At 46.8% G+C, this 72,089-nt stretch overlaps 1 pseudogene; it reads right to left on the reverse strand.

The window, feature by feature from the left end:
- Window positions 1-1,518: 1,518 nt before the first annotated feature.
- LOC119377854 (probable transaldolase) lies at window positions 1,519-34,682 on the reverse strand (annotated as a pseudogene).
- Between the last annotated feature and the right edge of the window lie 37,407 nt (window positions 34,683-72,089).

The raw sequence follows: 72,089 nt of genomic DNA on the forward strand, positions 1-72,089 counted from the left end.
TGATGAAGGCCAGACTCTGGCTGGAAACGTCGAAATAAACAACGTTGGGACTTCTCACGGAGGATCTACTTGACTATTATTATATATATATATATATTATATATATATATATTATATATATATTATAATATATAATATATATATATATATCTATTATATATATCTACACATGAAAAGCAAAATTGAAATATTCCAGGGGGGGGTTTGAACCCCACCCCCCCTTGGCTATGCCCCTGATGCACTGTTAATTGGTACGCACGAGTAGCGAATTCGAGATGAAGTAGGCTGGAAGTCTCGGTACAATTCGATTTTCTTTTTTCTGGTCTCTTAACGGAGAGCAGGTTTACCTTTCCTCTTCCTTCTCTGCTTCTTTTTTTGCGAGGCAGAGGGAGGAAAGGAATGTTCGTTTTGCCGTTTAAGGTTGTCGTGCTTGCAGCGCGGTGGCTGGACAGCGGCACCTTCAGAGTCGCAACACACTCCCCCTCCCTCCCTCCCTTCCTTCCCCACACACACAAAAAGAAAAGAAAAAGATTATGTCCCCTAAAATTTCCGCCCCCCCCCCTTGCTGCCCCAAGAGAAAAAAATATTCAAAGCACAGCACAAAGTTCCCAGCCTCCCTGCCCCCCCTAGAGGAACTTGCCTGTCGCGAGTGCTTGAAGACAGATGATGAAAGCTGCCAAAGTTCCAACTTGCTCTTTGTGCAATGAATCTAGACTGCTTTTGCAGTGCAATGAGAGGGTGGATATACAGTACGTGCCAGCTGTATCTGGTACTAAAAGCCCACCACATTGGATATCTACACGAATAGTCTTCTCGTTAACTTTAGAAGCTGCACTGGACTTGTCCATGTTTTCAACTGGTTGCATTAAGAAGTAACCTTTGTTGATGAACTGCACCTCTCTAACGACTTTGCAATGCCTTTGGCCAGATGATACGTTAAATTACGGAGTCCAATTTCTCAATAAATAATTACTCGACAAATGTAGGGGTTTTATGTCCCAACACCACAATACGTCTACGAGGGATGTGTACAGCATGGCTCCCGAAATTTCGACCACCTGGGGTTCTTTATTGTGCACCTAAATCTAAGTATACAGGCCTCTAGCATTTCACCTCCATTGAAATAAATACTCGAACAAATAAAAGTGGTACGAGAATTTTACACGGGTCCTTCCTAAAACAAACAGTACTGAACTTAACGATACTACAGTACAGGATAATCATCTGTTCAAGAAACAAGAGTGGAAGCAACATTCAGTACTCAATCAAATGGCTGATGAAAATGCTTTTAAAACAGTCAGACAAGCACATTTTAAAAGTCCAACAAAAAAATAATTTTATTCTACAAACAAAACATGTCTCATGTATATTGCGAAACGTGGCTTTAATGTATCATAGCAAAACTTTCTGTTGTTAAAATGTCACATTAAAATATCAATGCTTGTTGGAATTTGCTCCCAGCTATCACCACAAGGGCACACCGCGTGACAAAAATCTTGGGTGGGAGGGGGGCCCATGAAAGGCGACTCGATCCAATCGCCAATGGCCGTTCCGAGGTGTCGTTCAACTTGCCAAGGCTTTAACAGATGCGCAGTCATCACTTGAGCTTCTCACGGATAATGTTCTCCAGCTTGACAGCGTCGGCAGCAAATTTCCGGATGCCGTCCGACAGCTTGTCCGTTGCCATTTGGTCTTCTTTCAGCTCCCAGCGGAAGCTGGCTCGTCCACTTCAACCTTTTTCAAGTCCAACTTCTTGGCTGCAAGAGGTAAGAAAGCAGGTGTGCTTGAGCAAATGATGTAGCTGAATCTCATTAATTTACTCCTTCCTTGTGGGATTCTGCAGAATTGATCTGCATATCCCATGAAGAGGAAGGATTATGAAGAAAAAAATAGTTATCCATCCTAGTTTAGCACAAACATACAAGGAAGTCCATGGTGGTTTTCTCAGAAAGAAAGAAAAGGGGAAAAAAACACTTAGTTGCAAAAGACTCGTCCTGTTCGAACCCAAGACGAAGCCTTTCCGGGGATTGGCAAATTGCCATCCCTTTCTTGGATGGCAATCTTTCCCTTTCATAACTCCAGGGGGGGCGAAAATTATTTGTATAAACAGAGCTTCAACAAAACGGTACATCTTTACAGTACCACACTTGGTAATGCGCATCGGTATAAATGCAATACATTGCCAGCAGATGATGCATATTAAAACGAACTGTCTAATCAAGTTGCTTGATAGTGAATGTGCTTCGGTCTGCAGCAGTTGTGGCAAAACGGTAAGGTCATTTTGAACCTCGTGTGAGCTGGCCGTGTGCATACATCTGGAGCCTGCATCTGTTGCCAGTCACGAATTGTGGCAACCAGTCTGTAGACCCTTTGCTGCTGCAGTTACGGTGTCGCAAAGAGTGGACTTTTACACTCTGTGCACATTGGACTGTGTGCACATACTTTCATAGTCAACCCATGATTGCGTCAGCACGACCGCAATTGCGTTCACAGCGAGTGTGGCAGAATGTAGTTTCGCTCAGACTAGGTGCGTTCTAGCCGTGCGTGTGGCATCAGAACAATGTGGTTGTCATTCACAATCACAGGACTAGTGACAATGAGCAGTACGTTCGTTTGAGTGCAATGTCAGAAACATGGCGACAGATTTTGAAGAACAATTCTACTGCGACCCGCACATGCATCAAACCCGCAGGCAGCATCATGGTTGAACATCTCAATCAATCTCAATATGGACAATTTGTCGCCAGACATCTCAATGGCAAAGATCTATCTGGATGTGCGAGTGGTAGTGGAAAGAGTGTTTCCGATGAAACTACAGGTATTGCAAAGTGGTCGTACAGCTCTGGTTGTCGCGAGCCAACCAAAAACTGTCGAACTACTAGCAGATTTTGCGGCCATCCTATTCCTTAGGAGATGAAAAATTGGAGCCTGAAGAAGACAAGTCCACTTGTCGAAACTTTGGCTCCAGCAACACCCTGTGTAAACAAATTTTTCGTAGCTTCCATCTTCCGCTGAACTTCTGCCTTATTTTTTAGATTTCCTGATGAGGTAGCACTGTGAAAACTTGTTGAAGCTAGAAGTGCACCGGAAAAGCATGTGTTGTGGCCGGACATTTTTTGCCTTGTTTTCTATAGAAAGCCGACGGGGAATTAAAAATATTTTGTTGTGGTAATGTACTAGTAATTATTGAGGATTAAAGTCCCAAAATCAGGATATGATTATCAGGGCACACCATAGTGGAGGGCTTCCGTAAATTTCGACCACCTGGGGTTCTTTAACGCGAGCGTAAATCTAAGTATGTATACGGTCCTGGAGCATTTTCTCCTTCATTGAAAATGCGGCTGCCGCAACAGCGATTCAATCCCACAACCACTGGGTCAGCATTCGAGCCCTGCGTCACTAGACCAGTCGTGGTAGGATTTTTTTTTCCGTTGTGATAGAAATTTCACTGTAGCGGTGTTTGTTATAATGGCAGTCTACTATAAAACATTTGAGCAATCGTAGTAAGTCCACATTCATAAACGATACGACAAAGTTGGAAGTTGGCAAGTCTAAATTCACTCACCCTTTGCTTCGGACAGGTGGTGGACAATGGGCTCAGTTGAGTTAGCCAGCTCTGACAGCAGGGCAGGGCTGAAAGGGACACTTTTGGTCAGGACCAAAACTTTGATTCCAGCTTGGTGGAAACTGTTCAGCTACAATACAATAACAGCTTATAACAGTTTCAAAAGGTTTATGTCCATTTGCATAACTATGCAATAATTACAAGAAAACCACATAAATTCGTGTTGTACAAAAACATGATGGTGCTGCTGAGCTGCACAGAAGAAAGAAAAGACTGTATGCATGCTCATTGATAGGCATCACAAGCAGCTGCAAAAGAATCGTGTTGCAGGAACACACTTCAGAAGCTATGAATACAAGGGGGTACCCAAAAGACACCAGTATAGCACTGTGCTGAGTGGAGCTACCATAGTACGCAATTTCTCCCACTAGGTAAGTGTTGCGCAACTCCTTTCAAGTTCATTGCATCACGTGACTTCTCTCAGAGTGCTTTTCACCAGGTACAGTGATTAGTTATTACACTTCTCGTTTTCCTTAATGGTCAATGTAAGTGGACAGCATGTGCTTGCGAAGTTTTGTCTTGGGGTCGTAAGAATAGCACTGTCTTGTCACTGGAAAGAAGGCCTGGGTTGATTTGGAGCTCTTTTAATGCGATAGCGTTAAAGAGCCCGTGTCACAGAAATTCCAGCATCGGTGTCTGTGGAAACCTTTACCTTTACTATAGGTATGTCGTGTGTGTGTGCGTGTGTGTGTGTGTGTGGCTGGCTAGGCAACTGAACATAATGACAAGCGAAACCGAGTGTGATGAGGATGGGGCCGGATATCGCTATTGCGTTCAACTCTTAAGCCGAAGCTTAAGCCTCCCCCCATTTTTTGCTCATTTGTAAAAATTCAGGGCATGAATTTCTCAGTGACCCTTCCCATCCCCTAGTCTTAAAATTCACTGAACCGAGCTCAAAGATATGATAGATAGCTTCTCCAACCTTCTAATGGTTTGTCATGGGCCTTTACGCAAGTGCACAAAATTTTGTGATATTTCAGTCCATTTGTGAAGCTGAGTGATGTTCAGAATGAGGTTTGTCATGAATCGACATCTGCTCCTGTTTTTTTTTTTCCCATAGCAGTGCCCTCATAAGCACTGTTCAACATCTAAACAGTTTATTAGGAATTTTTCCAGAGCAAGGAACAGAATTTCACAAATGCACACATTTCACTTAAATCAGCCATCACAAAAAAAATGAGCAGTGCGCAAAACTGATTTCATGACAAAATATGCTGAGAATATGTTCCTGGAAAGCCATTGGATGCTACGAACTCTAAAGTTGTTGCACAACACTTGTCTAGCGGCAGTAACAAGTGTTTCATACAGCAATATTCTGATTACTTTTGGGTACACTCTCATACTATACTATTGTAAAGTCACTTGATCACAGGTACCTTAAGTACTAAGCTCCTTTCTGACACTACAGTTGCTCACTGGCTATGCAAGCACACTGCTGGCAGAGCAGTGTGTACATAAAGTGCTGAATTGAGTACTGAACTGCAACAGCACCCACACAGCCAGCAAAAGAATGTTTGCACATGCACTAGTCAACCACCTGCATCCTGCCCTTGCGCACTACACCTGATGGTGAGCAGGTCGCAGCCGGCGAGGGCTCGCACCTGTCCCACGTTGCGGAACGAGGCACCCATAACAACCGGTTGCATAGCCGTACCGCTGTAATACTCGTAGATGCGCGTCACGCTCTTCACACCGGGGTCCTCCAGGGGCTCGAAGGTCTTCTGGTTGGTGTTCGCCACGTGCCAGTCCAGGATACGTCAACGAATGGAGAGATCAGTGTCACACCTGCCTCCGCACATGCCACTGCCTGCGACATTCGTCAATGAGATGGGTATCTCAGAGAGATTGATCCGCAATCCATACCACTCATTCCTTTGCTTGCATAACGCAGAACTGATGGGGCATACATGTATGACCATCAGGTTCTGCCGAATCCTGCAAAGGTGGCCAAAGGGTCGGAGAAAGGAATACGGGACAATCAAACGGTGTCGATTCCCTTTCCATAGCACTAGGCTTGTGCAAATATTAGAGTACTTCGACATATTCGAAATGACTATTACCGTATTCGATTTGCTTCGTTTCGAATTTAAAATTATTGGAAATTTCGAAGTGTTCAAAATGAAACGGAATGGGTGTATATTAGTCCACATGGTAACCACCCCTGTAAAAGTGGTTTCACAGCAGTAGAAGTGATGCTATGCCATGAATACACCTTTCCAGAGAAATTCCGCACTGTCGCGAAGCCCCACTTCAAGGTTAAATGAACGGCATTGCCTCACATAGATTCATAATTTTTTAAGTTAAAGGGAAGCTGAGCACTTAAAAGAATTACTTTGGAGTATTTAATCATATGTCTGCATCCCCGCTGAATTCGAAAACCAATGTAAGAGTTCACAGAAGTGAACCACAAATAGCATTCTTGGCAAAAAGCAGCGGCTGCAGCCGCAGGGCTTTTTGAGATGCTGAGCAAACGCGTGGGACGTCATCTTCGATGTACCGCGTCACTCGGCAACATCAGCACTGTTCAAGCATGGCCTGTTGCGTCAGTTCACCAATGCACGGCAGCCGGAACTAGTCACGGAGGCCAAAGTTCAAGATACGACAGTGCTGCGTGGCTCCGCGAAAAGCTTGCGGACGCGATGACGTAGTTCCGGTTTAGTTAGTTTCCATGCTCCCCACTTTCTTCTGGCGCGTTTCGCGTGGGCGGAGCAAGGTCGAAACTGTATTCTTCCGTGTTATTTTAATAGTTCCTGCTGCCACAATGCGGACAAAAATTACGCCCATCGCCGAAATAATGTTGGTCCTTGTCAACAACAAAGTTTTACCGAATTCTAAAACCACTTCAGCTTTCCTTTAAAAGCTTGTCATACTGGCTTATATGCTCCAAGTAAGTAAATTTTAAAATGTAACATTTTACAGATTATCACTTGCATGCTACTGAAAGTCAAATCCTGCTACTATTCAAAGTTGCTTCCACTTCCCTTTGAACAAAAAGAATGAAATTTGCACATGCCTTGTTTTAATAAAAAAAAGATATTGTGCAGGTTAGTTGGGTCATGACAAATATGCTTATTTTTCTTTTATAATATGCAATATATATACTACTCTAATTCGGTTGGAAATTATTCGACCAAATCACTATTCGCTTCGAACCTAAAATTTACTATTCACACAAACCTACTTAACACCATACATGTGTTAAGCAAAGGAACTTCTTGTTTACTGAAATTGCAAATTCAGAAAAAAGTACTGAACCCATGACACAGAGGACCAAACTGCATTTTGTGCAATTCACTACATGACACACTAAACGGCACATTACCTTTAGTAAAAACAACCTTTTTCTAACTCTGCTAAACATATTTCTGGTGCAATACTTGAAACATGAAGACAGGACAGAAGAGTTAGAGCACTGCACGGGCCGGATTTTACGGCCCGGGCCCGGCCCGGGCCCGCTTTATGAAGCCCGAGCCCGGCCCGGGCCCGTGGTTCCAAGCCCGGGCCCGGCCCTGGCCCGGGCGTGCTTGACCGTACCCAGCCCGAGCCCGGCCCGGGCCCGTCGTTCCACGCCCGGGCCCGGCCTGGGCCCGGGCGTTCATTACTAAACTAATCCAGGGCGCGCTTGTTTATGACCAGGTCCGACCCGGGCCCGCTAGAGCATATTAGTTGTTGATGATGATTATTAATGATGCCGTGCTCTTTGTAGCGGGCGATCGGACGGAAAATTCGGTGTGTGCATGCATCGAAATGTTGCTTAGCCCGCGGTGGTAGCTCAGCGGTTAAGCTGTTTGATTCCCGCGGCGACAGCGGCCGCAATTTGATGGGGGCGAAATGCAAGAACACCCATGTATATACTTACCTTTAGGTGCACGTTAGAGAACTCGAGGTGGTCGAAATTGATCCGGTGCCACTACGGCGTGCCTCGTAATCATATCGTGGTTTTGGCACGTAATACAAGGAATATAAATGAAATGTACCGTATGTGTCCACCTCGAATAACAAGACCGAAATCTTTATTCCTCCCGTGGGAACAACCGTGATCTGGCCCATTGTTAGTGCTGTTAATATATAATATACTAATGTATATATATACGTGATCTGGCGTGTCTTATAAGGAAACCCAACGATGTACTTGTTACTTTTTGACAAAGCCCTGGTCCCGCAGACAAAACGTTAGTGTAAATATACAGTGCCAATCTGTATCTCTAATGGTGAAAAAATAGCACTTCAACTGCTTTTCTATTTTATTGCTAAGCTTTACTAAGAGCCAACTCTTTGCACGTGTCCTTCAGCTGGCACAGTATCCTTAGACCCTCGCAATGCCACTAACGTTTGCGTGTGCTCGAAGGCCCGACTTACGCCTTTTAATGAGCGGGTCCGAGTCGGCCTGGCCCCGAAGCCTCAAGCCCGGGCCCGGCCCGGCCCGCAGCCTCAAGCCCGGGCCCGGCCGGCCCGCAGCCTCAAGCCCGGGCCCGGCCCAGGCCCGAGATTCAAAGCCAGGGCCCGGCCCGGGCCAGCACTTCCAAGCCCGAGCCAGCCCGGGCCCGCCGAAAAACGCTTCGGACGGCCCGGCCCGCGGGCCGGGCCGGGCCCGGGCTTTCGGGCCGGCCCGGGCCCCATGCAGTGCTCTAAGAAGAGTGCCAACTGTTTATTGATCGGCACAAGAGTGACGCAAACATGTCATCACATGAGCTGCGATGACTTGTGGAAAGGGGACAGCGAGATTGAAAAGGAGAGGTGGAGAAACGGAAGACGAGGACAGGAACGCATGCAACCTGCATGCGCCGCGGGAATGTGGACGTACTGGTTTGCACTGGCATGCGCACTGCATGCTGGACAATCCTCCAAGAATACGTAGAAAAATTTTATTGGAACAGTTGTGTCTTCCGAATAGAATTTCAATGTTTTTGTCAGTTTCTGCAATTTTGTTCAGTATCCCTTTAAAAGCTGCTGCCATTAACGAGCAAGCACAGTAAGCAAGCAGAATCAAACGAAGCAGAGACGACAGCATAACCTTCTTCCCTAATGATCCATATTCACTCCATGAGCTCGCATATCTAAAGCCCTCTGGATTTCTGTACTTTTGACTAGTCACCTGGCAAGATAGACTAGTCACCTGGCAAGACAGGTAAATCGTTTAAGTGTGGTGATGCTATATGTTTTCAGATTGAAGAACACTGATCTCACTTAAACAAGGAGAGCATTGGATTTGCCTACTTAAAAGAAGTTTTCGGTTTCAATAAGGCAGGTGTAGATATCAATAGCGATATCATGACGGCAGACGTACACTGCATGAAGTGCATTTTGCAACAAACTGTCAAAAACATGTCTTGTGACATGTTTGATGACTTAATGCCATAGGTACTACACTTTATTGGAGAAGTAGATCAGGGTTTGCCTTTTGGAGCTTTTCAAATTGCTCACCATTACATTGTTAGTTCATTACACATGCTGAAGAAAATATTTTTGTTATGGTGCCCTAGGGTAATGGGTAGCTTCGCACCATAAAGCATTAGTCGATAACGTTTGACCTCTTATTGAGCATAGATGGAGAGCCCCTTCATTACAAATATCATGCTTTTAGTGAATGCTGGATGCAGTTTACAGAACTGTGTGCTTGGCACACTTCGGCAAAATAATCTCTGTGCCCACCTGAGTGAAGTTGAACAGCAAGGTCATGTTGCAGTGAACGCCATGTTGAGACTCCAAAACTCTGCATGCGGAAGAAGAAACACAGATGCAGATAAACATGACTAAAGCAAACGAATTAAGCAATTGCACAGTTTGACTCCACACCTATGCTAAAACCAAAAATATCTTTGCAAATAATAAACATAACTTTTAAGCAAAGCTTCTATGAGTTACAGATTTTTGTGGTCACGTATGGGCCGTTTTCCCATAATTGATGCTCTCTCGATTGTGGACTTGTTGGCGGTCAGCCGTTTCTGATATGCACTCTAAGCCAAAATCGAGTATTTGGGGAGTATTTCTGCCACACAACAATAATCGTCATCTGGCTTGCTCGCGTTTCCTTTCTTGAAAACCCAGCTCTCGTCATTTTCCTGTCAAGAATGCTATGTCACGCTGATAACGCGCGCGCAGTTCGTGACCGGGAAGTGCCGCGACCGCGGTGATAATGCGAGGAAAGCACGCGAGGTGGATGACGATTGTTGTTGTGTGGCAGAAACACTCCCAAAATACTCGATTTTGGCTTAGAGTGTGGCAATCTGATCTCTTATCGAGGTCACTTGTCACTTCACACTGCCACATTACATTGTGGCCTTTCATTATTGCACGCATGACCGTCATTGTTGCCTGTAGCAACAGAAGTGTTGCGTTTGCTAAGCATGTGGGTAAAGGTCCGATTCCCGGCTTGGAGGAAGAAAAAAAAACCAAAGAGGGAGCATTGCACAATGTGACAGAAAGAAGGAAAAATTACAGTTTCCCCGCAAGGGTGAAGCAAGGAATGCGATAGCAACAAATTTTAGTGTTATACGAAGTGAGGCTGGCAGCTAACTCTTATCTGATCTCGCTGAACTACAAAATGCTGGTGTAAGAGAATACGGCCGCTCCAGGGAGATATGTTCTTTCCGCATAGTCACTTCGCGATGAGAGTGCAGCACGTAGAAGGAATATACAGCCGCCAGCTGATGGCTCCTGAGATAGCGTGCGCGTGCCAGCGACTGCGCCCTTAGAATCAAAGTTCAAAGTTGCTGCTCGAGCGACACCCCCTCCACCTCGCGTCTTTTCATGCTCATTCAAAACGGGTACGGCAGGCCTCTCGAGCGGGGTGACGTTATCGCATGCACCCTCCGAGCAACGGAAATGGGCCGGCTCGTTTGATCCCTGCTTCAGCCGCGTTCATCGCCCCCGCTCGCGCGCTCTTACCCGCGGTAGAACATACGATGTGCGGGCGCATCTTATCAATTTCGATTTTATACGGGACATGACGGCGACGGCAAAAACCCGTCGAGACTGTCGATATAATTGCTATCGCAATAGAAGTAGTAGGTCAGGCACAAGCTTCGCTTGCCCCCATTTTCCTTGATAGGAGAAGGGCTCCACACTTATTTGAAATAATTCTTTGGTCTCAGAATGACGTGGTTGTATGGGCCATGCACAAACTATCCACCATAATTATTTCCTTGCTTTGGTCACCGATTTGCTATCTTGAACCTGCAGTATTTTTTTCTTAATCTGGAAACTTGTCACTGTGCTTTCTTTTCTCCATTTCAAAACGCTGTGCCAGTTGTGTAACAAAAAGCTGCTCACTTGGCGGCCTGAATGCCTTCCCAGGTAGAGGCCAGCTTGATGAGGATGCGCTTCTTGTCGATGCCATGCTCTTTGTACAGGGCGATGAGCTGCAAAGCCTTGGCGATGGAAGCCTCCGTGTTGAACGACAGCCTGCACACCAGGAGGAGAGATGGCAAGGATGGGGCAGTTGCCAAGCGAGCGGAACAAGAACTATTTATTAAGCATGTGCGAATATTCTAGCACTCCGAATATTCGAACGAATATTACAGTATTCGAATTCGCTTTGACACAAATTTAAATTACTCGAAATTTTAAAGTATGCGAAATGAACAAATAGATGTACATAAACCACATGTAAGCCCCTGTAACGATGGTTTCACTGCAGTGGAGGGGTGCTATACCGTGAATACACTGATGCAGGAAAAATCCGCACTGCCGCGAAGCCCCACTTCAAGGTTAAATAGAACATATTACCCTCACATTGATTCATCATTTTTTTTTAATTTAAGAGCTTGTTATACCAGCTTATATGCTCTAAGTATAGTAAATTTTAAAACAACACGTTGTTGTGACTTCCTTTTCTTCGTCATTCGTCTACAGATGACCAACATCATCATTATGGATGCTCCTCACGAGCTGACCCGTGCTCACGTAGCAGCGCTGGCTCGCCCTCTTCTTTTTTTTTTGTTTCTAGTTCCATTAAAGCGGTTCATCTTGCAAGACGTGTTTTTGGCTCGATGTTAACCGCGCCGCAGTTGGAAGGCTTAGAGGTCCAACACATGGTGCCGAAACCCGGGACCTTTAGATATCGCTGACATCATTGACGCACGGAGCCGCGACAGCTAAGAAGACGCGGCGCCTGCGACCTCGGCGAGATTCCCCGACTGCGTGCGACAGAATGGAACGACAGCTTAGACGACGCAAGAGCCTGCGGTCTCAACTCGATGTCCTGTTGGCCGAGGCGGAAGGCAACTTGCGAGAGAATCGAGAGGTCACGAAAGCTACTGTAAGTGTACTCCTCGATCGAATCAGCTCCTTTTACGGACAGATAGAAAAAGTTGATGAGGCGATTTTTGAAGAGACGCCAGACGACCTGTTAGACAGCGAGACGTTAGACGCCGGAAAATACCGTGACAAGGTTGTTACCCTGACAGCGAACCTACGCGTCAAACTGAATGAATGTCTGTCGCCTCCAACCCCACGCCCTACTAACGTTCACCCGTTACCTTCCGGCAAGAGCAAGCTTCCGCAGCTAGAACTCCTGAAATTTGACGGGAACCGCAGACAGTGGCCGCGATTTTGGACCCAGTTTACATCAGCAGTTCACGACAACAGCGAGCTGAGCACAGCTGACAAGTTCAACTACTTGAGCAGTCTGGTGACCGGAGCAGCCGCCTCAGCTATATCGGGATTGCAAGCTACGGAAGAGTGCTATGCAGACGCCATTGAAATTTTAAAGAAGCGGTTTGGAGATGAACAGATCATCGTTCAAGATCATCTACAAGGTTTGCTGGACCTCAAACCGGTGTCATCATCAGCAGACGTCCATCAGCTGAGGAAACTGTACGACAAAGTACAGGTTCATATTCGAAGCCTCAAGGCACTTGGCACGAACTCGACAACTTATTGCACCATGCTGCGAGAAATCCTGTTAAGAGTTCTCCCGACTGACATGGTACTTCGGTTTCACGAGGCGCGCAAGAAATCATCATCAGCTGCAGCTTCTTCGAATACAGAAGATAACGAGCTTCAAATGCTTTTGGAATTCTTCGACCTTCAACTGACTTGTCAGGAAGCTGTGGCCGAACAAGAGATACACAGAAGTCGTCGCACACCAGAGAAAGGAGGATTAAAGCCCAGCCATCCACGAGACGTTTCCACGACAGCTGCTCTACAAAGCTCAGCTAGTAGTCCGCAGAAGTGCCTGTTTTGCCGTTCCGAAAAGCATTCTGCTGAAGTTTGTGATAAAAAGGAGATCAGCCTCTCGCTCAAAAAGGAGATGCTTACCAAAGCCGGAAGATGCTTCCGTTGACTAAAGCAGGGCCATTTGGCGAAAGATTGCAGAAGCCGGCTGAAATGTGGAAAGTGTGCGAGAAGGCACGCAACATCCGTTTGCGCATCGGAAGAGATCAGAGGCGACATGGAGAAGGTGCTATCTGCATCGGTCAATCTAATCTCCAAGCAGCCAAGCTCAGTCGTAATGCTGCAGTCTCTGACGGCCACCATATCAGGAACCAAAACCTCTGGTCGCTACCGAGTCCTTTTCGATGGCGGAAGTCAGCGGAGCTTCATTACGGCGAAAGCTTCCCAAAGACTTGGCTGCGAAGTAATAGAAGAGGAGACGTTGACCGTAGGCGTGTTCGGTGGGGAAAACGCGCGGAAAACCATGCAGAGGGTGCGAGTATCGATTCTCCCTGCCAAAGAGGAAATTCCGATTTCAATCGATGCGCTGGTGGTGGACACAATATGCAGTGAATGCATTCCAGTACCAGAAGAAAACGTTTTGAGAGAAATGAACAAGATGCGCTTGGATACGCAAGCTCTCTCTCTGCAAGGAGTTGAAGACAAACAGATTGCGGTCCTCATTGGTTCAGACTATTATTGGGATCTAGTAACTGGTACCGTGAAGCCTGTGCACGAAAAGCTGAAAGGTGTCGAGACAAGACTGGGATGGACTGTTCAAGGGCCGCTGTCTGCTACAACCAACGTAATACAGAGTGCCAGTGTCGTAGTCCTTCGAGCCACGGTGACAGAGCAAGACATCTCGAAACTTCTGACTCGGTTTTGGGATCTTGAAAGTATCGGGATCAAGGCCGAACACGAAGGAACGAAGGTCGCCGATTCAGTGCTGGAAAACTTCGGGAACAACATCAAGAAGAAAGACAATCGGTACGAAGTCGCGCTACCGTGGAAGGAAAGGGTTTACCTGGCAGATAACTATGCAGTTGCAACCAAACGTCTGCATAGTTTGATGAAGAAACTTGACAAGGACAGCGAGCTCTTGAAAAGATACGATGAGACTATTAGACTGTACCTCGATGAAGGATCTGCTGAAAGAGTACCGGAAACAGAAGAGCATCCACTTGGACCCCTGTATTATATGCCACATCCGAGCTGTAATACGAGAGGACCGATCTACTACGAAGGTACGCATCGTATTCGACGCATCCTCTCACGAATCTGGTTCAAAGTCCTTGAATGATAACCTGGAAGCTGGCCCAAATCTAAATCCTGACGTAGTGACCCTACTGCTTCGTTTCCGACGCTACAAGGTAGCGATGAATGCCGATGTCGAGAAGGCGTTCCTACAGATTGGCCTGAGAGAACCAGACAGAGATGCGCTCCGCTTTTTGTGGTTCAAAACTTTCCCACAAGTGAACAGCCCAGTGCCGGAAATAGAAGTTTGGAGAATGACTAGAGTGCCCTTCGGAGCTACTTCAAGTCCTTTCTTACTGACTGCTACTTTGAAACACCACTTCAGGTCCGTAGAAACCCTCTATCCTGTGACAGCTCGACGATTGCAAAACTCCATATATATGGACGATCTTCTGATTGGAGCCGACAGCTGAAGAAGCTATCCAGATGCACAAAGAAATAATTGAGATCTTCAGGCAAGCTTCCATGAACATTCGCAAGTGGGCCAGCAACGATCCTCTAGTATCTACCGCCTTCGAACAAGGAATCACTTCACAGGAAAAATCTCTTTGCTCACCTTCTGGACCTCTGAAAGTACTGGGACTTCATTGGAACAAGAAGACGGATACGTTTTCGTTCAAGCCCCAGGATATCCTCCAGTTCATACAGGAGCATCGGATTACAAAACGCTTTGTGCTTCAGGCAGTTTCAAGGATCTACGACCCTTTGGGGTTTCTTTCACCTTTCTTAGTACGGGCGAAAATCTTCTTACAAGATCTATGGAAGGAAAACCTCGACTGGGATGAGACATTGCCACCCAAGTTGTCTGCTGTCAGGCTGAAATGGAGCAAGGAGGTAACCATGCTTAGTGACCTCAGTATTCCAAGGTTCCTAGCAGCCGGCGGAGAAGGCCCGTACCAAAAGGCAGCACTCCACATCTTTTCTGATGCAAGCGAGTCGGCATACGGGGCAGCAGCCTACCTTCGTACGGCCGACTACAGTGGCACCGTCCGGACTATGCTACTGATGGCAAAGACCAGAGTTGCGCCGTTAAAGACGGTCACTCTAGCGAGGCTGGAATTGATGGCAGCATTGCTTGCAGCCCGAATGTACGCCTACATCGTGAAGAATTGAGACCTTGGAATTGGTGAAGCAACATTTTGGTCCGATTCCCTGATTACACTTTGCTGGATTAACAAGGATCCCGTTACCTGGAAGGAGTTTGTGCGGAACCGGACGCAAGAAATCAGAACTTTGAGTACACCAGATGGCGATATTGTCCTGGAAAAGAAAACCCCGCCGATTTGCTCACTCGAGGCTTGTCTGCACTCAAACTGAATCAGTCGCAGTTGTGGTGGTTTGGACCTAGATGGCTTGCAATGTCTGATACGTGCTGGCCCGTGTACGGGGGAAGGATTGACATCGAAAACGGAAAGCTCGAGGCAGCTGAGACAGAACTAAAGGTCAGTACCCATGCTGTTAATACGAGGCCATTGCTGCCATCGCTGATTGAAATTGAACGATTCAGCAGCCTCACCAAACTTTTAAGAGTAACGGCATGGGTCTTCCGTTATGCCAAAAGGTTGAAGAAGGAAAATGATAGGTCTGGGGAGCTGTCTGCTGAGGAAATTCAGCAAGCGGAGTGCTATTTGCTTCGAGAGGAACAGAGATCCCACTTTGGTAAAGAAGCAGACTGTGTCGCGAGCAAGAAACCGCTCCCTTTACAAAGTCCACTTGGGCATTTTAGACTGTTCATAGACGAAAACGGGCTGCTTCGGATACAAGGAAAAGCTCCCAGGGCTGACGACTCGTACAGTTCTCGCCATCCCATCCTCCTACCAAAAGACTCACACCTCAGTATGCTGATAATCAATCATGCTCACGCAAAGGTCTTCCACGAGGGGGTTCGAGACACTCTGACTCAAGTTCGAGAACGATTTTGGATTCTTCAAGCACGACAGTCTGTGAAGAAAACAATAAGACGGTGTGTCATCTGCCAACGCCTACAGAGTAAACCTGTTGAGCAATCTTCACCTTGTATGCCTCAGGATCGTGCTACTCAAGCCCCTCCGTTCGTCGTGAGTGGAGTTGACTTTGCGGGGCCACTATACATCAAAGGGCATCCCCACGAGCGCTCCTACATCGCTCTTTTTACGTGCGCGGTGACAAGAGCTGTTCACTTGGAACTGGTTGAAGACTTGACCACAGTGAATTTCCTTTGCGGCCTGCGGAGATTCGTATCACGGCGAGGCCTCTGTCACACTATCTACAGCGACAACGCACGAACATTCGTCAAAGCGTCCAAGGACCTACAGAAGCTTTGGCGAACAATAAGACACCCCGACGTACTCGCCTTCTTTTCCTCCTCGAAGATCCAATGGAAATTCATTTGCCCGAGCGCTCCTTGGTGGGGCGGGTTCTACGAGAGACTCGTTCGTTCTGTAAAAACCTGCTTAAAGAAGATGCTTGGGCGACGGCTTGTCAGTCGGACAGAGTTAGTTACTCTACTAACAGAAGTGGAGGCCGTGGTGAATTCTCGACCTTTGACTTACGTGTTCAACGACGTGGATGAACCGTACCCCCTATCGGCAGCAGATTTTCTCGTTGGAAGGAGACTGACAACGCTACCACCTTACGAACTGAAAATCAACACCGAGTCTACCAACGATGCACTGAAGAAACTTTGGAGCAAGCGAGAAGATGATATGCAAGCATTTTGGTCTCGTTGGTATAAAGAGTACCTTAATGAACTCAGGAACTTTACATCTAACCAAGCCAAAAGAAATGACTCTTTGAAGAAAGGCAACGTAGTTCTACTCGGGGATAAACAGCTTCCAAGGCAACTGTGGAGTTTGGCCCGCATAGAGGAACTGATCAGCGGACGCGACAGCATTGTCAGGACCTGCTCTTTATGCTTGCCCGACAGCTCTGTTGTGAAGCGGCCCGTACAGCTACTTTACCCGTTGGAAGCCAACTAACGTCATCTGTCGGCGCGGGAGACTGTTGTGACTTCCTTTTCTTCGTCATTCGTCTACAGATGACCAAACATCATCATTATGGATGCTCCTCACGAGCTGACGCGTGCTCACATAGCAGCGCTGGCTCGCCCTCTTCTTTTCTTTTTTTTTGTTTCTAGTTCCATTAAAGCGGTTCATCTTGCAAGACGTGTTTTTGGCTCAATGTTAACCGCGCCGCAGTTGGAAGGCTTAGAGGTCCAACACAGGTTGTCACTTGCATTCTAGTGAAAGTCAAATCCTGCTACTATATTCAAAGTTGCTTCCACTCCCTTTGAAGCAAAAAGAACGACATTTGCACATGACTTGTTTCCATTTAAAAAAATACTGTGCAGGTTAGTTGGGTCATGACAAATATGCTCATTTTTCTTTATAATATGAGATATATACTATTCAAATTTAATTCGAAATTATTCGCTTTGAACCTAAAATTTACTATCTGCGCATGCCTACTCTTTATCAATTCAAAAGGGTTGCTAAACAATAAAGCTTGCTAGGGTTGAAGCTTGGGTTAGTTTGTTCATGGTTGCAACAGGAAAACACACACAGACTTCTGACAGAACACAAGACAACGAAGGGACAGGAACAGTGGTGTCCTCCCTTCTTTTTCTGGTGTTCTGTCAGAATGTTGCGCTGTTTTTCCTTAGTGTCACTAAACAGGCTTGTATGTTCCGAGTAAACAGGTGCACTGTGAAGTGCATGAATCCACTGCATCAGGAAATTGTGTGAAACCAAGTTTCACACAAATTCAGCTCGTATGAACAAAATGAATTGAACAATGGCATTCTTTCTTTTTTCCCCAAGAAGTACCTAGGGTACAAGGTCATACAAAATGACAGACAGAAAGTGCTGATTGTGGCTAGGATTGGCAATGCTGTGAACTCAGTATAGGCTAGGTGAAAGTGTCAGAAGGACCCATGTTTCGTAACCTTTCTGAAACTTTAACCTGCTTTTCAAAAATTTCGAACTGCCTCCCTGACCTTCCCATACACGACCTCTTACTGTTGTGGCTCATATTGCTACAAATGAACACGGAATGACAACAGCCTGCAAAATGCTCCACAGAATTCTTATTATGCGTAGGATTTGCGCAACTTTCTTGCTGGAAACTATGGGGGCCACTTGGTAGGACTTCATGGCTTATTTGCGCTGCCAGGGGCTGGACGAAGGACAAAAGAAATACACACACACAAACGGTGACATGCATTACCCTGTGCATTTCTTTTGTCCTCTCGTCCAGTTTCTTGCTGGGCCTTTCTTTGACAAGCTGGACTGGAAGCTCAGCACGCAGTTTAACACTAACAGCCTAATGGCAAGAAAAAAAGTGCTCTTCCTTCCTCCTTGCAACGCCTGGAGCAGATATCTTTAGCCGATATTTAAGTAGTTCATGTGCTTCGAGACAGTGATAAGGTACAGTAGACTCATTAAACAGAACCTGAAAGGACTAGGAAAACATTCTGCTTAACAAGAGTTCTACAAACAAATACCTTTCCGAACCACTATCACCTCAAACGAATATTTCTCGAAGTACACAAAAAAGACACACGCAAGATATGCAAACAGGAAATAGTTACAATCAAACACATGCTATGGGAATGTAATGCGCAACGCAATAACGAGTTAAGCTCCGAGACCCTATCGCTGAGGTGGGCCACCGCTCTGCGCAGCCACAACCTCGGCAACCAACTCTGGACTGTACAGCAGGGCCGCGAGACGGCGCTGAGACAAGATCTTGACGTCCCATCGTGGGAGACCCGAGCCTGAGTCGCCAAAAATCTTGCAGAAGAGTGCAATAAATACCACCCAACAGGGGTTCCGTTTAATAAGAGATGAACAGGGGTGCAGAATTCAGGTACAAAACCAATCGTATTAAAGGCAGCTGTTTCATTTATGCAGAAATTTTATTTAAGAGATTTCCATTTACTGAGAGTCTGCTGTAATCAGTTTCAAAAGATACTGCACATCCGGCTGTACGGCAGGGCGAATGCAGTTTCAAAAGCTAACCGGGAAACGCATTATGCATACTTTGTAGAACAATTCTTTCCATTGGGTTCCTGGTGACTCAAGTAATATTATGCAAGTGTGACACGACACACTTTTGGACTGTCCATCATCATAACTCATGGCTAAGCTGGGTAGTCTGTTTATTAAATTAGTATGCTACATATGTTCGAAGTTATGGGTCCCGTCTTTCTTGCAACGTCCTAGCCCTTTGGTGGGTTAAAGCGGCTTTCTTACCTGGCGTCAACCTCCGTGGACACTCTGCCGGGGATGATCTTGAGAATCTCTGTGCCGAAGAGGACGACAAGCTTGTCCATGGCATTGGTCACCTGCTCGTCCAGGGTCCTGTGACACAAACACGCAGAGATCACTCAATGAACATTCATCTTCTGATAACTGGAAAGTCCCTGCACAAATCTTCAAAACCAAAACGGTATGGAAGCACTAGAAAACAAGGTTAATAGATGTACACAATCATTTACTTCATTTGTGAATAATGACAGAGGGAAGTGGGCAGCAGTAAAAAGACAAACAGTAGCAAACACCTCTTTCTGAACAAAAAGTAAAATTAGAAATGTGGAGTCATAAGCGAACACCAATGACTATGGTGTTTGAACTGTTTTTTGTTTAGAACACCTCAACAGAAAGAATTTTAAACAAACGTGTGAAGTTAGCAGTTCACTAAAAAAATTTTTAACATAAGCTGAATGACAACTGATGCAGGTGGAAACCTTCCAGTTTTCTTGCCATTAGTAAGAAATGATTGCATTGATTTGTTGAACCTGTTACTTCAGCTAGAAAGATGAAGGCTCATTGATTGCATGAGATGTGCATGCGAGTAGAATTACTGTTGAGCCATACAATTGAAAAACATGGCATAATAATGCACAAATACATCAGCAACTGTACTACATAGATTTAGCTGAAATCAGTTTTCCCTATACCGGGGTGAAAAACTGGGGTGTCCTAAGGATCATAGGCTCAATAAATACAAGCATTTTGCTAGAAAATTGCAAACACTGGCAGGTATGACCACATGGCATTAGGTAACCATCCCACATTAATTTCCACATAAGTTTACAAAGTTTCTTCTATCGCTTCAAGATATGGCTGGTCAACAAATGCACTTATGACACAATATGCTTAGTCCTAAAGTTTGCAGTATTTTAGAGCCGTGGAATATTCATTCATGCTGTGCCAAACATAAAATGCCTGTTTGCTGTGTCGATATGAAGGATCACGTCTTGTTTCAACTAGCCAAGTTGTCACAGAGATAACCGTAGCAAGCGTGCTTCATATAAAATCTTTCATTTTATTACAGTGTTGCAGTGGCACACCGGCCGGGAGGGAAGGAGGGAGTGGTCTCCGAGGTTGTAACCCCCTTTCACCTGCATTGCTCTGTTTACTGGGAGTACAAGTCAAGTTTTCTTGATGTCATTGCAATTAAGGAAGTGGCCTTAAGTCTAATTTTTCTGATCGACTCTAGAAATTTATTGCATCCACTCATTCACCCCTAAACTGAAGAAGTGCAAACCGCACAATATTTTTATTGCACATTTTATTTGCTGCTAGATTCCTCCTGCTGGAGCAAAGAAATGGCATATTATGCAAGGTGCCTGCTTCCACCACCTCAAGTCAACAAATAAAAAGTTACTTAATCAGTTTTTGTTAATTAGTCATGTCAATGTCATTTTAGTAGCAGCAAAGTCTTCCTGCCTCAACATAGAGTTTGTGTGCGAAAATGATAGGAGCCCAACTGTCATAAGATTTTAATAAAAAATCTGCATTGCCTAAAAAAAGACACCCTGTAGAAAAGCATAACCAATGATTACGTGATCATCTCATTCGAAGTAAAGATACATCCACAGGGAAATCAATTATCATTAGCATACATCATGCAGTTCAACCACATCACAGCTTTCAACGCGATGAATTTCATGTGAGCAATCACTAAGTGTTTTCCTTGGTCTCAACACAACTGCTCTCAACCTCTGGAAAAATTTTTTTCTTCTACAGCAAGACTAGTGGCTTTTTCGCATAGCAATGCAATGGAATTCGGCGGACCATTGCGCAACTAGGCCGGAGGCGCATGGGAACATTCAATACCAAATGTCGCTAACCAAGGACATAGCCAGAAATGTCTTTTTTGGGGGAAAGAGAAGTTAAACCACCGTTTCTGTATGCACATGCTTGCGCACGCGCGCATGTGTATGCAAAATTTTAAGATTTGGCATAGCTGGACGGAGGGGGCGGGGGTGGTATCAACCACCACCCCCCGGCTACGCCATGCAATGTCGCTAACATTCCTCTTTTGTCTCCGGTTCAACAGCGCGCGCGAAAGAGACGGCTAGGGACGACCTCACGGGCCCGTTTGATTAGTGCCCGGCGGCACTTCAGGAGGCCCGTCGCAGAGGGCATCCCTCCCGCAGTCGGAGGGGGTGCAGCATCATTGGCAGCGTCCACAGAGAGCGCGCTCCGCCAATGTCTGCCATTTTGTGTCCCCGCGTGCAAAGCTATCACGAGTCACGACAACGTGCACTCAAGTCGCGTTGTTTGCAACGAAGCTGCCGTGTGCAAAAAGCAATACGTTTGCTTGGGCTCCCCGAGATGGCGGTAGTCGTCCACGCTGAAGTACGTACAATGATGAAATGAAATCAGCAGCTGCCGCGTCCTCGCTTTGCCAGCACACGCGCGTGCCTCGGGAAAGAGCAAGCAATTAATAAAATAATTTAAAAGATCCCAGGGCTTTCATATTTTGATGTAAGACTGCTTATACTGCCCTTGGAAAAATGCATTTGCAGCAGTGCAATCGTGTTTAGAAGTGAAGCCGACTTCAGAGGATCGAACCACAAACTTAGTCTCTGTAAGCTGGCTTTCCCACATTGTTTGCCGCAATGAAGCCTACTCATAATAGAGAGTCGTCCGCATTAATTGGAGTACAAGGGGAAAAAAAAAGAAACCAGCAGCTGCCGGGTAGCACATTCTATTTGTGTTCTGCAGTAGCTACGGTACGGCCACGTACAGATAGGAATGGGAAGGCACAGCGCAACTGGGACAATGGACAAGAACACGCAACACACACGAGCGCTTGTCCATTGTCTCAGTTGCGGTGTGCCTTCCCACTGCTGTGAACCAACTTGCCCAGATCAAAGTCTTACTGCAGTATAGTTAGGTGCCTACGAGGCAAGACGAACGGAACCGCAACGGGCATGTGTGTGAGCGCGCGCGCTTGTCACGATGACCGCCGCCGCCGCTTGCTCAAGACAATGTCCTTCACCTTTATCAAAATTCTGTCCCACCTTAGTAGGGTGGCGGCTTGGGCTAGTTGGTAGCTCACGGACGAGGACAAAAGGTACACGAAGACGAGCGCTAACTTCCAACAAGGTTAATTGTGCAGAACACGAAAAGAACAGTACATAGTTTGAAAACTTTCAGGAAGGTCAGTGGCACCACGCCGAAAGCGAAAACAAGCAGTCTCAAGCGTTGAGACTCCACGCTAGACGAATAAAAAAGCACGAAAAAAAAAAAAACGTGGTCAAAGTCTTCCGCTCCCCGAATCCAAGGCCACGACTGCCCCCGGAGAGACGGAAGCTGCCAAGCGCAGAAAACAAAACTAAGGAAAACGCGGCCTAGCAGGAAGCAAAGGAGGGCAGCTGGCAATCGAGACAAAGGCATAAAAATGCATAAAATCGCGAGCGCGCTTAACCGCCCGGAACTGTTGCCGGACTGGAACTGGGCGCTGCGGGCCCACGAGGGAGACAAAATAAAAACGTTCAGAAGCTGATGACTAACGATTGAGAACGCACGAAAAGCTCTAGGTGAAGACATGCGCGGGCAGGCAAGGGCAGCGCCAGCCTGTGTGTACCGTATTTTCACGCGCATAACCCACGCACCAGGAAATGAGCCGCTGTCGTGCCAAACAAATACCGACGGCAATGCATTTCGATTTTTTTTTGCCGCGACTTGGACAGCTTTTTCAATCGAAGTTCATAACAATCGCCACGTACTCTACAGCGTAAATGCCTATCATTGGCGAATATGCACAACACCAAGAAATTAAAAGGAGCGCACGATGCCTGGCACATTGACTGCACCGCTTCCGTAGATGGTGCTTTAACTCGCAGACGCTCGCACAAATACCGCGCTTGCTTTTATAAAAACGTAATGATTTTGCCTGCCCCATATATCGGAAATGAGATCGACGCGTGGCGACCCTGTCTTAGTGACGTTTGGAGCCCGATGAAAGCGATCAGATTATTTTACATAAGCATTATTTCGTGAACACTGTGGACGCACGTAAAACTAAACAGAGCTCAAACCACGCAGCTGCATGTTAGCAAAGCGTTGTCCCGGCCGCAAAGCATTTAAAGAGCGTGTGGGGAGGAAGAAGGGCGTGACGGTGAATGTTGGCTAGTATCCGGGTAAACACGGCACCTGTCCGTCAAGGTCTGCACAGGCTGGTGCGCCGACTCACGAAAAGCGCCTGCGGTTTCGTCAAACGGTGCGTGGCGCAGAAAGCGGAACCGCGGCCGTTCCGCCTTCCTCGTTCTTTCGTAATAACGAACCACGAAATAAGCGATCGTGCAACAAACGGCAAGGTCTCCGAGTCCAAGAAGAAAAAGCGCAAAGTATTTCGTCCGAGATGTGCCAATCGAGTACAGGGCGTGAGACAGCGTACAGTCTGGCCCTGTTGGCAGGAGACGTCCTTCTATAATCGGGGGTTTATCCGGGATTTACCAGACAAGCAGGGGAGGGGGGGGGGGGTACTTTTCTTTTTTTCGTGAGAGATACAGCGAGAGCTCTTTACCTCTACCTGTGGGATGTAAACTCCTGCTGCCGATGGATGTTAATACGACACTAAGGCAAACAAATAAATCAGTTGAATAAAAGGTAATTCTCCAAGGAGAACTGTGGTCGTGAATTCCGGCGCGCGATCGTAGGTTCATTAGTAGAACACGCAGAACACACACTAAAGGGTCAGCGTTCCACTTTTCGAAACTCGCGCCGAAATCTAACGTCGGCGTTACGTCAGTGTGACGTCACGGTTCTCAAAGCCACGGTCGCTCAAGAAAACATCGCCGAAGCTCAAAATTGTTATTTATCTGGCTATTCAGCACCATAATTTAATCAGTTTTCTTGCCGATATACAACTGTACATGCTCTTGAGGACGCCATCAAAATCTATGACGTCGCAGCAAAGTGACGCGCGAACTTCAAGGCGGCGTGACTGGCATGGCGACGCAGCTCAACACATTGCCACACTGTCACTGAGAATGTCACTCCATGGGTCGCATTTTGCTTTTAATTAATAATAGTTAACAAGGCGTACCACTATACATTCCTCAAATAACACTGCAGGTCTAGGAAAGACTGATCTGCTCAATTGAAAATACCTAAACAGCAGGTGTAAACCAAAAGTATCCATGTACATGATCAGTTTTTATTATGAAAAGTTTACCTTTGTAACACACCTATGGAAATCTAATAAGCTAATAATCTTAGCATCAGCCCTATCCCACGCCGCTCACTGGATATGAACTCTCATCGCACCAATCCTTTCCACTTTTTCTCTCGAGTAAATTTCTGCCATGGTTTGGCTAGCCAGAATATCTGTCGTTCCACCAACCCCAATTACGAGGCCCTGCAATCTCGTTCACAAAGAATCTGATATGCTCAAGAGTTGAAATTTTAGCTTGTTGATACATGTTACTTTACCAGGGTATCGTTAAAACAGTGAGACAAGAATGGTAACACATGGTAGATTCCATGAAAGATAAAAATGGTGCATACTTGATGTTTCCGATTTTCCTGATAATGTTGTATGTTGTGCACATATGACTGCACAGCACGAAATCACAGTTCGTTTTCAAATAAAAAATTTTTTCAACACAGGAAAATTCTGCAAGCGTCGCCGGTTGACGAAGACCATTTCACGAAGAGTGCATTTTCGTAAATTCGCAACCATGCTGGAAGCTACTGAAGCTATATATTACAAATATATTTCTTTTTAGCGGAAGTAGAAGTAAAGAGGAAATAGCTCTTATCATTTCATGGAATTCTGAGCAAATTATGTATTTTTAAAAATTCCCGAAAAAGGCTGCGTTTGGTGGATAACAATGCATGCATAAACATGCATAAACAAGAAGAAGGCCATGAAGCGACTCACTTTCCGTGGCTCTTGCCGTACTTGACCGCATCGTCAACCAGGTGTGCGTATTGGGGAAGCTTGGAGGCAGCCAGGATGAGAGAGGGATTAGTTGTGGCATCCGTTGGCTTGTACTACTTCATCACTGCAGGCGGCCAGAGTAAGGTAGGCGAACAAGTTCATATTTGACAAGTTGTGCACGTATTATGCGCCTCCAGCTACAGGCTCCTTGAAATTATTAACGAACGCAAATGAAATTTAATGCCATTGTTATCAAAATTCTGACTTTTTGTTGGCAAACAAGTTTAGTGAGAATCCAAAAAGGTGAAGAGAGAAACTTGTCAGGAGACAAAAAAACAATCATTCACAGGGTGTTGGAACGATATATTTTTCGTTTCAGTTTTAGTTTTGTTCCGCCGCAAAAAGTTGCGATTTTTGATGTATAGTTACTTGCCCTCCTTTTAAGAAAGTGGGACAGGGGTAAAACGCGTTCCTCCCACGTTCTTCAGAGGTGCGGAAGTAACTGTACCACGAATTCCTACCAACTAGCACAAACCAGTTTACCCTTCAAAGTCATAGTATTCATTTTCTCAAAAGTCAATTACAATTTTTTTTAGAGGGCTCAATGCTTTGTGTTAAGGGAGTGAGCACGATCTCGGAAGCAGCACGTCACTGAGTGTGCTCTCTGATGTATGAGACCGCTGTTCTGATAAAAAAATCGCCAGGCCTGCATGGAACACTCAGCAGAGTCACAGCGAAAAGCTGGAAGAGCGGCCTTTCTAGAGCCCGGTGTAGACTCTCTTGGGGCAACTAATACCATGTAACTAATACACATGCAAGGTACCCACAATGCCACAAATCATCGTAATTTTTCTCAAGTAGCGAAGCATCCATTATGCCGTTTTCGTCATTCCTCGGAGAATCGTGGTACCCGCTACACATCTGCAAGGCATTATGTGCACTTTGTGCTGTGGCTTATTACGATGAATTATGGCTGAGCCTTTTGTAACAGGTTGGAAGCATTTAACGACTGACTCGTTGCGCAATTCGCATTGTGTGATGAAAGGTTATTTTACTCAGGGCTTAAGGTTTCCCTTCATTGGAGGGGGGGGCCCTCAGAGGGCGGTGATCTATATACATACATACATACACAAATACATACAGCCCCTCCTTAAGAAATGTAAGGGGGGCCGGGCTTCCCCGGGCCCCCCCTGACTTTACTCTTCTGCCACGCTATATTACATATGTTAACACGATTCCTTGCCTGACATGACGCCTGTATAGAGTATTTTTGCGAAGGAGTTACAAGCACCAGCATGACACTGTGTTGGAAATTGGAATACTCTACTGATAATAGAATAGATAGTTTTGGTTACGTTTTTGTTCCGTTCTGACACACTGGTCATTCACATGGAATGCATGACATCAAAGTAGCCCAGGTGGGTTTCATAGAAAAAAAGCATTTCAGTTTATGAATATTTTGTCTTTGTATGGTGAATGAACTCAAGACCGATTCCTTGTTCCAAATAGCACAGGTTCTAAGCTATGCACTGAGCTTGTTTGTCTTGCCTCAAAATATGCCTTGCCACAAAAATTTAATCAACATATCCGAATGTGTACATTTAATACTGAGTCTTGCACCCTTAATACTATGAACAGATGCGTGCACTGTTAGTGTTTGCATCTGACAAACATTCCGTCCCTTTCTCAGCATCAGGTTATGCCCTGGTTGATATTTTTTCAGTTAACTGCAGCCAATTTAAAATACTGCACACATATTGATAACCAATTAATTATAAATGATAGAGAGTCGCAAGACCAATAACAGATAATAATTGTTGGGGTTTAACGTTCCAAAGCCAAGATATGATTATGAAAGACATACACCTCAGTGGAGGGCTCCGGAAATTTGGACCACCTGGGGTTTTTTAACGTGCACCTAAATCTAAGCACACGGGCCTCAAGCATTTTCTGCTCCGTCAAAAATGCGGCCGGCACGGCCGGGATAAACCAATAACATATGTATTCACATTTACTTTTCACATTCCATTTTCCACTGAAAGTGTGTTATACAGTAAAAGCTCGTTAATTCGACTCTCGTTAATTCGGAAAATCGGTTAATTCGGACACGTCATCTGGTCCCTGTAAATATACCCATCACTCTATGAGACTGGGCGCTCGTTATTTCGGACAGATTTGACCGCAAATCGGATAATTCGGCGACTTTCGGGCCGCTGGCGAGGCTCGAAAACGAAAAAAGAACAATTCGGAACAGAAGTGAAGCTCAAACGCAGCATCGCCATGGACATCAATTGTCGACTTGGCTTGACTTGAGACTGCCAGACTGGTTGAACGCCTTTTCTTCGCGTGTGCTTTCTTTGTTCCCGTTCGTGTGCTGCATCGTTGAACGTCGTTTTATCGAGGAACGATTCAGTACGGCTCCTTTAGCTTGATTGTTGCTGGTGCTTTTGTGCTGACTTTTCGTGTGAACGCACTCTCCGCCGATGGCAACGCCGGCGAAGCGGCCTAAGTACGAGGCGAAGGACTTCACCACCAAAGTAGAAATCTTGCGTGCGCTGAAAAATGGGCTCTGCCGACAAGAAGTTGCTCCTGTGCCACGACGTCGGCGAACAATACGACGTGAGTCTCCTGAGCGCAGTTAGCATTCTTGCGTATGTGTGGCAGAACACGCCTGCGCACGCCATTGCCAACTGTTTCAGGCACAGTGGCTTTGTTGTACCCGACTCCAGCGATGCCGAAGTGTCGCCGGACTACGGTGCCGACGTTGGGCAGGATTTCGGAAGTGTTATGCCTGATGCAGTGACACTAGAGGATTATATCGGCATTGATGATGGCGTTGCCACTGCCGGCTGTCTGACTGATGAGCAAATCGTCAAGGAAGTGATGCATGGCAACGAATCCGAGAACGAAGAGCCTGAAGGAGCAGCCACACGGGCCCCCTCGCACTGTGAAGGAAGTCGCGGAGGCCCGCGTCGTCCTTGAAGAATTTTTTGGCACTGCAGACAGCATGCGAGCTGCTGAGCACCTTAAAGGGCTCAGAAAAATTGTGTCCGCGCGAATTTCTGCTCGAAAACAGACACACATCCGCGATTACTTTGTAAAGTAAAGGTATGTTGAAAAAACTTGCATTTATTGTGTTTATTTTGGACCATTCGATAATTCGGACATTCGGTTAATTCGGACATTTTTTCCGGTCCCTAGAAATCCGAATTAACGAGCTTTTACTGTACTACTGAGGCAGTTGACTGTGCTAACGGATTCATTATCATTTCCATCCTTTGAGTTCATTCAGTTGGACAATTTTGCAGGGTGGCTAGCTTCACTTTAATATCCCATATTTTCCTGTAAATTAGATGCTGTACAAAACATTACACATTATGTCATCATAGTTATGATAATGTTTTTTTACAAGTATTTACTGTAAGTGACCAAGCTAACTGTATTGTTCACGAGTTGCAATCAACACCTTTCCTCAATCAAGGTAACATCTCGCATGTGATTTCTGTCAAACACTTTTAGTGGCCATAGTTTCAAGCCCCATAAGAGCTGCTAACATGCACTCCAGTAATGAATAGGTTGCATTAATAATAGAAAAATTTCCACACATATCTGATCGTGTATGCATGACCACAACTGAATACTTTCTTTTGTTAGCATAGCCATGTTCAATGGTCAGTGACTGGTTCTGTGAACTGGCATCCATCATAGGCGCCACACAGCACTATGTTTAGCTATTACAATTGCTGATCCAATGAAATATGCATGTTCAGGCGTAAAGATTCTTAATCAGCATAAAGATCTTTGCAGCATATAACAGCCATTTATTAAGTTGTCTGCACAGCATTCACCTTACCATTTTACTGTTCTTGTGCTATGCACTTTTTGGATAGGGATAAGATGGACACCAGCAACGCACAGGAATACACAAGTCTACAGTCGAGCGCAACTGGTTCATAATGAGATCAATGAACAGTCTTGCTCGAGTATAAAACCAGCCGATAGTTTGCACTTTACCTTGTCGAGACTATAGGTGAGAGCCATAAGCTGAAACTGGGGGACAAAGTAACCGACAAAGAGAAGATCCAACTTCTAGCTCGACTTTATTGCGAGACCACCAAAATTTCAAGTCAAGCGAAAGAACAAGAGGAACACCCGATTAAAGAAGACATGGTGTTCAGCAAAACTGCACTTTTTAGCTCTGTGCATGTGCCACTGTGTCAACTTGCGTATTCATTCATCATCAGTACCAATCTTATCAGGGTGTCTACTGAGTTGACATTTCTAAATTCCCTGAGTTTTCCAGGTTTTCCCTGAGTGTTTTTGCTAAAATTCCCTGAGTGAAACAGAACTTTGTTTTATGTCAAGATGGGTAGAGACCATATCGCTCGGTGATGTCACTCTCTAATACGCATGTCAGAAAATGAAAACAACTTAATCCCATTTGAATAGTACATAGAACAGATAAACCTCAATATAGCGAAGTTGGTAAAAGCGGCAACTCACTTCGTTATACTATCGAAACTTCGTTAAACTGAAATTCGACCTTTCATGCAAGGCATAGTTACTGAAGGATTAATCTTAAACTGAAAATGCCACAAGAATGCTCGACTAATATGGCAACATGAAAAAACGTTTTTTTTTTAATTTTTTGCGTGAAAAAAAAGTCAGTTTCGCCGCAAGGGCGAAGCAATGAATGCAATAGCAAGAAACTAATGCTATACGAAGTGAGGCTCGCCAATGGATACTCTCAGTTTGAACAGCGCTCCTGTTGCAAAGGCGGCCGAAGCAGCGAAGGAAACTAGCGTGCTTCAAGTGTCGACACTTGATAGTTCGCGCTCATCTTCTGTTTGTTCGTTTAGCGGCGTCCCCTGAGCTCGAGTGACTTTCGTACGCTCCGTAACATGAGCGCGGACATCATGGTGAAAGCTCGAAACATCCCTCTTCCCCTCACCACAAGAAAACCGCGCGAGCAGACAGCGGAACGGCAAGGTTCTCCCTGCGCAAATAGAAGAAGAAGCGAGCGAGTTCGCCGACGACTTTTAAATGCGCCCGTCGCGCTCCTTGCGCCATCTCGCCGGTAATGAAGAAACGCTTATAAGCGCCGGCCGTCTCTGAGCCCGTCCAGCGGTAAAGGGTGTGTATATAATGCTCGCCGTTAGCTACGTGGAGGATCTGCGTTTCGTGGCGTAGTGGTTAGCGCCACTCGCTGCGGAGCAAGAGGTCCCTGGTTCGATTCCGCGCTTCGGAAGCATTTTTCTGAATTATTTTTCTTTGGGGCTTTTATATATATATATATACATACTTATACATATAGGGTGCATGACGGCGACGGCAAAATCCAGCCGAGACTGTCCATATAATTGCTATCGCAATAAAAATCAATTTTGTTGAGCCTGAGATGCAGCAATCACGGATGCCTTGCCAGATTGTCACATGTAAAGACGAAACAAATGCAGGTTTAATGCACTGTGGAATTGCTCTTGTTCTGCTGCTGCGGGTTGTTGTCAAATCCTGGCGCGTTGCCCACAGCAATGCAACGCCTTTGCTATCATGTTGCCCAACCGAACCATTTGCTCTCCACAAACGCACAACATTGAAAACCATACCACGTTAGAAAAAAAGAGTCACAGTTTCACCGTGAGAGCAAAATAGTAAATCCGATAGCAACAAATGAATTTTATATGAATATAGGCTAGCAGCTCGCTCCTTCAGGAAACGCAGCCGCTGCACTAACACAATTGCCCTATCTATGGCTCAGGGGCGGATTCAGGTACATAATGGGGGGGGGGGGGGGGGACAAAGGCTGAAGCCAACGCTCAGCACTGCATTTGGTGGGTCACGCATATTTACAACAGCCCAGAGGGGATTATGGCGGTGCCTAAGAAGCCTTCGTTGGAAATGTGCATAGGGAGCAGGAAAGGGTAGAGCAATGAGAGGCAGAGAGCAGGGACAAGATTCTAGGTCCATTCGATTCACCCTGCACTATCTGAACTGGTTCATGGTGGTGACGTCAGAGTGCCGTCGTCGTGCAGGGAACGTTTCAGAAAGTGCAGCAGCAACGAGATGCCGAAACGAATATGAGAGTGCAGATGTCGTGCAAGCCCTCTGCTACGGTCGGCTGTCTCGCGAATTGTGAAGGTTGTGATTCGTAAAAGTGGCCGCCGCTTACGCTGCCTGGCATTTCAAACTACCGGAAAACATTCACTGAAGTATTCGTTGGGCGCCGTTAAAATAGCCACGAATGCAGTCGGCTACGTCGTCTGCTGCGGTTACAGCCATCTTGTGCTGCACGGACTCGGCACTACCTCACGAGTAAGTGCAGGGAATTCGTGAACTGGTCTTGCACGACGGCTGCACTTTTTCGAAACGAATACCGCGGTGCCGACGCCGCCATGTTGAACTCGTGAAACGAATGCCGGAGTGCAGCGCCACTGTGAACCAGTTCACGAAGTGCAGGTGAAACGAATGGACCTTCTATTTACCCCTTTTGGACAGTGGCAGGCAAAGCAACCTGACAAAGGGGGCAAACTCGACAAGCAGCCTGACAAAGGAGGTGGACGACAGGCACTGAAGGGAGGGGGCGGGGGCTGGCTTAGGGGGGGGGGGCGATCGCCGCTACCGCCCCCCCCCCCCCCCTGGGATTTGCCACTGCTATGGCTTCAACGGAAGTTTTGCAATTAGAGCACAACACCTACAAAGTTATGAGCTGTCTGCTGGTCCCCACTAAAGATACCGCGGCGCACGCGACCACGCCCGCTGGTACAAAGTACGCACTTCCTGTCGGACTCACGCAGCCCCCCCCCCCCCCCCCCACCTTCCCAACGCGCCAGCTCCTATCTCCATGTGCCCATCGCGCGAATGAGACGGTCGGCTTTAAGCCTCGTTCGTCGGCAGCGCTCGCGCACTTTGACTCGCACATGGAGCATACGACGCGCGGGGTGATGGAATCGCGATTTGGACTTGATAAGGAAGATCATGGCGAAGGCAAAAAATTCGCGTTGGAGTGTCTATATAATTGCTATCGCAAAAAAAAAAGCAATATAGTTGCGGGCTGAGATCGCATGAGAGCACGGCAACAGCCTGAATTACGGCACATCCGATTATGGTGGAAACGTTACTGTTTTCCGACATCACGCGCCGAATCGAGCATGTGGGACCCGTGCCGGTGTCGCGAATTTCGGTCGCCGCTATGCCATGGCTATGAAAAGTTTTGTAATTCGGCTTTTTAGCAAACATCCACGAAATTTCAGTCGACCGCCTAAAACTTGTTTCAGCAGCAGTGCCCTCATCGGGAAAAAAAAGAAAGAAAAAAGCTTTCACTTGCTGTGAATGGGCCCGTTAGTTACGCTAGCTCTCGCCTGGAAACTTATTATATTCTTCACGGAGTCCTAAATAGCATCTTTGAAGCTCGGGATCGGAGCGAGTGAGCTCTCCGATAACAGCCAACAAAAGCGTCTTTTTTCTCGCCGATCGGGGTGGCTTGCCAGATACGAGCCTTGTCGAAGACATCCGCTTCCTGCACGATCGCGATCGCTTGCAAGATAACTCAAGCTCGTTACATCTACTGCTACCGCTTCTACAACTAATCATGCTTGTTACTTGACACGCGGCGATAACAAAAACACCATATCGGGCGCTAACGCACAGCACGCGCGAGAAAGATGACAGAACTACACCGCGTACTCACAGAACACCCTGACAACATTGCGCGATCCGATGTGTCGTGGTTCGCGGTTCCCGCACGCCACGCATTAGCCGGATTCTCTCCCACTTCACCGCTCCGAAGGCGATGACAGCATCGAGGTGCGCCACTTCCCCGCAGCCGCAGCGGCCGTTTGATTTGAAAAATGCGTTCACAAAATATCAAGCAAGCGCTACCCCGACTTTCGTCGCCTTTCAATAAAGTTACTGTGGATTTTCCCTGATGGGAGCACAATTTCCCTGAGTTTTCCCTGAGAATTTCCAGACTACCCAAAATCCCTGAGAATTCCCGGTTTTCCCAGTCGGTAGACACCCTGCTTATCCTTGTTTGAAAAGTGCATAGCCCAAGATGCACGAGCTTTGCTTACTAAACAGCCAAACTCGCTGCTCTTTTTGAAGTTACTAGACCTTGTGTTGAAGAGAATTACAGCTAATGTACCACCTAGTCATAGCCTCATTTCTTTAATTTACCATAGCAAATTGCACATACTTTTAACCTAGTTATCCAAAACAAAAACTGTTTATTTAGAAAAGCTCCCACCGTTCAATGCCAGTCTTAGGGGCATTCCAGCAACCCGTTTGTCGACATTGTTGTCAATTTCATCTTTTGTGCTCACTCCTACAAATAAATTGAAATTTTTAGAATAATTTGTTGAGGGAACAGCCTGTACGAGTGCGCACTGACATAAAGGGCCACATAGACCACCAAAAATAAAAGTCTGCAATATAATGCCGCAGGTACAAATTGGTGCATGTTTTCATCAAAGGTGCAGCGTTCTTGTATGCCAATAATTGAGAGAAAGATAAGTTATAGAAGAGCTTTCCGATAACCACACATGCAAAACATGTCAGGCGAGTGCGTTAAAAGCAGAGTATAAATAACAGTAACACCTTTACTGCGGCCAAGGGGCCGGATAACAAAACGAAACCGCAGGTGTGCCTGCCAACGGAATTTGAGGAGGAACGGTGCCGGTGTTACAGCGGGAAGTAAAAGAAAAAGACTGCACCCAGCGGAGGAGTTGCTTGCGGGAAAAACACGTCCGATTAAAGTACAACGATAAAGAAAGAGAGGGTGCCACGCCCACTCAAAGGCAAATAAGCGATAGCGAAACCACCGGCACTTCAAGTTTCACCGTCTCCTTACAAAGCTAACGACTCGAAGGACACCCGGCCGATAGGATTAGGATCTTTTTCTCGCGACCTCTGCAGCGGTCTGCCGATCACAGCCACTGATAAGCGTTGAATTGCCGCACTCCACATAGCAAGTTCCCGGCTAATATAAGACTCATGACAAGACGGGTCAAGCTAGCGCAAGAGGCCGTGAATGTATCTGTAGACGTCGGGGCATCGCAACAGGAGACCGGCTTTTCCGCAACAGGAATTTCCAGGCGGATGCGACGAACGCCTCACAACAGGAAAACATTCGATGGTGTCCGGTTAAAACTTCACAGCAGTCGGGTTATAACACACCGCCCTGTAATACAGCTTTCGGCGGGTCGGTGGAGCGTACGATTGGAACTCAATGCACTGCACAGCTACTAACGGCAGTCCCCGACAGGTAAACTACAGCAAATGCAAGGGAAATCGGGGGCACGTGGTACGAGACGATGTCGTCACACTTTTTTTTATTATTGTTTAGTTTCTCTGGCGGCGGCTACTACGGGAAGGCATGGTCACGCACCTTCGAAGTCTCCCGTATCGGCGACTACGGTGGTGATCTCCTTCAGCTGGTCGAGAGACGAGGCCATCTTCGCACGCTTGATAGTATCGGCGCCAGTCATAGCGAGTTGCCATAGAATAAAGAACCAGTTTAGAGAAGGGAAACTGTAGCCTTGACAACGGTACGAAAGATAAGCAGCGGTAGCGCATGGAACTACCGAAGGCACCCAAGAGATGGCGCTGCGTAAACAGGAAGCGGAAAACAAAATTTATTGTTTATTTAGGTAGAAAAAAGCAAATGGCTGCCTTTTTTATTCCGTACCTGGTGCGTATGCGCATACGCGGGTGCCTCGGCTGGTTTTTTATTCTATCCTTTTTAAACAGAAGTGGACGAAAGAGGCCGGGACTCGTGTAAGGCTACGGATGTCTCGTTATCTTTCGCCCGCTTGTTTTGAGCGCGTCGATGCGCCGTGCAGCATGCCAAAGCGCCCTTCGGAACGCAGTACCTGTGCGTACGAAGGTTACATGGAACCGAAAGGCATACATTGGCAACTGGCACCAGTAAGAACAATTCACGAGTGAGTAGAAGAAACGATAATCTTTATTGACAGTGAGCAAGCGGTAAAAGGCCCTTGTTCAGACATCGTGAGCTCGTAAACGACTAGCCTTCGCAGTACTTCAAAGAGACAAAACAAATTAGATGACGTACAGTGGTGAGCACACTTAGGGTGAACACGCGAGCGCGTGGACAACGGCACTGTCGGCGCCGCGAAACGGTCATCGGCGGAAACATTGCGCATGCGCATCATGCGTTCTACGAAATACTCTTTCCACCGCGCGCACACAAGCGTATCCCCAACAAGCATATCTATGACGCAGTGCGCGTGGTGGAAAGAGTGTATCTGAAAGCACATGCTGCGCATGTGCAATGTTTCCAACGATGGCTGTTACGCGGCGCTGATAGTGCCGTCGGCCACGCGCTCGCGTGTTCACCCTAAGAGTGCTCACCGCTGTACGTTTGTTGCCCGTTTCCACCGTCAGCTAGCGCTCACAATAACCAACTTGTATTGTAGGACAGGCGTAAAGCATCAGCATTTTTTTGCTACAGTTTTTAGTACTTGCTTTCAACGAGTACGCCTGAAGACCCCCGGGTTTATTGTTATTACAACGTATTGCGGTCAGGCTGAGAATACCAAGCAGGTTCACGCAAAGAAATCACATTATAGTGGATGCCTACAGAATGGCAGAAAACATGAGCATTTTAACACGTGATACCGATGAAATAACCCATAAATGGGATATATGCAAGGCCTCAAAGAAGTGCAGAAATACAGAGAAGGGAGAAACGATTTTATATACCGGTCATTCTTGTATTGTGACATCGCCGCTGGAAAGTAGGCTTCATCAACAGTCTGGCCAAGTCGTGCTCATGCCATCGCATAATTCACTCGTTCATTTGAGCCCACCAGACTTGCAAGTACAAGTGAAATAGCAGCTTTGTTCATACGTGTTAGCATACAACTCAAAAGCAAGAACAGTGAAGTGTGATATGCTAACGAGGTCACAAAGCAGAAAGAAAAACGCTGAGCTTGGAAGTACGTGTACCTGCCATCGTCGAGGAACCTGTGGAAACTGACGCCTTCGCTGGTATCGCAGCTCCTACGGCACCATACAGTAGCACACCGACTGCCCACCATAATTGCAATGTGATTACATCGGTGAATTAAAAAACTTTCATGCGTATTTTAGACAACATTAACGATAGAATTCGCAAGAAAACGGGGAGCAACAAACCAGCTGCCAACCATCGGACGATAACTGCGCACATTCTGCGCGTTATCTGCGGCACCCGAGACGCAGCGGCGCACTTTTTGCGCTTCGTCACGGCCGCGTCTCGTGCGCGCGGGTGGCAGGAGACGGTAGGTGGGGTAAAGCGTTCGGTTCACCCATATAGCCGCTTAAAACCGGCTTGACTTGGCTTGAAGTGTATAAGTAGGTGGCGGCAGAGTAGCGTTCAGGCCGCCGTTTATTTCTGCGTGGTGTGGTGGGTGTTGGCAGAGAAGGCACTACTGGTGTTGGTTTTGAGCGTGAACTGTGTGCGCGCGAACCGCCTCTGGCCGTGGTGTAACCGTGGGGACGTGGTCGCGTTGTGTAGAGTGTTGCAGAAAGTTATTCATGTGCAAGTCGTTGCCGCTTTTGTTTCTGCGATGTCCCCGTGTTCAGTGGACCGCCGCCAAATCTATAAGCAACGATAACGAGCGTGAGATAAAGGCCATGTGTTATGCGATTTGTGAATGTCTGTAATAATTGGTTCTTGATGGAGAGGAAGAACGGAGTGTCTAGCGTTACATCTAGACGTAACTATAGGAGCCGTTGCAGTTACGTCTGGACGTAAGAATAACAAGTCTTAAAGTTACGTCCAGCGTGAGATTAGACGCGCCGAGCCGATCGGCTCTAGTGGCGCAGCGGGCTAGCTAGTACGTGTCGTACTCAGATCTGCGAGGACGTTGGTTCGAACCTCGCTGTTGTCCTTCTCTCTTTTTTTTTATTAAGTGCTCCACGGGCGCCGTAATATTTTTTGTTTAAGGAAATCGCCTTGGTGGCAGCGGTGGACGCCCCAGCCCACGTCGTTAGCGCTCCGTACTCTTGCTGTAGTGACACGAGCCACTCGAGCAAAACAGTGGAGCGACGACGGCGCACCGCGAAGCGACAGCGTCCCAGTGACACGAGCCAACCACTGAGACTGGCAAGATAATTATTAAACTTAAGTGCGCACTGTGAATCACACGGTGGACGTAACTTTAGCAGCCGATTATGGCTCCATGCGTCGTCTGCTAGCCACACCGTGTTCGCTAGTGTGCGAACGTCCTGCGCGCGTCCTCAGAGGGCAGCCTATTCCGTTGTGTTAGCACAGCATCAAATGCTTGTACGTATGTCTGCACGATATAAACAAGCATTTCAATTTCCAAGGCTTGTATGCAGACTAATAAGTGAGGAAGACACGCAAATTGGGCGAGTTGGTGAGATTCCATGGTAAAAATATAAAGCAGCGCTTTTTTAAACACAAGACGAAGGAATGGAGGGACACATACGTCTCTTCTTTCCTTCGTCTTGTGTTTAAAAAAGCGCTGTTTTATATTTTTATTAAGTGAGTGCATGCACGTGTCGGTATGGAGGTGTGAATGCAGAATTTTTGAGACACAATTATTATTTTATTTTATTTATTTAATACCCATAGCGCCCATACATGCATTACAGTGGGGGGGGGGGGGGTGTACAGAAGGACAAACATGAAAGTTGCAGGTGCAAATGAAAATGTAGATTATTCTACGCCGACACAAACGTACACAGCTGCGTCGAACACAGCTATAGCATCAAAAATGTCGTATACATTGGGAAAACAATCTAAAATAAACAGAAAGCACAGTGATAATAGTTAATGGCAATGCGAACAGTAATTACAACAAAGCGCGGCAGTGGTAAATATATAGTACAGCACAAGATGCAAAGGAAGCACTAAAAGAAAACAACACAGTTTACAAATGGGATACAGTATAGATCATGGTGATTACCAGGCGTACGCATGATTTCTTTAAGGCTCAGTGGTCAAAAGATTCAATCATTTTTATTGCAGAAAAGAATGCGTCATTAGACGAAATTCCTACAATTGTGGAAGGAAATCGATTCCTCTGAATGATAGTTCTGGGAAAAAAAGAGTTGCTGAAGGACGATGTATTGCATTTATATTCTCTTATCTTGTGTTCGTGATCTTTGCGTGCTGATGTGTAGTGAGGCCGGTTAATGTATACGTCACGGGGAATTCGAGTATGAAAATAATATATGCTGTGTAATAGCTTCAGTCGAAATGACGCTCTGCGCATGCTGCAGAGACTTCCATTTTAATATCGCCTTCGATTCCGTTGCACTAAACTGTCTGTCATACATGGGTACATTAAGCACATATCTTGCCGCCATGGACTGAACTTTTTCTAATCTTTCTTTGTTTGATGCTGTTGAAGGGTCCCACACGCAGCACGCGTATTCCAGCACTGATCTTACGTATGTTTTATATAATAACTCCCGGGTTTGCTGTGGAAATGCACGTGTATTTCGTCGCGAAAATCCCAAACTCCGACAAGCTTTACCTACAGTATAATCCACATGCCGACTCCATGATAAAGAGGGGCAAAAGTAAACGCTTAGGTATTTGTATTCGCACACCATTTTTACCGGTGAGCAGTTTATAGTGTATTCGAATTCACCTGGACTTTCTTTTTTCTGGTGAACCTCATGCACACCGTTTTTTAAGCTTCAGTTTCATTTCCCATCGCTCACACCATGCGTTTATCGCACATAAGTCGTTTTGGATCACTGATCAGTCGGTTTCAGAGGTAATTTTGCGGTATAATATGCAGTCGTCTGCAAATAGCCTAATATGATATTGTACGTTTTCGTTAATCTCATTGATATAAAGTAAGAAAAGAAGGGGTCCCAGAAGCGATCCCTAAGGCACCCCTGACGTAACATCAGTTATTGCAGACTGTTCGCCGTTTCAACTACGCATTGTCGCCTCTCACGTAAATATTCAGCAACCCATGCAATAACTTGGGGATTAATGTCAAAGCTGGACAGTTTTTGCAGTAATAAGTAGTGCGAAACGGTGTCGAACGCTTTCTGAAAGTCGAGGAAAATACAATCAACCGAAGAGTTATCGTCCAGTGCTGCTGCTAAAACATGTGTGAACTCTATTGTGTGACGCACGATAGTTCATGTCAAAATCCGTGCTTGTTTGAGTTCAATAAAGAATTACTATCTATATGCTTAACAATGGCGGTATATAAAACGTGTTCAAGAATTTTGCAGCACACAGAAGTGAGTGAAATGGGGCGGTAGTTATTGATAACGTTGCGCGGGCCAGATTTATGTATAGGAGCAACCAATGCCATTTTCCAATCAGTCGGGAGAGAACTGTGTTTTAAGGACTTTTCGTAAATGACTGTTCGCAATCTCGTGAAGTGTTGGCGATTTAGAAATCCTTGTGATACCAAGCATGAACTATAGTCTGCAAAGGCCGGTTAGCAGTAAAAAAGACCTCAAGTCACGCACTTCTAGAGAGGTACACGGATTCATGCAAACAGAAAAGCATAGTGCACAGAGTTCCACTTCAACTAATAATTACACAGAAAATACAGGCTTTTTTTTTTGTAGCCGCTACAGCAAGAAGTATATTGGTTCAGTCGCACAACACCATTTATATTGTAGTATGGGCAGAACACAACCTATATAAGCACGTACAAATAAAGCAAGAAAAAAAAAAACATCGAGCACAGTGGAAAACACGACTGTCGCCGAAGGCCAGTATACCCCATTGATTGGCGGATTGCACTTCTCACACACGTAATAGGAACGTTAGGACGGCTTCGTGCATTAATGTGGCAATTGAGGGCGTATATACCACCATTGGGCTGTACTCAACGCGCTTTCTTGGATATGTGCAACACTTAATTGGATATGTGCCGCCGACCGCCTAACGCCGCGACGGTGAGCCCAACCTCGCACCAATGTGTTGCGAGTAGGCCTAGTAAGGCTGCACCAACATAACTGGACGGAAGGAGGCTTTCTAAAGACGGCATTTATGTGTACACACGCGGGGCAGCTGTGCCGATTGTTATTGTATGGACGTAACCCTAGTGGACGTGTGATACATCAACACGGGCACGCAAACCGTACTTACATCAAGTTCGATGGAGACCTGCAGTATTTCACTTTTATTTCACTAACCGTGATTGCCCCAAACTGAGGTTGACCGCCTCAACGAAGCTAAGGAAAAGGCAGCACCCGAGACGATGGCTGAAGGCAGCGTGGCTCTGGCGGAGGCCGAAATTAACGTCTTCCTAAAGTGCGTCCGCTGGTCTGTCTCGACAACAGAGCTGCTGATACGCGAAACAGTCCGGCAAAACAAACCACGCACGTCTCAATACATAAGTGATGCTGATAAATCGGTGATACGACAGTGATACTGAATGTATGGCCGCTTAATTCAGCGAGCGGCCGTGCTGAACGTTACAGTTACAGTGGATAGGTGTAAACGTCTAACCTTTCACACCGACCACAAGGTGACCACCCCTAACTTACGTCAATATTCTCAGGGACAGTAGATTGCAAACAGCAAGGAGTTGTTTTAGTCTGCGCATAGGACGCGTAACCACGGAGGCAGAATTGCACCGTGGACAGTTACGTCTGGGCCAGGGGCGTAGCCAAGGGGGGGGGGTTCAAACCCCCCCGAAATTTTTCAATTTTGCATGCGTATATATACACGCACACATACAAACGCACGCACGAACATACATAAAGTATGGTTGAACCCCCCCCCCCCCGAAAAAAAATTCTGGCTACGCCCCTGGTCTGGGCGTAACGATTGCGACGGCTACAGTTACGTCTGGACGTAACCCTAGCCGCACCGTTAAATAAAAGTGATGGTTCAAGTACACTTCGCCCACATGACTTTCCAACTGTAAGCGATCGATCCACGCAAAGCACGCACTTACCACACATACACGTACGCCACAGTACAAGCTGTGAGTCAGACAGACATTCACAAATCACGTAACTCATGGCCTTTATCTCATACTCGTACAGCTCGTTATCATATCTGATAGATTTGGCAATGGTCCACTGAACAGGGGGACATCGCAGGAACGAAAGCGGCAACGACTTGCTACGACTTCTACACATACACAACGCGATCCCGTCCCTACGGTCAGAGGTGGTTCTCGTTAATGCGCACAGTTCACGCTCAATATCAACACCAGTACAGTAGTGCGTAGTGCCGTGCCTCCCCTGCCAGCACCCACCACGCAAGCCACACAAACGAGCCACGCAGAGCACGCACTTACCACACATACACGTACGCCACAGTACAAGCTGTGCGTCAAACAGACACATTTCACAAATCACGTAACACATGGCCTTTATCTCATGCTCGTACCGGCTCGTTATCATGTCTTATAGAATTTGGCAGTGGTCCACTGAACCGTAGGACATCGCAACAAAGCGGCAACTGATTTGCTACTTCTACAACACACACAGCTCTCGTTAATGCACACAGTTCACGCTCAATATCAACATCCAGTACAGTAGTGTGCCTTCTCTGCCAACACTCACCACGCAAGCCACACAAACGGGCCTGAACGCGACTCTGCCGCCACCTACTTATACACTTCAAGCCAAGTCAAGCCGGTTTTAAGCGGCTATATGGGTGAACCGAACGCTTTGCCCACCTAACGTCTCCTTCCACCCGGTGGAAGGAGACACTGCCCTTCGCTGTTTCCACTTATACGAAAGTACGGGGACTGGCAGCCGCCCGACACAATTAGGCCGGCCAAAATGCATATGCCCCAGAGAAGCGCCGTGGCGCGGTGCATTGTGGGGGGGTTATTCGCTCGCCTTTGTAAATGCGCGGCCGGGCTACCGGGGCGGCCGCGACGCGCATTGCGTTTCCCTCTAGTGCGGCCGTGGTGTTCAAACACATTTTAACATGCCGCGGGATGGCGACCAAGTTCTGCGTCCAATATGCGACGCTCTTCTGGCTATCACACCTCGTTCTCTGATTACGATGAAGCGTGGAAACTTGGGCAAGTTGGTAGGTCATAATTGAATATACGAACAGCGCAACTGACAAGGACAAAGGAAGGTAACAACACACAGCGCTGACTTTCAACAATGATTTAATAGCGGAGCGAAGTACATATATAGTGAAAAAATGGGCATGCGTAGAAGGATGCAGTTGACAGCCACTGCGATACAATGCAAGCAAAACTCTTGTCACTTACTGATTGAGCTGAAAACTAGTACACATCTTAAAATGATCGAGATACGCTATCTCTTTTTGCAATAGCACAACTGATGGGGAACAACTGATGGGGAATCAACCATTAAATCATTGTTGAAAGTCAGCGCTGTGTGTTGTTACCTTCCTTTGTCCTTGTCAGTTGCGCTGTTCGTATATTCAACTCTGATTACGCTTTCACTGTTAACTACTATAGCTACCACAAGGGTTTGTTAATCATTTAACATGGACCGTTAGTCGTCGGGATGGCGATGTACCACCAATCATCAAAGTGGGTGCATCCACGTTAAACGGTGGTATCGGCACACTGAGCTTCTAACTCTGCGCTGACGGGAACGCCTCTAGCGGCGGCGCGAGCGTCCTTGGGATGATGGAGGCTTTCGAACGCCGCGGGCCGGTGACAGCATTCGTGCCAGCTTTTCCGTCTTTTCCCGCAGTTTTCCGAAGCGTTTCTTTTTTTGGCGATCGTTGCATGGCTCAGCGTCGCTGCAACAAGGTTTCTTGTGTTGTGGGATGCCACAATACCTACAGCAATTCACCGGGAACAAGTTTTACCGTTTCCCGAAGACTCACTGGAGAAGGAGAGACACCAGCGTTGGATAAACTTGGTGGCCGTGACATGTAAGACTTTATGTCATTTCATTTGGTGCAGGGTGTTACGTTTATTCCGTGGGAGAGGCTCTCATGGAATGAAACACTGTTGCAAACCTGCCTTAATTGTGATACCATCCATTAATCATGGTCTCCAAATCATCATCATCATCATCATCAGCCTGTCTACGCCCACTGCAGGGCAAAGGCCTCTCCCATGTTCCGCCAATCAACCCTGTCCTGTGCTTTCTGCTGCCACGCTGTACCTGCAACTTCTTAATCTCATCTACCCACCTAATTTTCTGTCTCCCCCTCACGCGTTTGCCATCTCTAGGAATCCAGTCAGTTACCCTTAAAGGGGGTGGTGCCATCAAATTTCGAGGCTAATGCAAGCCTTTTGTTGGTTTCCCTCTGTATGCAAGGACATTCCACACGAAGGGTCAGACACAGCAAACGTTAGAATATATTTTAATTCACTGCCAAAGTGTACCTAAATGCCCATTCTCCCGATCGAAACCCATCGCGAGCGCGCCAAGACTGACGTAGATCTGTAGGATAGGCAACGAAAGTTGTAGTGACGTCACACCAAATCTGCTGTATTAACGTGAGTGGACACCGGACCTCCGCCACCTCCGCAACGTACGTACCGGCTGTACTGAACTAGAATACATTCTAGTTCACTATAGTACCGGCAAAGCATCGGTTTGCTACATCATTCGCCGAGTTTCGATCGCTTCCTGGCTATGTGCGTCACAGCCTTGTGTGGTCACGTGACCACGCCTCCTACACTTCTACGTCACTGCCCAACCTCGGCGCCCAGAAACCGAAACCGAAAGTTGTCCACATCAAAAGGCGATATTAAATTATTTAGCGAGAATACATGCATCTTGGTGCGTGCATCATGTTTCCTGGAGCTATAGGAAACGCCTACAGCAAAGAACGCGCAAGCCACAAATTTGGTGGCACCACCCCTTTAATGACCACCGGTTATCCTGCCGACGTGCTACGTGCTAGGGTGCCTTGATGCGCGTTTTGTTGCGGCGCACACATCGAGGCACACTACTACGTGCCCGGCCCATATCCATTTCTTCTTCTTGATTTCAACTATGATGTCCTTAACCCCCGTTTGTTCCCTGACCCACTCTGCTCTCTTCCTGTCTCTTAAGGTTACACCTATCATTTTCCTTTCCATCGCTCGCTGCGTCGTCCTCAATTTAAGTTGAACCCTCTTTGTAAGTCTCCAGGTTTCTGCTCCGTAGGTAAATACTGGTAAGATGCAGATGCAGATGGTCTCCAAATGGCGATGTATTTTTGTTCGTATGTTGTTTTGGTTAGCATTACATAACGACACGGCCACTGCCGCAGCGTGCTTCCACTAGCTGGCTATGCCTGCTCTGCAGTCACAGGTCGCGTCAGGTACGCATCTGTTTCGGTAGAAGTTAAAAACAATCAAACAGAATGAAATAAAACGAGGCTATTGAATAAAAATGCTTATTTACTGTCAAGTTCATGGTCTGCGACGGTGCGTTGATGCGCGGTCGGGACACACACTGACCTTTCCGTCCGAAGCGACAAGTTCTTAACATTATGTACATGACCTGTACATATCAAGGCATCAAGGCATCGACGAAGCCTATATAAACATAATGGAAGAAATCTACAGCGGATCCACAGCCACTATTGTGAGGGCTGGGCGTGATGGCTGAGGCATGAAGGCTGAGGCGAGAGTAGCAACGTAACAAACTATTTATTAAAGAACATAGTGAAGCGCGCCAAAATCGTGACCGTCCGTCGCGGCGGCGGTAGCGAACCTGACCCCTCCCTCGCTTGGGCTTGGTGTTGAGTCGGCGTAGCAGCGCTGTAGGTGGCGCTAGTGATAAGATAGGCGGCACATGCGGGCGCTCACATCCCACCCCCAGTCTGCCTGACCAAGTCCCTTGGTCAATTGCTTCTGAGGCAGGCGTGGGCTCTGCATTGACGGCGGGCTGTTGCTCGATCACTGGAGAACTGGTGGTACATAAGGCTTAAGCTGGACACGTGCACCGTTCGTGTGTTGATTAACCAAACGAGATGTCAAGCATGACACACATGAAGCCCTAAATGTGGATGGTGTAAGCTGCTCGACTAGGCGGTAAACTAGCAGTCGTGCCTTGCGTTGTTGTTGGCGTGGTAGTAGTGGGTGTCGGCGTCGTGGCCATTGTCGTTGTGGGCTTTGGCGTAGTTTGTGTTGGCGTTGTGGGCTTCGGTGTGGTGGGCGCTGGCGTGGTTGTCTTTGGCGTGGTGGGCTTTGTTGTAGTTGGCGATGGCGTTGTGGGCTTTGGCGTCGTGGTAGTTGGCGTGGTGGGAATTGGTGTCGTGGGCGTTGGCGTGGTCGGCGTTTGCGTGGTCGGCTTTGGTGTCGTGGGGGTTGGCGTGGTGGGCTTTGGTGTCGTGGGCGTGGCGTGGTGGGCTTTGGTGTCGTGGGCGTTGGCATGGTGGGCTTTGGTGTCGCGGACGTTGGCGTAGTGGTCTTGGGCGTAGTTGGCGTTGTAGGCAGTCTTTGGAACTGGGCCTGGTTTCAGGGAAAAGGACGGACCTTGTTGGGATCACAGCATTTGCCATTCTTGGCCCTAGCTTTTGGTTTGCGGTAATGGTGCTATTCGTGGCTGTATGCTGCAACTGCGTTGGCTTTGGCGGCTCGAATATAAGGCGTGCTTGTGCTGCTGAGAACCAGTCCTCACCTAAAATGAGGGGAAGTACATTATCTTCCAAACAGCAGCTTCAAACAACTCCTGTGGCTGGGCCAATGGATATCTTCAAAAATGCAGCACCAACAGGTAGCACTGTGCTTCCTCCTACCACCACGAGTGGAGGCTCGGTCCATGGGATGATCATGCTTGCAGGCACAAGAGTTTTAGATATTAATGTCACCTTGGACCCAGAGTCAGGAAACGCTTCACACTCACCGACTCCACTGAGAGTTGCGTTGAAGAAGGGGCATTGCTGCTGTGAGCCGTCAAGTGTAACGGGTGCACTGTGCAGTGCTGGAGGCTGCTGTGTCTTTGGCATGGTTTGGAGGCGCTGATGATGATAAGCGGCTGGTGCGCGTAGGGCACTTGGATGCCAGATGACCCAAGGCATGACATTGGTAGCAGACAGCTTGAGACAGGTCTTGACCACTACGAAAAGCTGGAGCGCCGTACTGTGCCGAAATAGCTGCATAAGTAGCTTCTGTTGCTCGGTGGGCAGCTCTGAAATGCGCGTTTTTGGTGTGGCCCCTCGGGAGGGACTGTGGTGTCGATTGTTTCTGAGCGAGGCTGCTGTCGCTCTGCGGGCTTAGCGGCACGAAAGGGTTGCGTCGGCGGCAACACAGAAATGGCAAATGGTGACGGGCTTGCTTTGGCGTGCAGATGTTGCGCACTCTTGTCGAGGCTAGTGCAGGTAGAAATAAACTCAGCTACCGTGGGAGGCCGGTTGGCTGCTATGGCGGCGAGGATGTGTTGTTCCCGTAAACCATGCAGCAGGTAGTCAATCTTTTGGGCCTCCGAGAGGTGAACGGGGCAACGCTCAATGATCTTCAACTTGGCAAAGGCATATTGGTGCAAGCTTTCGGACGGGGCCTGGGTTACCCTCATGACCTGCTCTTGCCACTCGATGAGGGACAATTCTGTACAAAATGTGTCTTTCAGGGCGGCACTCCACGTGGCCCAGGTGCTGTACTGGTTGCCGAACGCGAGATGCCAGTCTCGCGCCGTGCCTTTCAGCTTGCTAGCTGCGATCAGGCGTGTGGTGGCGTCGTCCACGAGGCGAGCTGCTGTACTCGTCGCACGTCGTCAAGCCATGTATTGACACTGTGGCTGTGCAAACCAGCAAATTGCGGAATGGACGATGACAGGTCTGGCAGTGTCGTCACCGTTGTTGCAGGCGAGGTAGCTGCTGGAACAGCATGGCGAGGCTCTGCAGAGTGGCTGGGTCCAGCGTTAAAGGCGCGCAGCGGTCGAGGCGGATTCATTCGTTTCACCGAGGGGGTAGCTTCACGCTGCTGCTGAATGTCGGCTTGCAAACGCTGAAAGAGCTCCTCTTTCGAACCCGTGATGTCCAGCTGTCGGCGGGGCCAATTCTTCGCGTATGAGGTCGACGCCGAGGCGCGACATGGTCACCGGGTCGAGATTCTGCCACACAATTCCCGGCATGGCGTTGCGCCGAGCCGGCTACACGCTGACGTTTACGCACGAAGCACACTCTTACTCAGTGAGTCCACCAGCAAGCCGCACGCAGGCGCGCACAGGAAGCGAGCGGGACGGCGGGAAATGCTCTGGCGGTGACAAAGAAAGGAATGGCGGAACGGCTGTCGCGGGGCGAAGGCTGGCTCGCTTGCTTAACTGATGCGCTTGCATTCTTGCGTGGCTGAGTGGCTGCACAAAGGCTCGGGCGTCGACTGCGCCAGATGTGAGGGCTGGGCGTGATGGCTGAGGCATGAAGGCTGAGGCGAGGTAGCAACGTAACAAACTATTTATTAAAGAACATAGTGAAGCGCGCCAAAATCGTGACCGTCCGTCGCGCGGCGGTAGCGAACCTGACCCCTCCCTCGCTTGGGCTTGGTGTTGAGTCGGCGGTAGCAGCGCTGTAGGTGGCGCTAGTGATAAGATAGGCGGCACATGCGGCGCTCACACTATAGTCCTCCATAAAGAAAGCGACAGAATCCCAATAAAGAAGGGCGTACGGCAGGGAGACACGATCTCTCCAATGTTATTCACCGCGTGTTTACAGGAGGTTTTCAGGGCCTAGATTGGGAAGAGCTAGGATAAGAGTTAATGGAGAGTATCTCAGTAAACCTACGATTCGCTGATGACATTGCATTGATGAGTAACGCGGGAGACTATTGCAGCTCATGATTACTGAAACTGGATACGGAAAGTAGAAGAGTGGGTCTGAAAATTAATATGCATAAAACTAAAGTAATGTGGAACAATCTTGTAGGAGAACAGCGCTTTGCGATAGGTGGTGAGACACTGGAAGTTGTAAAGGAGTAAGTCTACTTAGGACAGGTAGTAACCGCGGAGCCGAACCATGAGAGTGAAATAACTAGAAGAATAAGGATGGGTTGGGGCTCATTCGGCAAGCATTATCAAATCATGAATGGTAACCTACCACTATCCCTCAAGAGGAAGGTATATAACAGCTGCATCTTACCGGTACTTACCTACGGAGCAGAAACCTGGAGACTTACAAAGAGGGTTCAACTTAAATTGAGGACGACGCAGCGAGCGATGGAAAGGAAAATGATAGGTGTAACCTTAAGAGACAGGAAGAGAGCAGAGTGGGTCAGGGAACAAACGGGGGTTAAGGACATCATAGTTGAAATCAAGAAGAAGAAATGGATATGGGCCGGGCACGTAGCACGTCGGCAGGATAACCGGTGGTCATTAAGGGTAACTGACTGGATTCCAAGAGATTGCAAACGCGTGAGGGGGAGACAGAAAATTAGGTGGGTAGATGAGATTAAGAAGTTTGCAGGTATTACGTGGCAGCAGAAAGCACAGGACCGGGTTGATTGGCGGAACATGGGAGAGGCCTTTGCCCTGCAGTGGGCGTAGACAGGCTGATGATGATGATGATGATGATGATGACATGACCTGTCATCCTACAGAAGCTTGCCTTTTATTACTCCACAGAAAAATTTATCCAAACCTTCGACGTTCTGAAAAGCAGCGAGCAGTTGCAGAGGAACGCACGCAGACGACACCCTGCTTGCACAAGTAGCCGCGCGTGTGGTCCGAGAGGGAGCGCGATCACCCCAGGGACGCGGAAACGGCCGCGCTGGTGGAGCCGCCTATGCAAGCGCAGTGTGCCCATAGCTGCCATACATCAATATACATTGTGCAAACTCTCTCATATCAATGTACAGTAAACATTCAGTTACTTCTGTAAGGTCACGCTTTACTTTCGTGTTATTCCGATTCCTATGACGGAGGGATCAACCATCTTTTTTTCTTTTTTCTCTCTCTTGCAGTCAGTGATGGTTGCGACACTTGAGGGAAGGTGGTTCCAATCCTGAGATGTACGAGGAATAAACGACTGAAAGAAAGACTTCGTGTGGCATGATGCGATTCCTACCTTATTACGATCATCAACGCGGTTTGAAATGTACACAGGCCGGAGTATGAGGTCATTACTAAGTATTGGATGGTGGAAAATTTTATGAAATAGCGAAAGACGGGCGACTTTGCGTCGGTGAGCCAATGGAATAAGTAATAGGTTATTTTTCATTGAGGTTATACTGGCAGTGCGGTTGTAGTTAGAGCGGATGAATCTAGCAGAGCTTTTTTTGTACTAGTTCAAAAGGATGTACTAGTTCATAAGGTTAGCGTGACTGGGATCCCATATGGCAGATGCATACTCAAGTTTGGAGCGTATGAGAGACTTATAAAGTATTAGTTTTAAGGAAGAGGGTGCTTTGGAAAAGTTACGTCGTAAGTAGCCGCAAACTCAGTTTCGCTGTTTTCTTAAGCGGTAAGCAGAATATTTTGTACTATACACTCAAGGCACGCCCACATAATAATATATTTGTTTTCACAATCGCCTTGGCAACGTGTAAATGTATGAACAGTAGTAGAAATAAGGCAGACAGTTAGAAGAATAAAGCAGAAATCTTATTTTGGGAGCGTGTTACAAAAGACATGCTGCAGTGACCAGACCGCAAAAAAAGTGCAGAGACATAGGTAATGTATGTGATGCTAAATGACAGCTAAGAAAGCATTTGTGCTAACAATCAAATTATGAGTTCATAAATTCTTTCATTAAATGTACATGGAAGTGAAAAATACGGTACGCCAAGATATTTTCTGTTAGGTAAACGCTTGCCCTATTAGATCTAGCATCAGTACCAGTGGTACTAAAGTTGTTAGAATGTTGTTTGCATATAAGTTAATTCACTGCATGCAAGTCAAACTTACATCTACGAGATCCTTCAAATCGCTGCTATGTAAAATCCACGCGACGCAAAGCAACCCCATTCTTGCGCGCATCACATTTCGTTACGGAGCAAGGCGCAAGAGAATCTTCAATGGTATTTAGCGCAAACAGTAGACAAAGGACAAAGGAGAGGACGTGGACGCAGCGCATTCTTCCAACTAAAATTTATTCGAGAAGAACACACATATGTATACAGACCAGGTGATCAAAAAAAGAGAAAAAAGAAAAGAAAAACCTGAGAGTAAAAGAAAAAAAACCCGCATTTCCCCGAAGGGGAGTATGAGGAAGTGAGGGGGCGCGCGCGACTAAACTGCAGAGCCGAGCGAAGGAGACGGCAGCGAGAGAGCACGCGCCAGCCGACCCACGGAGGTCTGGCCGTTTTTAAGTGCAAAGCACTTTTACTGATGATGATGATCTGTCTTCCGAACTCGTTCCAAAGAACCCGCAACGCGTTCAACTTGTTGGCGGCGTTGCGCACGCCCGAGATGGGGCTCAGGTTGTTGTCGAACCACAGTCGACCGCACACTGCGCAGCTATATCCGAAGCTGCGGTCCAGGAAGTCTCGCTTGAAGCGCGCGTCCGGCCGATCGAATTCGAGGGCCCGCGCTCGCTCACGCATGGCGCGTCCCCGCGCCAGATCGGCTTCGTGGTGCTCGGCTCGCTTCGCACGCTTTCGTTCGGCGTCTCGCCGCCGGCCTTCATCACCACAGGCAATGCGCGGGGCGCGCGCAGCCACGGAGCGGAGGGCGGAGCCGGCGGAGCGCGCGCAGTCACGTGGGGCGTGACGTCGCTGCGCCGTTGCTACAGACGCTCCTCTCCGCTCCTCGCGCCGTTGCTATGGGACGACGGATTCAGGGTCGCTTATAAAGTGCATTCGCACTTAAAAGTATATACAAGCAAAATTATCCCCACTTTGGAAAGAATAACATGTCAGCGCTATGCCGTGGTCCCTACGTCGCGCCAAAAAGAAAAGTTCTTTATCGGAAAGGTGCAGTTATGGCATGCTCACGCATGCGTCGCCGGACCGTGCGATTTCCACAGCCTCAATAATCTCCCTCACCCTTTGATCCTGGCTGCGTGCAAAGACGACACTGCCTTCAAAGATAGTGCTACATTCGCAATCCCGCACGTGGATGCCAAGGTGCACTGATACCCTGGTTTGGACGCTGTAGCGGTGCTCACGGAGCCTATCATTCAGACAGCGCCCCGTCTCGCCTACGTACCGCACGTCAGAGGAATAGCGTAAACAACGCATTTAACACATGGCACAAATTTGAGCCTATGGTCCGTGCTGCAGCCTATTTTCTCGTTCATCCGAGAGGTGGATCCACACAGGCCAGAAACCTTTTCAGGGGCCGAAAAAACCACCCGAACCCCAGCGCTTTCTCCTATTTTTTTGAGCCTGTGTGATACGTCATGCACATAAGGCACCACAGCTCTCTTCCTCCTCCCTTACGCCTTCGATCTGGCTCTGCGCTCCTCTTTGCGCATCCCTAAGCAGGCCTTCGGCCACAGATGACACCACATCTTGAGTGAAACCTGCGACCTTAACACGGGACACTTGTTTAGAAAATGCATCATCCACCTTGTGATGGCCCGACTTGCACAGGGCCTTCTGCAAGGCCGAGTGCGCAATCGCCCTCTCCACCAGCTTGCAGTGTCCTGACGAGAAAGGAAGCAATGGCTTACGATCATCGGGCTCGTCTCGCCAACAGGTGTGCCGTTTAGAAAAAAAAAAACAGCCTCAAGTCCAGAAACTTGATTGTGCCACTTCAGGACGCTCATGCGTGGCCTCAATAGGTCGGAGCTCGTCCTGAAAAACCTTCAAAATGCACAAGGCACCCCGCTCGAGGCCTACCGATTCTACCGAATGAAATATCAAAACATCATCCACATACCGGAAGACCTTCACAACGCTGGACCCTTGCAACTGGTTATCTATTTTTCTATCAATGCGGGCCAAGTACAAGTCGCTAAGGATCGGCGCGATGCACGACCCTATACAAATACCCGGTCGTTGCAAGTACACATCTCCGCCCCAGGAGGAAAAGGTTATCTGTTGCACTTTGTTGAGGATGCCATAGATTCGGTCCGTGCCGTATCCTTTTCTGGAAAGTTGGGCATTTCAGTGAGGGTTTTTTTGGATATCCTCACAATGTACCTTCAATCAGCCTTTTGATTTCCTGTGCTTCGAAAAAATTTTTGGCGACAAAACAAATTGCGGATCTCTTCTTTCCACTCATCAGGCAATAATATATAAAATTTTGAAATAAATTGAAGAGGTAGACGAGCGATCGTTTGTTCGTCCAGCTGCCTCGCCAGGTTGCCCTGGCATATCAACGCGTCGCCCAGCAGCCACCGTTCCCTCGTCAACGCCGGCCAAGCCCGCCAAACTCAACTAGTCAAGCCTCCGCTAGTTGGTGAGACCAAACTCGTATTCCCCACTCCACCGCTCAGCTACGTCAGAACTAGACTCTGTAGTTTAGGTCCTTGAACTTGCATTTTGTGTGTCGTTAGAAGCCTTTAACGTGTGCAGCGAACTTTTCATTAAGTGTTTACCTGTGTATAGTTATTTTTTTCTTTAATTTCTCATTAAACGTTTTGTGTGGTGTTTGTGAAACCAACGGCTTTGTCCTTAATAAAGCTCTCCGACGCTGTTTTAGAGAGCTGTCGTAAACAGAAAAAGAACCTGCATCACAAGCTGCAACGCGGCACCAAACCAAGAAACCTAGCGGTCTTCAGCGTCATTGAACAACAAAGGCACTGCTTGAGTGCTTTGCAACCAAGGAGGTTCTATAGAACCTCTGGAGTGGCAGTCCCGGCTGCCGCCAACGGGAGCAAGTGAAGCCGCCGGCGGCCATGTAACTAGAGGAAAAACAGGGCTAGACGGCAATGGAATACGCGCGGCGCTCGCGTTGGTTTGCAGTCCCACAATCAAAAATGAGATGGAAACTGCTTTAAAGTTACACCCACGAACAGTTGCCTCTTCTCGTTTATGAAACAAATTATGTCATACACCCAATGTCAGCTGCAGACTTTCAGAATAATCTGTTGTCGAAGGGGTGCTTCGTATATCGAGCGCGCTGGCGCACTGTAACTACCTATGTGCTACTAGGAACAGGGTTTTTGTGATGTAACGGCGTCAGTGTTCAAGGGGTAACCGCAAGCTAACGTGGAACGCACTTATTCTCTTTACATAAGCACACATCCATCACGCGAACATTTGGCCAGAAGGAGGATTAGCAAGCATTAACCTACGTGGGCGACGTGTGCCATCACGGCAAGCGCAGCGCGCACAGCCTCGAAACGAGGTAGCTCGCCCTCTCAAACTAGACGCATAAAAAATTAAAGCAGCCGCGTCCTTCGGTGTTTCGGTTTCGGTTTGGTCGAATTTCAAAAGAGTTACATCTTCTTTTTGCCGCAATTTCTTCTTTTCGTAACTACTTGTGTTGAAGCTACGTCAAGGAGGTAGAAACTAACAGGCTTTTGTAGATGCGCTGGGAAAGCAGGAAAAATTGTAGGTACACTGCCAGGCCGTCTGCCCCGTTCCGTCGAAGAAGCATTCTGCGAAGTGAATAGAGCAGAGGTGGTTGGTTGGTTGGTTGGTTGGTTGGTTGGTTGGTTGGTTGGTTGGTTGTTCGTTGGCAACCTGGCGCAGCCCACCGCGGGGGATCGGCCATGAAACGGGCGGCACCTTATTTTAGAGATAAAATTGTTTTACATGGAGCAGAGGTGGTCAGAGCTGGTCATCGTCCTTAGCTCTCTAACCACTTCTTCGACCGGCACGTTCCCAGGTAGAACGCTGCGTGCCGTCTTTTGGAAACATGTAACACGGATAATCACGTCATGGAATGTTGCGTTTGCCAATTCCCCGATAAACATGCATCAAATTCGATATCCATGCACCGGATAAATATGCATGCACGCCGTCAGTCTTGACTTGCAAGAAAACACCAGAAAGCTCGGAATTCTAAGGGCGTTCAGACTTCCTACTCGTACCAATAATGCTCGGTACGTCCAGCTCCCATTAATGGGTACTTCGTGCATACACTTAGAAATCACGAACAACGTCGTGTCAGCGAGCATTTAAAGCGTAAAATTTTCGTCGATACAACTGTGCGCATGTATTACATGCACGCGCCCCTTTCAAATTGTTTCCAGTTTAATAGCATGCACGGAAAAGCAGACACTTGTCAGCGAACGAAGTGAGGACACTTACACGTGAAAAGTGATCCCAGACGTCTTCTTAATGCGATTTGTACACCCATAAGCGACGCACGATGTCACCATGGCCTTGTAAAATGCTTAACTGCTTTACAAAAGCATGCCACCGTCCCCAAAGACAACTGCGACGGCGGGGCAACGGAGCGCACTCCGTCGTCTACTTCAGAGTTTTTCCTTTTGCAATATGGCGGCGACCGGCTTCACTTACGGGGGCGCCACCTCCACTCCAGAAGAAATAGTATATAACCTCCTTGTTTGCAACGCACCCCATTGCCCACGCCTCGCAAAGAACGGAAGTGAAACTGTAGAAAAAGATCCGTAGACAGTTCGCGAGTTAACGAAATCCAGTCCAAAGCCTGTCCCCCATAGCCATCATTCCCATAGTGGTTAAACGATCGCAGCGCCAGTTTCCTCTCTAGGTTATTGTATGAAACTCTATGCGTCATTATATGAAGTCAGTCAATGTGACGTCACGATGACGTCATAGTGGCGTCATAAATTATGTCGATCTGTGACGTCATGGGGACATCATCCCGTGCTGATTTCGTGCATTACTTGTGTTGGCGGCACGGGACGCCGACGGTCAATTTTCGTGTTTGATGAGGCATCTAATGCTTCTGCTTTCAAAAAAAAAAAAAAACAAGACAACCCAAAGTAAATGGAATGATAACAGTGCCACATCGTGTATGCCTCACTTCATGTTACGAGCGATCGCCCGCAAACAAACATGATTCTCAGCTCAGAGCAGCTGATTGCACTCGTCTGCGGAACAAAAGAAGCTTGCTTTACCCGTCTGATCATCTCTTTATATTTATTAAAGAGATGACCAGACACGCTGTTTAAGTACTCCGGAGCTTCAGCACGAAAGCGTGGTGGACGCTATATTGAGCTCATCAGGAAAAAGCAGGGGAAATTGCGGTCGGGTGCCCTGTTGACGCGAACTGCCACGGAAACAGTTGCATTTTATGTAACTATTCGTCCACGTCTTTTAAGGGCGAAGCTCCTTAAGGGGCCCTCCAACACTTTTTTTGAAGCGGCTACATCGCTGCCGACCGTATCAACGCGTAGTGGCATGCGTCACAACTACTGCGCACGGAAATGACGAAGATGAGCGCTGGCCTGTGATTGGATAAATGTAACGTTAGAAGTAATCACGGCGTTGCATCACAAAAGGGGTTATTATTGGGTTTAGTTTTTCTTTAGCATGCTTTTGTTCACTGAACACCAACTACACGAACGACTTTTTCAGCTTTAAAACTGCAGCGCCCGGCAAAGAATGCACCGAACGCCACGGCGCTGGAGGAAACGCGCTGGGGACGCTCCAGGCGCCGTTGTTTGAAGAAACTGAAGGGAAAAAATTGTAAGAGCGTTGATATAGACGCCGTCGCAACAAGAAGGATGACTAAAACTACAAAACATGATGGAGGCGTTCGCGATCTGCCTCGTTTCGCACGTGATGCACCACATTGTTTGTTACTATCGCAACGGCGTCGTCAATACTTTTGAAATAACGGGCAACATTGTATGCAAGCTTCCCGTACGTAGGATCTTTCAGTTCATTTCATTGGGGCGCCATCCAACGTCACAGGGAGAGTGAAAAGTGGTCAGGTGACCCCGCGAAAATCGAGTTGAGGGTAGGCCTCCATTTTATTGTATTTTGGGTGTTCTAGGCTGAATAAATTCGGCCTGCTTGCCCCTATCGCTGCCGTTCTTGCTGCATTAATCTCTTCAGCCTTCAGTCTACGCAACCCGAGAGTGAATAATCTAAAACAATGAGGTCTCGAAAAGTGTTAGAGGGTCCCTTTAGGGTGTGGGTCGTTCCCTCCTCTGTAGTAGTAGTATGTAGCCACCTCGCCCGATTGGCAGCGGGCGAGCGCCGATCGGTAAAGTCCCCCTCCCCCCCCCCCTTCTCTCGCCTCGCGACGCCGACGCTCCGCGCTCGCTGCGTTGCAGATGCGTGCTCTAGTCCACTCCCTCGCCTAGCGAGGCCGACGCAGGCAGCGTCCGCTAGCGAGTTTCTTGATTGAAAAAACTGACTGCTCGCGCTGCACAACCGTTCACTGACCACCCCGTATATATATCATCATCATCATCATCATCAGCCTGTCTACGCCCACTGCAGGGCAAAGGCCTCTCCCATGTTCCGCCAATCAACCCGGTCCTGTGCTTTCTGCTGCCACGTTATACCTGCAAACTTCTTAATCTCATCTACCCACCTAATTTTCTGTCTCCCCCTCACGCGTTTGCCATCTCTTGGAATCCAGTCAGTTACCCTTAATGACCACCGGTTATCCTGCCGACGTGCTACGTGCCCGGCCCATATCCATTTCTTCTTCTTGATTTCAACTATGATGTCCTTAACCCCCGTTTGTTCCCTGACCCACTCTGCTCTCTTCCTGTCTCTTAAGGTTACACCTATCATTTTCCTTTCCATCGCTCGCTGCGTCGTCCTCAATTTAAGTTGAACCCTCTTTGTAAGTCTCCAGGTTTCTGCTCCGTAGGTAAGTACCGGTAAGATGCAGCTGTTATATACCTTCCTCTTGAGGGATAGTGGTAGACTACCGTTCATGATTTGATAATGCTTGCCGAATGAGCCCCAACGCATTCTTATTCTTCTAGTTATTTCACTCTCATGGTTCGGCTCCGCGGTTACTACCTGTCCTAAGTAGACGTACTCATTTATCAATCAATCAATCAATCAAATCAAACTTTATTTTCGCTTCAGACAATACAGTGCATTGTCACTGCGAAAATAGGGGACCAGAGAAAAAAGCTGCGCTCGTGCAGCTTGACTAAGCTCTGGTCACCCGTACAGCAGCAGTGACAGGACGAAACATCTAAGCAAGTCTATGTAGCCGCAGTATATACAAATGCTACTACCAAAAGTAGTTACCTAATCTACGTTGTTGAACTGAAAAAAAAAAAAACACCAATGTATGTTTTAATGTGCAATCACTTTAGTAAAACCGGCTGCTGTAAATATACGAACATGAGTAGTTCCAACACATTTATATAAACAGATCTAGTAAGGTTTTTTTAGTACAGTTAAGAACATCAACATTTCTTTGTTCTAGTTCATTTAGTGTGGTTGCGAGTACGTAATCAAGTTTTTCTTTTCCATAATGGGTACGCGAGAAAGGAACGTGGTATGGGGGGTGATACCTGAAAGGATAGGAAATTGTATTTGCTCGGAGATTTGCTATTGCTTCGAATAGCTCTGTTCTTCCTAATGTGGCATTTTTGTATGTTCTCAGTAGTTTATGTTTGTATATGTTGTGAATCTTCATAATTTTATGTTTGTGGAATAGAGGTTCTGTGTGTTCTAGAAACGAGGCGTTTTCTATTGAACGAAGTGCTTTTTTCTGGGCCATGAATATTTGCTGTAAGTTTGATAATGTTGTGTTTCCCCATATTAGTGTGCAATAATATAAGTGAGAGTTGAAGAGCGCGAAATATAACATTCTTTTAATGCTAACAGGAAAAGTGTGACGGTTCCGGCTTAATACACCGGCTACTCTGCTTAATTTTGGCAATAAGGTTTTCACATGTTCATTCCAGGACATATTTTTGGAAAAAATTACGCCGAGAATCTTAATATGTTTCTCTACTTTGATTTGAAATGGCCCGAGAATTATATAATCGTCGATGTTTCTTAAAATTCCTGGGGCACGGAACAACACACATTTAGTTTTCGATTCGTTTAAAGTAAGCCTATTGAACTTGCACCAGGCCTGTAAGTTATGACAGAATGTGTCACCCTTTCGTTTTATGGTCTCCAAGTCTCTGCCTTCAAGAAGTACCGAGCAATCGTCGGCATATATAATATATTTACAATCCTCATAGATTCTCACAATATCATTAATATAGAAAAGGAAGAGAATCGGTCCTAGTATGCTACCCTGAGGAACCCCAAATTCAATAGGCCGAAGGTTTGATTTACATTTATTTAGTTCAACGTATTGGTAGCGCGTTTTCAAATAAGATTTAACAAGTTGTAATACTGTCCCACGTAACCCATAATGTTCTAACTTTTCAAATAGAATTGAGTGGTTTACCCTATGGAAAGCTTTACTAAAATCTAGAAATATACCCAGTGTCATGACCTTATTTTCAAAATTGTATAATATTTCCTCTTTTTGAACTAGAAGTGCTGTCTCAGTGCAACGTCTCTTTCTGAAGCCGAATTGGTGATCTGTTAATAGGTTGTATTTTGTAGTAAATTTCGCAATACGACAGTTTATTACTTTTTCGAGTCCCTTTGAAAAGATAGGTAATATTGACACAGGACGATAGTTGCTTAAGCTATTTTTGTCTCCATTCTTGTAAATCACTGAAACTCTAGCCACCTGCATGCTGTCTGGAAAAATCCCAGTAGAGATAGAGACGTTATATATATGTGTAAGCACTGGTGCAATTAAGTCTATAACGTATTTGATTGGTTTTATTTCTAAATCATCCACATCTCGGCTACGGCTGTTCCTAAGTTTCTGATACAGCATTGTTACTTCAGCGACAGATGTTGGCTGCAAGTACATTGTGTGGGATAGTCTCGGGATACGATTAGTAGCTTCATGACAGTAGGTGCTACTTCCAATTTCAACAAAGAAATTGTTGAAAAGGTTGGCGAGTTCGGTCCCGCCAATCGTTTTGTCGTTTATGACTAGGTTGTCAATCGTATAATCTTTAGTATTCTGGTTTAGTAACTCGTTTATTTTCCTCCACACTTTGTTACCACTACGCAAGCAATCGTTGTCAAATACACGCTTATAATATTCGTTTTTTGATTTTTTGATATCTTTATTCAACTTATTCCGAAATTTCTTAAACTCTTTTAATTCGTCCATGTTACGAGACTTAAGAAAGTTGTCAAAAAGCTTATTCTTATGCTTAATAAGCTTGATGTACTCATGTGTGATCCACGGTTTGCGCACCCTTTTTTGTTTACGATATGTGCGTGATGGGAACGACTCTGAATAATGTTTTTTGAAAATTTTTATGAATAAGTCATAGCACTTATTGCTGTCTTCAAGAAGAAATACTTCCCTCCAATCTGTTCGAGAAATCTTATCCCGAAACATCTCTAACGTTTGAGACGATATATCCCTGTACACGAGTTGAGGCCAATCCCTTTGTTGCAATGAATTGTTACGGTTAAGCATGCAAAATGTAGGTAGGTGATCACTGACGTCACTGTTGACAACGCCAGAGAGAATGTCATCAGTGCTTCGGTTAGTAATGAACAAATCCAGCACAGATGCTGTTGAAAGAGTAACGCGTGTCGGTGTTGATATAAGATTCTGAAAACCGTTGCTTTGTAATACAAGCAAAAAATCATTTGCCGCGCTCAAGCCTTTTGCAACGTCAATGTTCATATCACCGCCTATTGTTAGTAACCATCTGTTTTCACTGGCACATGAAAGCAAAGAATCAAGAAACTTCAAGAACGCCGAGATACTGCCACTTGGTGGTCTGTACAGAACAGCGAACACATTGCTATTTTTCTTAATACAAATGGCTTCGATATCACAGGTAACAGTGCTAAATTCGGGTAGAATTTCAAAACCTGGTATAGCAACCTGAATAGAAACTCCACCGCCCCTGCAATTTTTTCTGTTTAGAAAGAAGTGATCGTAAGACGGTAAAACAAAGTGATCCGAAGTTTCATTGTACCAAGTCTCAGTGAACATGAGTGCATCGAAAGTAATATTGCAGGATTCTAAAAGAGCGTAGATTTCATCAAATTTATATTGCATGGATCTAACATTTAAATGGAAAATCTTAAAAAGCTTCTCTGGGTTGTCAGGTATGATACCGCGCATGTCCTCAGGTAGCACGTAGTTGGTATCCATGTTTCTACAATCTGGACAATCCAAGTGTTCGCGCAGGGCGCGCGCATCCTTATCCTGTGGCGGTAATCTTGTCCAAATCGCTCTCGCGTTTTATTGCCAAGACGGATGAAGTCTCATCGCGACGGGCAAAAATGGCACCGTTTTTTATCCAGACAAACTTCCAGCCATGTTCGCGCTTGCGCGCTATTGCCATACCAAGTAGTCTCTTTAGATGCTGACAAAGATGTTCATTTACAAAGATAGGATAATTTGCCTCACTTTTGGACGCTTCCAGTGATAGACCCAGGCTTCTGCTCGTAAGTTTTGTTTTCTTAGCCTTCTCTAGAACCTTGTCCCTCTTTTCGCGCTTCACGAACTGAACAACAATGTTCTTCTTTGTCTTGTCTTTCGTTGCCACTCTGTGAATTATGTCTATATCGCTCGCGCAGACAGGTTCACTGATAGCCGTTCCAATTTTAGCAAGAACATCTCCCAAACACTCATTTGGTGTTTCCGCAACACCTTTGATCTCAAGGTTTTTGTTGCGCGAGTACTGCTCGCGCAACAAAAACCAATCCAGTGCCTATATATATATAGGCACTGGATTTTGACCTCCAAGGTAGTGCCTGTGTGATATTTCTCCTGTGCGTGATTAAACAATAAAAATTCACAGCGTATATGTAAAATTAAAGTGAGCTGCAAGTCGCCATCACTCTCATCGACCCTTTAGTATATACGCGCCCGATCTCACATCGTTGATGATATACTGGGCAGAATTCACGGAAGATTCACATATGGCGCGTGTCATTGGTGGAAGGCAATCCTTCGATTTAGTGCGGCGACGTACGCTAGGGGGACCGTTGTAATAAAATCCGCGCTTCCACTTTCGCTCGGAGTATTCACGGTTTACCGATGATCTCCTCCGGAGCTTCGCCCCACTCATCATCATTCACCCCGTGGATATGCAGTGGATTTTTTGTAAAGTCTATGAACCGCGCGAACGCTAACCTCCGAGAACTGTGAAAACATCTGAAGCTGAGAATGTGAACATTTATACTGACGTTCAGCGATCCCTGTAGATAGAAACAAGACCGACGCATGAGTGATCACAGCTGGCTCCAAAACATCTATTCTATATATTTATATATATATATATAGACTAGATGTTTTAAGGAACCAAGATAATTAAGGAACGAAGACAGTGACAGGGGCTCAACAATCATCATCACGAGCGGAGGCACCACGAGATCTGCGTTCGAACACCACCATCTTCTTCGCCCTGTGTTCTCTTCCGATCTACCGCCTGTTTCTTAGGCTTGCCCCAATAAACCTCATTACAAATGGTGGAGGTGCTGGGTACCCGCAACGCCTACGCCCTGGAACTCCGATCCCGCACATTGCCGTCGGCCATGCTAGCTCACGCTGGCCAGCAGACGCCACCTCTCGCGGCCGCTGTTTGCCCTGGGCCGGTTCATCAGCGAGACCCCCCGATATTTGCGGGCACAGAAGACCAGGACGTCAAGGACTGGCTATCGTCTTACGAAAAAGTGAGTGGACCCAACCGGTGGGATGACGCTGCCAAGTTGAGCACTGTCAACTTTACCTCGCAAACGTGGCGAACCTGTGGTACACGAACCACGAGTCTGAGTTCGAGAACTGGGCCGCTTTCAAGGAGGCAATATCAGCCGTTTTCGATCGCCCTGCCGTACGGAATAAGAATGGAAGCTTGAGCGAGTTGGTATGCGTTCATCTTTGTAGAAACAGCGCTCACTAGACGACGACGAAGTAAAAGAAGGCACAGGACAGGCGCTGACTCGCAACTAAAGTTTATTAGGAAAAACACGCAATATATATAGGTGATGTGCAACAACAAAACAACAAAAAAACACCAAAAGCGAATAAGACCCAAACAAGTCTCAAGCAAGTAAAAGCAAAAAAACAGGTATCATAGTCTGCAGGTGCTGCAAAGGTACGAAAATTCTGCGTCACTCAGCGAAATCGATGGCATGCTAACACACTTGTCTCCTTTTTTTCTAATGTGGAAAGCCTCGATCACTTCCCTTGCTACCTGCTCTTTATGATGCGATAAAATCATTGTGTCACTGAAGAAGGGTGCGCAGCCGCATTCGTGGCAATGAGCGGCGAGAGAAAATGGCTTTGTTTCTGTCAATGATCGTTCGTGTTCACGAAGACGAACGTTAACGCATCTTCCGCTTTGGCCAATGTAAGTTTTTCCGCATGATAATGGTATTTGGTATACTATGGCCTCCTTGCAATCTGTATAGTGGTAGGTGTGGTTAATTGCACAGTTGCCAGGAACACTTTCCCTGTCGTTCCTCTGCTTATCAATGCTTTGCTGTACCTTTGCACAAATGGACACCAGCTTATGAGGAGATGAGAAAACTACGTCAACGCCATATCTTTTGGCCACGTTTTTTAAACCGTGTGCCACTCGGTGAGTGTACGGTATCACCGTGTACTTTTTGCTCTGGCGGTCCGCTCATCATTTCCAGGCTGCGTTTCATTTGTTTTTAGGTGTTTGCGCATCTCGCACGCTTGCGCAATTACGTGTTGCGGAAACCCCGCTTGCCTAAGTCTAACTACCTGTTCATCAAAGCTTAGTTGCAATCTATCCTGGCAGGACTTCTGCAATGCAGCACGGACACAAGAAAAGGCTAAACCGTGCTTTATTATTTTTGAATGATTTGATGTGAAGCTCAGAAGTGGCTTCAGTGAACGAGGATGGTAGCGCCAACAAACATGAGTGGGTAAAAATTCTAACTGCAGGTCTAGGAACTGGAGGGCTCCGTCCTTCATCATCTCAACCGTGAAGTTCAAGCCACTGCCGTTCTCGCGGAACACCTTCAAGATATTAACTGAATATCGACAATAATCGCCAGCTTCGAAAAGCACTAAATAATCATCAACATAGCGGAAAATATGTTTTGCCATTCCATCTAAACCTTGTGCCAGCTTCCTGTCCACAAAGCTCAGAAATATTTCACACAGAATGGGCGCAACTCTAGAACCAATACAAATTCCTTTCTTTTGGATGTAGATATCTTCTTCGTGTTTAACAAATGTGGACTTCAGGTAGAATGATACTAACTCTAGAAAGGATTCCAGAGGAACTTGACAACTACTAAAAAAGGCGTGTTCATCGTTGAAATCACATACGCACATTTTCACACTTCTCATTAATTCATCATGCGGTATTGAGTAGAATAAGTCTTCTACGTCAACACTGACAGCCTGACATTTACCGGGGTTATTTTGCTGCAGGAGCTCTACGAGGGCAGAAGAATTGGGAACACGAAACGGATCATCTACATTTAAGGTAGCTAAATGCCGCTGCAAGTATCCCGACGCAGCATGTTGCCAAGCGCCCCTCTCTGTCACAATTGACCTAAACGGTATATCAGGTTTGTGCGTTTTCGCGGCAAAGAATACATGCAAGAAACTGTTTTTGGCCTTTTTGACTTCGGTGACAATTCTGTCTAGCTTCATGGCATTCAGGAACTTCACGGCAGTTCGTTTAACTTTAGTCATCTTATCTCTCGCTTTTTCGAAGTTCTTTTCAATAGCCGCATTGGCCTTTTCTCGGTTCATCGCTTCAGGAAGCACGACAAAAAAACCTTCTTTATCGGCAGTAACAAGCCTGAGCTGTTTGTTAGACAAAGAAGTGACTACAGATTTGGTGTTTTCTGACTTACGTTGTGGTTCACCTGTCCTCGCAACAACGTCCACGCACTCAGTCACACATCTAGCCCGAAACTCGTCAACCACCTTGGCGCCAATTTCTCTGAAGTGAACGACATTGTCCACCGGCGTAAGCAAAGGTGCTGTCGCGTACTTCGGTCCTTTCACCAACAGTCTTTTGCATTCCTCCGGCACAGTCACATCGCCCAGGACGAGTACCTTTCCCTCTTGCGCATGATGAATTAATGAGAAGTGTGAAAATGTGCGTATGTGATTTCAACAATGAACACGCCTTTTTAGTAGTTGTCAAGTTCCTCTGGAATCCTTTCTAGAGTTGGTATCATTCTACCTGAAGTCCACATTTGTTAAACACGAAGAAAATATCTACATCCAAAAGAAAGGAATTTGTATTGTTCTAGAGTTGCGCCCATTCTGTGTGAAATATTTCTGAGCTTTGTGGACAGGAAGCTGGCACAAGGTTTAGATGGAATGGCAAAACATATTTTCCGCTATGTGATGATTATTTAGTGCTTTTCGAAGCTGGCGATTATTGTCGATATTCAGTTAATATCGTCGATATTCAGGTCGATATTCAGGTATTATTGTCGATATTATTGTCGATATTCAGGTAGCAAGGGAAGTGATCGAGGCCTTCCACATTAGAAGAAAAGGAGATAAGTGTGTTAGCATGCCATCCATACCCAGGAATTCGGGACATCGCTTCTAGTTCACTGTTTTTCACACCACGTGGCGTACGGACCTTCAACATTCAAAATTCGCGCGATGACGCTTGCCGTAATCACGCGGACGACGATATCCGCAAAACACGATATCAGCAAAAGCACGACGACGATATCCGCTACAACCAGCGAGCGCGAACCTCCGTCGCCGAGTGATAACCGCAACGCATGCGACGCGCGGCCGGTTGGGCTGCTCGACTGTGAATCAGCACTTCTGTTGCACTTAAAGGGTGCACACATACAAGTCGCTTGGCAGTGCTTGATAACTACGAACTCTAGAAAGAGCGTGCTGTCCTTCTTCTCATCCCCTGCCTCTTCAATATATTTCGTCCGATGATATTGTTGTTGGCTCCGACGGGTTTCTTAAAGCAAGAACGCGCCCTTTAGCGCTGCTGTTTTTGTAACGTGAAAAAACTAACTTCCAGAAAATAATGCAAGCTTGGGAGGCGGTGACGACGATCGCTAGTTTCCGAATGTGCGGAGTCTTGACGTCCCTAATTTTTGTTGGCCTCAATTTATAAAATCAATATTTTGCGCTATTATGTGAAGACGCCTGGCTGTGTTATATTCGCTGCCACAGACATTTTTCTTTAAAGCTCAATAAGCAGCAGAAGTAAAGGAAGAATACCTTTGCAAGCAGAATATTGTTCGATGCTCTTAGAAAGAATGGTTTTAATAAAGTCGCTTTAGTTTTAACAGCGCGCTTTTTGTTTTTAAATAACATAACTGAACGCCGGAAAGTGCATTGACTTACGCATGACATGCTACACAGGCCGCGTTTCCCTCTCTGCTAAGTGTGGTGAAAGAGTAATGAAACAGATTAGATTCATATAAAGTATCGAGAAACCCGCCTTCTTGTTTGACTGCCTATGCTAGGCTGAAGAAATGTAGGAGGTCGCGGCTTGAAACCCGGCTCTTGCGGCCAGCTTTATTCGGGACAGAATAGCGCGTTTCTATTTTTACATGGTAAAGTTCGCTAAAAGGCCCCTCGTCAGGACCCGTTTAATATATTGATTACAAGCTGAAATATTACATTTATGTGAGCAAGGGACCTGGAAAGGTCTCGAAAACCCGTTTTATTTTATTCTCTGTGTCTCGTGTTTGTACCGTAAGACAACGTAGCACCTCACCAGGCGATGTTTGGGGCAAGCTGAGCAACCTTTCACAAATGTCCTTTTTTTTTTGGTCAATAAGTTCGCTGTTCACTATTGCAAGAGTAGGAAGGCACTGAACTGCCCTGTTACCGTGCCGCCAGAAGGTAAACATTGCTGTCAACGCGAGCCTTGTCCGCCGTGGTGGAGCAGTGATTATGGTGCTCGGCTGCTGACCCGAAGGTCCGCGGATTCGATCCCGGCCGCGGCCGTCGCATTTCGATGGAGGCGAAATGCTAGAGGCCCGTGTACTGTGCGATATCAGTGCACGTTAAAGAACACCAGATGGTCGAAATTTCCGGAGCCCTCCACTACGGCGTCGCTTATAATCATATCGGGGTTTTGTGACGTAAAACCCCAGATATTCTTATTAACGCTGGACCTTACGTTTGCCAAGGCGATGCAGGGAATAACTCTGCAAGCGGAGTTCTTTCCCTGCCTTCCCTTACGTATCGTAGGCGATGTGCCCTGTTTTGCTTACATGACGAGCCCCAGCTTTCTGTTTTTCTGCGCGGCGCCTTTAGAGTGACCGCAATGAGCGTCTCGCAATGGGAGGTTAACTGAAGTCACGTGCTGTAACAAATGACGCTAAAAGCAGTGTGCTGTAGTGCGCGACTCACATCTCTCAGGAAGTGTGGCCCCCTCTGAGATGCACGGACTACCTTTTATTATTTTCATACTTGGTAGACACGATGTTCACCTACTAATCTACCGACCTAATTGGTCAGTAATCTTAGATGATCAAATTCTTCGGTTTCATCGCATCCCTCATTATCATCGTCTCAATGATACAATAATGTCAATAAACACTTCGCACCGTCAGAGGATGATAAGTAACTATCATTCATTAAGGCGAGAGCGTTGTATGGCTCGTGATTTTAAAAAATCCGGCTTTCGGCGGCGTGAAAACCGTTTGTACCAAAACTCGTGTGGGCCGATACCCGGAGGCTGTGCAACAACGGGTGAGATGGAAAATGCCTCGGGTGAGGGTGGGACGACCAATCCAATTGACTAAGGACGCTAAAGTAGTTTAATTAATGAATGTATCTCCAGAGCATAGCCTACTGTGGTATTCTAAGCATCAGCTATAGGGGTTAAATTTTATTACAGCGCCACCGACATAATGTGTATCCGCCGTGGGAGCGATTGGCAGATAAAGTGGGCGCTGCTAAGCGCGAGGTCGCGGGTTCGATTGCCTCCCATGGTGGCCGTATTCCAGTGGGGACGAAATGCAAGAACACCCGCTTACTTTGATGTAGGTGCACGTTCAAGAACCCCAGGTGTTTAAACCTATTACAGTATTCATCACTGCGGCTTGCCTCATAATGACAATGTGGTTATGGAACGTAAAATCCTTTAGATTATTATTATTACATAGGCCGCTCGGCGACAACAGAAATAATACCTGAAAAAACAACCCGTACACACGCTTCATCATTAACGCGATAGTGTCACATACCGAGTTTTGCCTAAATTAATGCTGTGCATGTTCTATCATCTGCTTATTTTAATAATTCGCAAGTAGCCACGTGAATGCGCACGTGGATACTTCGGAATTACAGATGCTCTTGTCACAGGATAAAAAAAAAACATATATAAAGGGAGAAGGTTATAATATTCTCTAGTTTTGCTTGCTTTGCTCGCTAGGCCGTCTTCTGGCGCTGCTGTCGCATGCGAAAAGCTACACCGGAGTGTGTATTTTCGCGGGGTACAAGTCAAGAAATGGCTTGTCTGGTCTTTGTATTTTTTTTCAGTCATATTGCAAGACGATGATTGATTAGTGGGGTTTTTGGCGCAAGGGCCATGGGTGGCCAAAGAGCGCCATGTCTGTTATGTGGTGTTAGCGATGACCCATGATTACGATGACAGAGTGTATTGTGGCTGTATAGAGGCCTAAAATCACGCGCTACAAAGAAGCGTAAAAAATGTGTATACAGTATAAAATTATGGCAGTGACAAGTGGTGTAATCTATGGATGTGGGATAAATGACGAGTGAGCATGGTATTTACAAGTGAGAGGCGGGATAGCAGCACGAGTGGCCTCCTCAAGGCCTTTGATCCCAAAGGCTGGGAGGCAGGTGCTTCCTTTGATAGAAACCGCAGCAGCAGCCTCAATCATGAGGCCGCGCTACGGAGCGCCTGGAAAAATAACGTTAAAATTGTGTACATCTTTTAGAAATTCACAGAGGGACTGATACTTTAAAGAGAGGTTCTTTGCCAATGAACATATCGGATGGAGTGGGAACTGAAAGTATATTGATGAGAAATGCTTTTTCCTGAGAGCGTCTAGTTCCCTGCATTGCAGTAGGATGTGGAGTACAGTGAGGGGGTCGCCACAGTGGTCACACAACGGTGGGTCGCCTCCGGACAGAAGGTATGAATGTGTACTGTATGTGTGGCCAATCCTAAGTCTGCAGAGTGTAACTTCGTGTGGCGTGACTTTGATACTGGTGTCCAATTACCTAGTTGGCGGCTTGATAACATGCAGTTATTTTGTTGTGTTCCTATCCCATGTGCTCTGCCAAAGGCCCTGATCTTTCTTTTGAGGAATGGTTTTAAGTCTAGTGGAGGGATAGCTACAGACGTATTGGGACTGTTTTCGTGGGCGGATGCTGCTAGCTGATCCGCCAACACGTTGCCTTGTATCTCGCGGTGCCCTGGCACCCAGCACACTACGACATGTTGTTTAAGAGAGTAGATCGTGCACAAATAGAATAGAGCGAGACAAGGACCGGATTTGTGTGTTTTGTCATAGTTTTTTAAAGCTTTCACTACGCTTAATGAATCCGTGTATATCACTGCCTTTTGTAGTTTTTAATTGCTTTATGTGTTTAACTGCCGCAAGTATCGCGTAAGCCTCTGCCGTGAAGATACTGGACTCGGGTGCAGAATACCGGAATCGGAAAAGGATGGACCAACGGCTGCGTATGACACAGAAGTATTAGACTTTGAGGCATCTGTAAAGAATTCAGGGTGTGGGTACTTGTATTGTAATTCGAGGAAGTGTGTACGGATATGTGCAAGTGGCGCATGCTTGGTAACTTCCACGAAAGAAACATCGCAATCTATAAGCTGCCACTGCCACGGCGGGAGATAGCAGCGGGAGCCATTAGACAGTGTTCGAGAAGTGGCACACCCATTTCTTCAGCTAGTCCCCTCACACGAAGTGAGTACGGCTGTCTCATCGAGGGACGGTTGTGAAAAGTTCAGAAGCAGACAACTCATCATTGATTGTAGTGTGTGAGGGTGTTCGTTGTTTGCGTTCACTTTGAGGAATATACAAAAGATAGGTAAGATCTCTGAAGGTAAGCGACCATTCGTCCGATTCGACGTAGAGGCTTTCCACGGGCTGGTGCGAAAGGCGCCCGTAAAAGACGAATGCCCAAATGGTGGACTGGGTCAAGCATCTTCATGGCACTTGGTGTCGCAGAGTGATAGATTATCGCCCCGTAATCTAGGCGCGTGCGTACAAGGCTTTTATAAAGGTTCATCAGGCACTTCCTGTCACTACCCCACATAGTGCGTGACAACACTTTTAGAATATTCATAGTTTTAATGCACTTGTTTTTTATGTACTTAATGTGCGGTATGAACGTAAGTTTTGTGTCTAGAATTAGCCCTAGGAACTTGTGCTCTGTTTTTACCAACAGACGCTGACCATGTAGGTCAATGTCTGGATCGGGAGAAAAGCCTCTTTTTCTGGAGAATAAGACGCAAGTGCTTTTTTGTGCATTCAGCGTAAACCCGTTCTCGTCTGCCCATTTAGAGACCTTGTTCAAGCCCAGCTGGACCTGCCGCTCACACATTGAAAGGTTGCACGACTTATAACCGATCTGCACGTCGTCCACATATGTGCAATAAAACATGTTCCGTGGAATGTACAGACGTAGCGAATTCATTTTTATAATAAAAAGTGTGCAACTCAGGACACCACCTTGCGGCACTCCAGTTTCCTGGACAAATATTCTGGACAAGACATTACCCACTCGAACACGGAACGTGCGATTGGACAAATAGCTTTCGATTATGGTCAGCATCTTTCCTCGGACACCTAAGTGTGAGAGGTCTCGCAGTATGCCAACCCGCCATGTGGTGTCGTAAGCCTTTTCCATATCGAGGAACACCGAAAGAAAGAATTGCTTGTGGACAAAAGCGTCGCGAATTTGTGCCTCGATACGGATAAGGTGGTCAGAGGTAGATCTACCCTCTCGAAAACCGCACTGGTATGGGTCGAGTGATTTGTTTGCTTCGAGGAAATGTATAAGTCGGCGGTTTATCATCTTTTCAAAAAGTTTACACAGGCAGCTTGTTAGTGCAATGGGCCTGTAGCTCGTAACGGAGGATGGGTCTTTGCCCTGTTTTAAAATCGGAATAATAATGGCTTCCTTCCAGCCGAGGGGATCTCGCCGGAAGACCAAACAGCATTATACAGTGAGAGGAGGGTTTTTTGAGTTTCAGATGGCAGGTGTTTCACATTTCATATACAACACGGTCGGAGCCTGGGGCGGAATTATTGCAGCAGTTAAGCGATGCTTGTAGCTCAGCAATGCAGAAAGGTTCATTGTATGCTTCGTGTTTTGTGGATTTGCGCTCTAATTTCTGTTTTTCGATTCTTGTTTTGTATCTTTGGAAAGCTTCACTATAGTGCGACGAGCTCGACACCTGTTCGAAGTGTGCACCTAGGAAGTTCGCCTGGTCTTCCAAGCTGTCGCCTTGTGTGTTTACTAGAGGAAGTGAATGTGCTTGTCGGCCTGCTACCCTGCTAACCATGTTCCAGACTTTGGCCTCCTGTGTATATGAATTAATGCCCGATAAAAACTTCTGCCAACTTTCCCTTCTGGCCTGTCGGCGCGTTCTCCTGCCTTGGGACTTTATGTTCTTAAAACTGTCCAGATTCTCAGCTGTCGGGGAGTCCCGAAGCAGCCTCCATGCCTTGTTTTGTTTTTTGCGCGCGTTTCGGCACTCAGTGTTCCACCACGGCACACGTCTTTTGCCGGGCAGTCCACTTGTTTGTGGTATACACTTAGTTGCAGCATCAATCAAAAAAGCAGTAAAATATCTACAGCTTCATCCATGCTTAAAGCACACATGTCGTTCCAACTTAGGAGAGCCACTTTACGAAAATGTTCCCAATCTGCTTTGTCAATTTGCCATTTGGGAACCTGTGGAGGACATTCATTTACTATTGGTGTGCTGAGAACTACAGGAAAGTGATCACTTCCGTAAGGGTTATTATGACTTTCCATTTGAGTAGGGTAGAAGTGATGGAGATGTGATGCTGAGGTCTATGGCCGAGTAGGTATTGTTGGCGAGGCTATAATATGTTGGCTCTTTTTGATTCAAAAGACATGCGTCGGAAGAGAAAAGGAAATGTTCAATAAGACGACCTCGCGCATCGCAGCGAGAATCACCCCATAGACAGCTATGTGCATTAAAGTCCCCAAGTACCAGATACGGTTCTGGAAGTTCATCTATTAATGACTGGAATTCATGTTTCTGAAGGTGGTAGTGTGGAGGTATGTAGATAGAGCATATGGTGACGAGTTTGTTCAAAAGAACCGCTCGAACAGCCACTGCCTCGAGGGACGTTTGTAGTGGTAAACGTGTGCATGCTACTCCTTCATTAACTATAACGGCTACGCCACCAGATGACGCTACAGCATCATCCCGGTCCTTTCGAAATATAAGATAGTGGCGTAGGAAATTGGTGTTCTTAGCTTTTAGGTGTGTTTCTTGTACACACAGCACTTTTGGCGAGTGTTCGTGTAGCAACTCTTGGATATCGTCAAGGTTTCTTAGAAGACCTCTAACGTTCCATTGTATAATTTGTGTGTCCATTTTGAGTGTAAGTTAGTGCTGTGTGTACTGGAAGAACTATTGCCTTAAGTCACAGAGCCCTTTCCAGGCCCTGTGATGCGGGCTTTTTCTTTTTTGGCGCGCTCCAAGGAGCTACGCCGTTCCTTCGGCGCTTGAGACGCCGTTGGGCTTGCCGTTGTTTCCATCGCCTCGGCAGAGGCGCTGGATGCCCGCTCGCGGCTTACGCGCACGGGTGTCAGAGGTTTGAGGCTTTCTGCCTGAGCAGAAGGCCCTGGGCCTGCAGATCCAGAGGCCTGCGTGCCCTTTGGTTGCGGAGCAGCATGGGCTGCTTCCGCTGAGGGGGCGGATGGCGCTACCGCCCGTCCACTGTGCGTGGTACGCGCGGCCGCCGCGAACTTTTGTGGCACTGCCCCCGTGCGTGCCACATCCGCGTACGAATGACCCTGTGCAAAAGAAAGGCGTTTGCGCGCCTCCCTAAAAGATATGTTTTCTGTGACCTTGAGTGTGATTATTTCCTTTTCCTTTTTCCACGAAGGACATGTGCGAGAGTAGGCGGGGTGCCCACCGTCGCAGTTTGCGCAGTGTGGGGTTTCGACACAGTTGTCAGCAGGGTGTTCGTGTGAACTGCACTTGGCACAGGTTTGACGGCCACGGCAACTCTGAGAGCCGTGACCGAAACGC

This window comes from Rhipicephalus sanguineus, unplaced genomic scaffold (genome assembly GCF_013339695.2).
Source record: "Rhipicephalus sanguineus isolate Rsan-2018 unplaced genomic scaffold, BIME_Rsan_1.4 Seq5869, whole genome shotgun sequence".
In the NCBI taxonomy this organism is placed as follows: domain Eukaryota; kingdom Metazoa; phylum Arthropoda; class Arachnida; order Ixodida; family Ixodidae; genus Rhipicephalus; species Rhipicephalus sanguineus.